This window comes from Meles meles, chromosome 1 (genome assembly GCF_922984935.1).
Source record: "Meles meles chromosome 1, mMelMel3.1 paternal haplotype, whole genome shotgun sequence".
NCBI classification, from domain to species: Eukaryota; Metazoa; Chordata; class Mammalia; order Carnivora; family Mustelidae; genus Meles; species Meles meles.
The window spans coordinates 121,208,572-121,280,015 of record NC_060066.1 but is presented as its reverse complement, the minus strand read 5'-3'; the positions used below and the strand labels follow the sequence as shown (position 1 = coordinate 121,280,015).

At 41.9% G+C, this 71,444-nt stretch overlaps 2 protein-coding genes across 4 annotated transcripts; one reads left to right on the top strand and one right to left on the bottom strand.

The window, feature by feature from the left end:
* Positions 1-19,626: 19,626 nt before the first annotated feature.
* On the top strand, positions 19,627-26,996 carry RBM15 (RNA binding motif protein 15). The gene is made up of 2 exons (XM_046017240.1): positions 19,627-22,585; positions 26,627-26,996. The coding sequence occupies exons 1-2, from the start codon at positions 19,723-19,725 to the stop codon at positions 26,671-26,673; spliced, it is 2,910 nt and encodes a 969-aa protein (XP_045873196.1). The 5' UTR covers positions 19,627-19,722; the 3' UTR covers positions 26,674-26,996.
* An 11,870-nt stretch (positions 26,997-38,866) lies between these two features.
* SLC16A4 (solute carrier family 16 member 4) lies at positions 38,867-67,458 on the bottom strand. 3 transcript variants are annotated; one of them, XM_046010450.1, is made up of 9 exons: positions 66,666-67,458; positions 65,376-65,474; positions 58,244-58,376; positions 57,254-57,397; positions 56,925-57,086; positions 55,152-55,637; positions 52,945-53,156; positions 51,841-51,934; positions 38,867-39,936 (listed from the first exon to the last, which is right to left on the bottom strand). In XM_046010450.1, exons 2-9 carry the CDS (start codon positions 65,460-65,462, stop codon positions 39,812-39,814), a joined length of 1,443 nt encoding a protein of 480 aa, XP_045866406.1. In that variant the 5' UTR covers positions 65,463-65,474; positions 66,666-67,458; the 3' UTR covers positions 38,867-39,811. The 3 variants fall into 3 exon arrangements, with proteins under 3 accessions (XP_045866406.1, XP_045866407.1, XP_045866408.1); XM_046010451.1 differs by having other exon boundaries at positions 65,376-67,458; XM_046010452.1 differs by lacking the exons at positions 65,376-65,474; positions 66,666-67,458 and adding an exon at positions 63,887-63,909.
* Positions 67,459-71,444: the final 3,986 nt, after the last annotated feature.

Here is a 71,444-nt window from a genome sequence, read left to right as displayed (position 1 = left end):
TCTCTCTACAAAAACCTTCATTGCCACTTCTGTCTCCTGAGAATGTAAAAAGAACGCCCCAAAAAAGGCAGGAAAAAAAGTACTGAGGCCTTACTATATGCCAGACACTGTTCTAAATGCTTAATGTGTAAGTTAACGCTCAGTACAACCATATAAGATATAGTATTATTATTATTATTATTCCCATTTCTTCCTAGGGTTGTAAGTCAAAAATCCAGCATGGTAACCCATGCGGTCCAGCTCCAGAGCTGGTACTCCTACCCACTCCACCGTACCTCTCCCTGCCTGCCTGAGTTTGGGCGCACATCTTTGTTTTTCTTCCAGGACCACCGACTGGGTGGAGAACGTTCAAGGAGAGCTCCCCCAGGGGCAGGGTGGCGAATAGGGAGAGTCCCGGAGCAGGGAAGGGAGACTGGGTGGGGACGGGGAGGATGGTGGTCCCATGCAAATAACTTTCAGTGGGACCTGCTCTTTGCAGGGAGTCACAGGTTCTCTGAATGAAGGCGTCTAATCCAACCAGGGTGGTAGAGCATAAAGTAATCCCTAAGCTCAAACAGAGGCCTTGGAAAACCAGGAAAAGCAGGAAAACCTGCTTCCTGCAACCACGGGACAAAGGCAATAAAATAAATGGCAGCTGGGGCTGGGAGAGGGGCTGTCTTTGGCCTCATAATGCAACTTGACAACAGGGACATGGTGGGGGGGGTCTAGATACCCTTACACCTGACCTCAATTTGCTTTCATAGCCTGTGAACTTTCAGGAATGAGACAAATCTGCAGTGTACAAATCTGTGAGTTCTGAGGTAATAACATCACTGACAATAACAACAAACACTTATGGATTCCACACAGCTGGTGCAGTGGCAAACACTCATTTGTGTGTCAACTCGTTGAACTTCTACATCATTGCTTTGACCTTGGCATTAGCCCCACTGTCCCCAGGAGGAAATGGGCACACTGAGGAGTTAAAAACTTGACCATCACCATGCTGAGAGTAGTGATCCAGGTCAGAGGATGAGAACCAGACTCTCTGCTTCCAGAACTGATATTCTTCAGTGCGGTGGCAAGCCGGCCATTACTCTCATTTCAAAAATGATTGTAATCGTGTATTGAAAAATTCTTTTATTTTGTCTGAAAATTTAACTGGGTCTTTAAAGGTTTCAGAGCAGCGGGTTTGTCTCAGAGCACCTTCTCAGAGACAAACTGACACAGGTCAGCATTCTTTACTCCCCTCGAAGTCTCTGGGTACCTATTCTGTGCCAGGCTTTGTACTAGGCCCTGGGGGTGCTGCATGGACTTGGTCGCTGCCACGTGGAATTTACAACCTGGTAAGGCAGAGTGATAGCGGACAAAGAGTTATGTCAGTACCTGGTTCTCGAGCATGGTAAGTCCAGCGGGCTTGCGTACTCTCAGAATACATCACAGGGGCAGAGACTGCCCTAGGCTGGTGGCAGAGAGGGCACACAACCTCTAGAACTTTCATGTGAAAGTTCCTCATATGAAAGAACATCTTTAATAAAATCTTTTAAAAAGGGGGGTCGCCTGGGTGGCTCAGTGGGTTAAAGCCTCTGCCTTCAGCTCAGGTCATGATTCCAGGGTCCTGGGATCCAGCCCCACATTGGGCTCGCTGCTTAGCGGGGAGCTTGCTTCCCCATCTCTCTCTCTTTTCCTGCCTCTCTGCCTACTTGTGATCTCTCTCTGTCAAATAAATAAATAAAATCTTTAAAAATAATAACATCTTTTTTTAAGATTATTTCTGAGCAAGTATAAATAATGGACATGGACTCACATTTCATGCAGAGAGAAGAGGTTCAATATGTACTTCCTACCTCTGAGAAGAAGCTCAAAGTTCTAGACATTACCAAGGAAGCTTCTGAGATGCTGCTTCTTAGGTGTCCGGAGGGGCCGGCATGAGAGTATTTCCATCCCAGGACTGTACTGTGGTCTGGGTCTGCTTGATAAAAATGACATTTCATACACATAGATGGTGTTCCCCTGAGTGATGTTGTTAGGATCCGGGGCTGTGGTGTCAGACCGACACTTGGGGTATTTAATGCCTATAGGCCTCAGTTTCTATTCTGTAAAATGCGTGAATAATAGTCTACGTCCAGGGTTAATGTGAGAAGTAAATGAGATAATCCCCCGTAAAGCACCTTCCAACACACTGGGCGCATGGCAGGTGCGCAACCGGTGTTAACTAGCATTAGCCCAGAACTTCAACCATGCATGGTGAGCATATGGGGACAGCTCTGGATTTCTCTCAAGGCCCCAGGTGTAATTGGGTTTCTTTCTAACTACATTACTTAAGTTGTCACCTTCTTTTGTTCCTTCCTTTTCTTCCTTTCCTGTTTATTTTTCTACTTGTGTTATCTAACTTGACAAACCTTCAGGGAGAAAGGTCACAGACATGAAATTACTTGGTGTTTCTTTTGTGAAAAGAAAAAGGGAATCAATATGGAAATTGAATTTTGTTCAGCATTCCCAATGGTTATTTATAAAATCTACCCGGAGGGAAAAACAGAACTCTAAATAGAAAAACCACGTGGCAACTTCCATCTAGGGGACCCCGAAGTACTTTACTTTTAATTTATTATTATCATTGCGGAGGCTACTGTTCAATTTCAGACACGGGGATACGGCCAGGGGAAATCCCAAGTGGGTTTTGCCCGTAACCTCCTTGGGGTCTGGGGGAGGGGTGTGGCTGTGTGTGGTCTTCAGAGCCTGAGCACACATCAAAGCCAGCTCCGGGGTGGTTTCTGGCAGTGTACTTCCCTCTCCCCAAGCAGTAATGAAGCTACAAAGAGAATGATCTGATGGGGGTCCTGGCTCAGTGTGCCCAGGGTGTAAGAGAGCCATATCCAGCATCCTATCCATTGCCGGAGGGCAGGAAAACAGCCCTTGTTTTTCCTCGCAGAAAACACACTATTGGGGCGCCTGGTGGCTCAGTGGGTTAAAGCCTCTGCCTTTGGCTCAGGTCATGATCCCAGGGATCTGGGATCGAGCCCCGCATTGGGCTCTCTGCTCTGCGGACAGCCTGCTTCCTCCTCTCTTTCTCTCTTTGCCTACTTGTGATCTCTGTCTGTCAAATAAATAAACAAAATCTTTAAAAAAGAAAACACACTATCTTTTATCTCCTTCCCTCCACAATGGCTGGAATGCTGCCTCTCCAGGCAAAAATAATTGGTCACCATAATAACACTTGGCATTTGGGCCACACTTTATAGCCATTAATTAGTTAAATGTAGGCAGTGCCCTGTGAGACCAAGAAAGATCTGGGCTCTGCTTTGTGCGCAGGAACAAAGGGATGGGAAGGAGGACCTAGGGCTATTGCTCGAGGCAGAGTGAGGTTGGTATCCAGGCCCTGGTCCCCCCCCCCCCCCAACCACCTGGCATAGCAAGTTCTGGACGGCCAGTGTAGGTTTTACCTATCCTCCTCTCCCCCAGGAAGACAATGAGGCTGTGGTTTCCTTCTGTTATGGTAATGAAAATGAGAATCAGTACACTCTGAGCAATCTCTGCAGTCATCAGCAGCTCTGGTTAACCAGTCTCCAAGCACTTCTTGAGCTTTGACTGTAAACGACTGCGTACTTCTCTCTGTGCTGAACATCCTGGAAGAGAAGCATGCCTCCACTCCTTCCCTCCCTGAGGGCATAACCTAGCTGGACAGGTACACGAAGGAATCAGAGAGTGAGCCAAAATGGAGGGGTGGTATGGAATGGAATTGGCTGAAGTTCCAAAGAAAGAAGGACTTGAGGTTGAGCCTGGGAGCACCAGGAGGGTGTGCACCGGGGCTGTGATGGAAAAGGCAAGGGTCCTGGTGGCGGAAGGGGGAGACTGGGGCTGGAAGGACTCGTTCCAGTTCCCAGGAGTGCTGGGGGAGGACACCTACTGCTGTCAGTCATTGCAGAGGGTCCCTCAGTTGCAGAAAGCTGCCTTGCCCAAGGTCATGCTCCCGCCCACTGGGGCCTAATGATAGAACAGTGCAGAATTGCCAAGACCCAGCCTCTCAGCCCATCTTGGGAAACTCTGAAGGCCACTATCGTGCCATTTTAACTCCAGAGCTCCCCATGGGGTTGGCCCCGGCAACTGCTGGGTCTGATTGCGGCTCCATCTCTTCTTCCCAGTCCTCGTTCCTTCCCATCCCTTCGGCAGGTGTCCATCTCAAAGTCCCTCCTGGAGAAACCCCCGTGCACTAAATTATTCTATCTCAGAGTTCAGTTTCCAGGGGACCCGTTGGCAGAAAGTGAGATGTAGGGATTTCCATCAGAGGCCGCTGCAGAACGTGGAGGAGGAAAGTGGGGTGTGGGATCTGGGCAAGACTAACCAGATTGGGGGGCTCCTGGGTGGCTCAGTGGGTTAAAGCCTCTGCCTTCGGCTCAGGTCATGATCCCAGTGTCCTGAGATCGAGCCCCGCATCGGGCTTTCTCCTCGGCAGGGAGCCTGCTTCCTCCTCTCTGCCTGCCTCTCTGTCTACTTGTGATCCCTGTCTCTCAAGTAAATAAATAAAATCTTAAAAAAAAAAAAAAAGACTAACCAGGTTGGGATAGGTAAATGGGTAGAGGAGCAAGAGCAGTGATGGGGATGAGGAGAGCAGCAGGGGTCAAGAGGTGAGGAGGAGCTGGATGGGTTGATGGCAGGCGAGGGAGAGAATCAGGGAGCCTACGTGAAGAAGGAAGGAAAGATAGGAGTGGATAGCCAGTTGTTTTTAGAGAAAGAAGAGGCAAAGATAAAAGATTTAGTCTATGTGTTTTTTTAGGTTATCACATTGACAAAATAATAAGATTATTGAGATGGAGGGTTTTGTGATAAATTGTTTTAGATTTGAGTTTGACTTGACACAAGACTTTGTGGAGATATCTTGTGGGCCATTCAGTTTCTAAAACAGGAGTCAGGGGCGCCTGGGTGGCTCAGTCAGCTAAAGCGTCTGCCTTCGGCTCAGGTCATGACCTCGGGTTCCTGGGATGGAGCCCCACATTGGGCTCCCTGCTCAATGGACAGTCTGCTTCTCCCTCTGCCTGCCGCTCCCCCTGCTTGTGCTCGCTCTCTCTCTCTCTGTCTGACTGTCTCTCAAATAAATAAATAAAACCTTTAAAAATTAAATTAAAATAAAACAAAATAGGAGTAAGCAGGTCAGGACAGAAAAGGTGAGCTTGGGAGCTATGTCAGACTGTAGCTTCCAGACCTGGCCACAGGATCTCCCATCCCACATGCTCTTCTATGCTAGGACCTGACCACTACCCCATCAAGAGGTGAAGACTAATTCCCCTCCCCTTGAATCTGGACAGGCTTGCATCTGCTCTAAGAGAAAGAAGGTAGAAGTGAGGCTGTGTATCTTCTGGACGTGAGTCAGAAAAGGCCATGCGGCTTCTTCTTCTCTTGCAGTGAAGCCTCATGCCATGAAGGATGTCAGGCTGCCCTCAGACTGCTCTGCTGGGGAGGTAGTGTGTAGCAGATGGCGGCCCATGTCAAATGCCAGCCACGTCAATGACCCACTGTGGGCACGCGGTCCCAAGGAGGTGACTAAAGCCTCAGCCAACAGCCCATGGAAACGACGTAGGAAATTTCAAGCTTCAGTTGCCCAGGGTTGCCCTTCTCAAATTCCTGATCTGCTATTGTTCTAAGCTGTTAAGCACCGGGGTCATTTGTGATGTAGCAACAGGGAGGGGAACAGGAGTCATCAGTGCTGGGGAGAAGAGGCTCTCATCACAGTGTTCTGCAGCGTAAATTCCCGTCCTCCAATCCAGGTCTACTCCCGCATCCCATCTCACATTCCCCAACCCCACCACCAGTCACCTTCCACCAGACAGCCAGGGAGCCTTTGCAAACAGTTCCCAGGAAAGCTGAGCAAATTGCTTCCCATCTGGAAAACCTTCCAGGGTTCCAAATAGCCTACAAAGGTCTCACATTTCAGGATGTACTAGTTGGTGGTGTGGTGGTTAATTGTAACGACCAGAGCACTCCCAGGACCTGTGGTCAAACATTATTCTGGGTGTGTCTATGAGGGTGTTTCTGGAGGAGATTAACATTTAAATCAGTAGACTGAGTAAAGCGGATTGCTTCCCGCCCACCAAGTGAGTGGCCCTCATTCCTTCAGTTCAAGATCTGAATAGAATGAAAAGGCTGAATGAAAAGCAGGTGTCCTGCCTGGCTCTTGGAACTGGGAGGGTAGTTTTTTCCGGCCTTCTGACTTGAACTGAAAAGTTGGCTCTTAGGCTCATTCAGATCTCCCAAGATCTGCATTCAGATCTTGGGAGTTGTCTGTATTTATGTCTCTATCTATCTATATCCTAGTGGTTCTGTTTCTTCGGAGAACGCTGACTAATATGGGGAGGGCACAGGAATGTGCCTTTTAAAATGAGACCCACCCACCCCCCAAGGATGCTGGGTGGCTCAGTGGGTGGGGCTACCGACTCCTGATTTTGGCTCAAGTCCTGATCTCCTGGTCAGGTCCTGATCTCAGGGTTCTGGAATCAAGCCCCACGGTGGGCTCTCTACCCAGCAGGTAGTCGGCTTGTCCCTCTTCTTCTGCTCCTCCCCCTGCTCTCACTCTCTCTAAAGAAACAAACAAACAAACAAATAATAAATATCTTAAAAAAAAAAAAAGACACCCCCCCCCCAGCCTCCAGGCAATTTTGATTCTGACTCTGGTTGACAACCCTTGCCTACCGGATACAGTCCTTGGCAACCCAATATTCTGCTTCCCCTTTTGTTAAACAGAAAAATCTCACCCGTACCCTCAAGAAGACAGTGGCTTTGTTGAGAACCTCTGTATCTTCTATATTTCTCTACCAGCTTTGCTAGTTTGAGCTTCAATTTTTGTAATTTGTATTATGAAAACAATAATTTTATTCCTGTTGTTGAGCTATAAATGTATAAAATTGAACATGTAAATTAATAATTTACATAATGTGGTTTTAAATATGCATGTGCCTAAAATTTATCAGATAAATTATAACAGTAGGAAAAAAGATCTCTTTCAGGTAAGCATTATCCCCATCACCACCCCTTCCGTACCCCCAGAGAATCTGATATTGTGCCCCACTGAGCTGAAAATTACTGCTGTAGCCAGTAGGGCTCCCTGAAGACCCTCCTATTCATACTAAGCTCTCCGTCTGGAAGGTTTTGTGTTTTCGTGACAATATCTATTAAAGATTTAGCGTGTGTCAGACACTGTGTAATGTACCATATTCCCCTTCCACAGTTGATTGGTTCTCTGGGGCCACAGACCCTGAGTTTGTACGTCTGTTATAGCCTTGTCATTCCCTCATCCTCTAGGCTCTCCTTCAGTGCTCTCTGCCCCTCCTCAGATCAAGACTGTATTATGTTCATCTTTGTATCTCAGTCACTGGCATGGTGCCCAGTATCCAGTAGGAACTCAATTAATGTTGATGAATGAGTTAATAAATGAATGATGATAGCCCGGTGTCTGGCACATCGCAGATGATCAATAAATATTGGTTAAAATGCAATTGAATTGAAAGTGCAGGCCACAGAAACAAGGGCAGAGAGGCTCTCTAGAAGGAGGCTTGGGGAGCATTGTCAGAGAGATTCTGAAAGATCGAGGAGGGTGAACACTGGTGAGAAAAATGAAAACACTGGATTTGACAAAAAGGAGGTTAATGTTAAATCCTAGAATAAATAGCAGTTGACAAAATGTTTATGACAAGACCAACAAGGGAAAATCAGTATTTATTTACCCTTGGTGTGTTAGTGGTATCTCTTTAAATCTAGTTACTGGGTAATATCTTTTGACCCCTGTCGTTTATGATGCCATCGTCTTCGCTAATTAGCTAGTTAAAATACCCATACATTTTGAAGCACTATGCCCCTACACCCAAAACTAATGTAACGTTGTGTATCAAATAGACTTCAATAAGCAAATGTAGCCTTCCAGTAGCTATCAAAGCTCACAAAGCTTCTGTTCACACCCCAGTTTTAAGTTTCATCTTATGATTATCCTTTCTATTAAAAGATGGGACCACTAGCTGACCTGTGATCACTCCAGAGACTTCCTCTCTCCATTCTTTCTTCGAACAAGCACTTATTGTGGTACAAATTCTGCTGAGTAGAGTCCGTTCTTCCACTAATGATACAGCTTCTATTCATAGAGATTGTTTGTGCTTGTGGCTTTATTTTTAAAATCTTAAATCCTAGACTTGCCAGAGCAGCTTCACTCCTGGGAAATTCCTCTTAGGAACCATTTAGAACTCTTCCTGCCGTTTGCTGGCTGCAGAAATGGCAGTCACATTGCTATCCAGGAGCTCTCCCTCGAGTAGAAATGCTGCCCAGAGTGTGTCCTAGAGGACCCTGGTTTACATTCTGTGGTCCGAGTTGAACGTTCAAGTTGAGGGCTTCTTGTCTACAGGACCTGCCAGAGTCCTTTACATGCAAAGACACACGGAGGAGAGGTAGAGTCTTGGATACTATGGTTTAAAGTGTTTACTAAACTCATTTCACTTTTTTTCCTTAGGACCACTTCATGGGATATTAGGCAATACTTCCGAAGATCATGTTCACTCATTCACTCCACAAAAAAACTGTGTGTGTGTGTACCAGTTATGTGCCTTGCGACGTGCTGAGAACTGGACATAAAACGGTAAATAACCAGACACACAGGCCTGTCCTTATGAAGACTTGGGGGAGACAGACATGAATCAAAGACACTAAATTGCAAATCAAATAATCACAACAGATGTAAAATTGTAACTGTGACAGGTGTGATGAAGGAAATGCACATCACATGGCCAGATTGGGAGAGGAAACCGAAGGGACCCTATGAAAGAAAAAGCTGGGTTTTTTTTTTCCTTTGCTTCTTTCCCTGCTTCTGTTGTTGCTAGAAACTGCACCCCTATCTTACACATGTTTTAATGAATGTCCACCTTGTAAACATCAAGGAGCTAATGATGTCTTTGGAAACTTCCAGCGGGATAGATAGATAGCATCTAAGGAGTGACCAGGTGAGGTCTTCATGAATGTTCTCTAAGATCACTGACTCCAAACACCTTGATGCTAAGACCCTTGACTCTAAGGCATAAATGACTTAGGGAGGACACCTGAGCACTTGTTCTTGTTTGATCAGTTCTTAGATGCCTGAGAGACACATCCACCAGACTATCATCCTCAATAAAAACGTCAGACCCCTGAGCAAAGACAAGACTCAGGCTTTTCCTTTCCAACTCTCCCAAACACTGTCTGTATCTGCTTTCTCTATGTCTTCAATCAACTCTTCTCTCATTTCCTCTTGGCTCTTGTTTGATTTCCAGGCCGTATTAAGCCAAAGACCCTCTTGGTCCTCAGACCCAGCCTGCCTGCATCACCATGAGATCCTAGAATAGGGAACCTCAGCCTGGTCAAGGAAGGCTTCCCTGAGGAGGTGACCAGGAGCTGGTACTGAAGTATGAGTAGGAGTTCACACAGTGATGAGAATGGAGAGGAGCACATACCCTGGGATGGTAAGCATTCAGTAAGTGTGTGGGACAGAAGAAGGCCAGTAGGGGATGAGTCTAAAATGGTAGAAAAGGCCAAACCAAACAGGGTCTTCTAGGCCATATTAGGAATTTTTGTCTTTATCTGAGAAGCAATGGAAGCTATCAGATTTGTGTTTCAAGGGATGCCTGGGTGGCTCAGCAGGTTAAGTTTCGGCTCAGGTCATGATCCCAAGGTCCTGGGATGAGTCCCACTTCGGGCTCCTTACTCAGTGGAGAGCCTGCTTCTCCCTCTGCCTGCTACTCCCCCCACTTGTGTGCACACACTCTCTCTCTCTGACAAATAAATAAAATCTTCAGGGGAAAAAAAAAGGATTTGTGTTTCAAGCTGCTGAGTGGAGAGATGATTAGCCATGGGCCAGAGTGGATCTAGGTGGACAGTTTAGAAGGCCACCGAAGTGGTCTCAGGTGATGGTGGTGGAAGAGATGCTGAAAAGAATTCACTCTCAGGCCTGGATCAAGTCCCCCTTCTCCTACGAAAGCAGCTGAACCCACAGAGCTGGCTTTCCAAAAACACACAGAGAGCCATCCGCTTCACCAGAAATCTCCTCTCTGAACGTGAGGGATTGGGCTGTGGAAGGGGTGTTCTGCCCTCACCTCCATTCATTCCCGCAAAGCACTGTATGGAAACATTTGTCTTAGGAATAGAGATGTGCTCTGCCGCCTCTTCCCTGGGATCCAGAGAGAGTCCGGGCCCTTTTTCCAGTCTAGAATCCATGTTGTTTGGGGACAGATTTGAGTCTAGATATCTGGTAATTTCAACGCTGGAAGGGATCTTGCAGATCATTTCACCCTGACCTGTTTCAAGAATTCCTCCTACATATCTGAAGATGATTCAAACAAAAGTCAATTCATTCTACCCCCAATTACACTAATGATTAAGATCCCAGATATAGCTTTCTCACCCTGCGGCACCCCCCCAAACTCTGGGGTCTTTAGAAGTTTAAATACCATCTCATGACCACCCAGAATAATTCCTCACATACTCATAATACACATACCACCTCATTTGCTCGCAATAGTTTCAACTGACAGAGAGGTTAAGTAAGTGTCCAAGGTTACACAGTAGGGAAATTGAGGGTTGGCACCCTTTACAAAACAGCGTTTGGAACTTAATCAGAATTTTACACTGTGCATTCTGTATTGCCTGGAATTTTACAATGGACACATATAACTCTCCTGAGTCCGCACTGAGCACTCCCATCATGAAACTTTTATACTTAACTCTTTAAATTTTACATTTTACCAATTCACAGATTAAGTGTACCTGATTTTTGTTCCCACCCAATTCTCCCCATATTTTCACTGTGCTAGGCACAAGGAACATGCTTTTAAAACAAAAAGGACTGAGTGATAGTTAAAAGACCTCATAATTTTCAAAAAGTCATGTAAAGACTGTTATGCTCACGCTATGTACACACAAACATTCGCAGAAGCCCATTATTTCCACTAGATGATTTATGGCTGTGTTGAGGGGCTGGGTTTCTCCACCAAAGTCGATCTCTTCTTGCTAACAGTGGGCTCACAGAGATGGCCTGTGAGGTCTCAAGAGTTAACTGCATTTGTGTGGGAAACATGTACTAAACACACCAGGACACATATGAATCTTTTTGTCCAACTGAAACACCATTGGTGACAAAAGCATTCATGTTCCATTGGCTTTGTAACCACACTTGTCTTTATAGGTGGGTTGAATAGGACATGCAAGAGATAGAAAACCGTAGGGAACAGACTATCAAGAGTGGAATCTTCACCCAACACCGTCAGGACCAGGAGGATTTTGCCCAACATCCAATAAAGTACAACAAATCAAGCTTTAACTGCCTCTGACTTCAGAAGCTTTGTACAGTCATTGAGAGTAATTGAGAGTCCCCGAATCCCCATATCCCTTGCAAGACATCTAATGTTGTCTCTACACTGCCTACAATCAAATGAAATGCTCTCTTCCCATTGCTGTGAACTACAGAGTTTAAAGCACCATTCTTAACGCTGGCAGATAATAACAATTACCATATATTTTCCCATTACAGTACTGACCTATGGAATTGTTTATACCACTTGTTACAGAATTTTCCCCGTCAAAGTGTTTTTCCTGTTCCTAGCAAAGGAGGGGAGAATGGTTATCAGTCAGGCAACCAGGTGTGTTACCCATAATATGAAGCATGACTTCAGATCAAATGTTTTTCAGAGACTGGGAAAAACACACACTCTTCCAGTGTACACATATTCTTCTTCTTAAATATTTAAAATAATATTGGGCCCTTAAAACTCAGTTTCCTTACCTGTGAAAGAGGAGCATGAGTCTGTCCATCTCCTGGGGTTATCTTGAGGGTGACGGGAGCTAACTTGAGGGAGGTTTTAGCAGAGTGCCTGGAAATGTAGTATGCGCTCAACAAACACTGGCTTTGGTTTTTATTATCTATTTGTGAATGGGTTATGTAATAAGACTTACTTGTTTGGATTTCTACTTTTGGGAAGGAGAGGCGGCTGCCAGAGGTCCACGGCATTTCCAGCAACCTAGTGCCTAAGGGATGCAGTGGAAAGCGCCCCACAGTGGCCATCAGTGGGCTTGCTTCTGTCCCAATCCCTGCCGTTTATGGGCCAGACTACTGAGGTCATAGAGCAAAGAACTGCAGGATTTTGTGGGAGGTAGGTTCTGTCTAGAGGAGCTAGAACTCCAGAATGGTGCCCCTGTTCCTTTTGCTTTGATTCTACTGCCTCCTTCTTTAAAACAAATCAGACCCAAACTACCACCAGCAGCAACAACTATAATTAGCCTGAGTCTTAAGTTTCCTAATCTGCAATTACAATCATATTTGTCCTAACTCATATGATTACTATGAGGACCAAATTGGATAATGCAAATGAAATCGTGAAATGACATGTTTTAACTGAATCCTACTCAGCACCACAAGCTGGGCATGCATCATGTCATGTAACTCACCCACGAGGTAGTAGAAGAGACTGCTGGTTGACCCTAATGTCTACTCTCCCCCTTTTCCTAAGCAATAAGAGCCCTGATTTTTAGCCTGGCTAAACTAAATAGAGAATACACTTCCCAGCCTTCTATGCTGCTAAGTGTGGCTATATGTCTACGTTCTGGCCACTGAGAGAGAAGTGGAATTTTAGTGAATTATTTCCAAGTAGCGTCTTACAAGGAGAAGGACATGCTGTTGTTCCTCCCTCCTTCTTCCATGCTGCTTGACTGGAATGCTTATGTGGTGGCTGGAACGTAAAAGCCGTATCAGATCATGAGGCAGCATAAGGGCAATAAAATGGAAGGAAATGATACATTTCTTGAAAGTTTTCTGAAGTACTTATTATGAGCTAGAGTTATTAGCATGCCCCTTTCCAACCTTAACTATTTCAGCATGTGCTGCTGAGATCAAAGGGAATATCTTGATAACCATAGTGTAATGATCAAACTCAGGAAATATAACATCGGAACATTATTAGTATCTAATTCACAATACATATTCAGATTTCATTACTTGTCCTTGTATTCTCCATTATGACTTCTACCATTTAAGATATAATGTGGCATCATGAATTGACTTTATTTTCACCGTTCTTGAACTTCCTTTACTTTGGAAGAAATTTAACATCTACTCATAATTAAAAACTTTTTTAGCAAACTAAGATAACAAAAACCAAACAGACAAAACATGTAATAAACACCATCCTAAATGGACAAACATTGGAAGCATTCCCTTTAAAATGCGGAATAAAATAGGAGTGCTCACTATCATTCTACTTAACATTGTGTCCAAGATTCTAGTTAGCAAAAGAAGACCAGAAAAACTTTAAATTATAAGGATTAGAAAGGAAGAAATACTCTTATCATCTGCAGACAACATGACTGTGTGCCTAGAAAACTCAAAGTGATCTATATGCTAAATTAATAAAAACAGGACAGCTTAGCAAGTGGCTGCAATTCAAGTCATTGATGACAAATTGAAAGTGTAACTTTAAAAAAGACACTATCAACAACAACAAATCACAATAAAAAACATGCAAAGGTACTGATAAAACTACAAAAACTTTGTCAATGGAAATTAAATAAGATCTAATTAAATGAGAAGATATCCCTGTTCACCAAAAGGAAGACTTAATTACATAACAATGTTACCTTTCCCTAAATTAATCCATAGATTTAATGAAACCCCAGTCATAGAGAGATGTTCATGGAGCTTGATGAATTGGCTCTAAAATGTATAAGACAAACAAAATTTTAATATAGGTGAAAATATTGGCAGCAGGATTAGAGGAAGTGAAGAGGATTTCTTAGGCAAGATACAAAAAGTGCTAACAACAAATTAATGAAAAGATAAGCTGTGAACTAGAAAAAGATGTTTGCCATATATCTATTCTACAGAATATTAGAATCGAGAATATATAAAAAACCCCTACACATAATAAGAAAGATCTAATTCAGTAGAGGAACAGAAGACATGAACAGATATTTCATAGATGAAGAAACATATGGCCAGGAAACTTAGAAAGCCATTCACAACATCATTGTAATTGGAGAAATAAAACGTCAAAACCACAGAGGGATACTATTTGACACCCATTTATTTGGAAAAAGAAAAGTTATAAAATGCCAATGACATGGATTAACAAGACCTCTTATACATTGCTGGTGAGGATATAAATTGATAAAAAAGAAAACAATTTGGCATTTTCTTATAAAATTGGCCATTAAATATTCCCTTTATTCTGGTAGTTCTCTTCCTACGTATCCTCTACCCACCACCTCCCTATCCTATCCCAAAGAAATTTTTGCATGTGTGCCTCAAGACACATGAATAAGAACCTTCATAGTAGCACTGTTCAAAATAGCACAAAAACAGAAAATGGCCCATAGGTCCATCAGAGGAGGAATGGACATATAAGTGGTGGTATATTCAATACAATGGACTATTTTACAGTAATGGAAATAAACATAGCTACATATGATAACATGAAAGAATCATAGTAACATTAGGAATGAAAAATGCAAGTCTCAGAAGATTACAAATATTGTTCAAATATAAATTTGTATGAAGTTAAAAAACAAGCAAAAATACTATGAACGTGCATGCCCATGCATGCATGCACACCCACACTTTTAAAAATTCCTTCAAAAAATTCTTCAAAGTTCTTGGGGCACCTAGGTGGCGCAGTTGGTTAAGTGTCCGACTCTTGGTTTTGGAACAGGTCTGATCTCAGGGTTGTGAGATTGAGCCCCACACTGGGCTCCATGCTCAGCGGGAAGTCTGCTTGAGATTCTTTCTCTCTCTCTGCTCCTCCTGCCTGTGTTCTTTTTCTCTCTTTCTAGAATAAATACATAAATCTTAAAAGAATAAAACATCTTTTAAAGTTCTTAAAACCTATCAAAAACAAGAAATTATTGGGGCGCCTGGGTGGCGCAGTGGCTTAAGCCTCTGCCTTTGGCTCAGGTCATGATCTCAGGGTTCTGGGATCGAGCCCCACATCGGGCTCTCTGCTCAGCAGAGAGCCTGCTTCCTCCTCTCTCTCTGCCTGCCTCTCTGCCCCCTTGTGATCTCTGTCTGTCAAATGAATAAATAAAATCTTAAAAAAAAACCCAGAAATTATTAAACACCAGATTCAGGATAGTAGTTACCTATGAGAGTAGGCAGTGGATAAGGAATAAGGATAAGGTATTTAGGTAGATGTAAATTACCAGTAACATTCTATTTATTGGATTGAGTGGTAGTTTCATGGGTATTCACAGGTTGTTGATAAAGAGATGAAAAGCTCTTTCATCTCTTTGGTTGGGCCATTGATGATTATGTATCATGAACTGAGAATTATGATAACTCCAATTTTATGTACCCAAATTCAAAAAGAAAATATATTAGTAACAGCAAACATATTTATAGTGCTTACCATGTACCAGGCACTGTTCTAAGATCTTTATGTTTTAACCCATTTAGTCCTCCCAGTGAAGATCCTAGGATTATTCCCATTTTATGGATGAGAAAATGAAGGCCTAGAGAGATTAACAGTAACTCTTCTGCCCACGGCAGAGCTGGGATTTAGTCCACACTGGCTGGTTCCAGAGTCCATGCTCTTAGCCACTGCCCTATAAGATGTCTAAATATATGAAAGAGATAATCATATAAGGGCATAGTCATGCAGGAGAAGGCATAGTAGAGTGCTTTCTGTAACAATGTTAAAAGGGTGAACCACATACAGAGCTCTGTGAGTATACGAAAAACCATGGAGTTCTATACTTTAAATGGGTGAGATTTATGGTATGTAAATTATATCTTAATAAAGCCGTTAAAAATAAAGGCTACAGACCAAAGTAAGTGACTTTAATAATGCAAGTTAGAGGGGCGCCTGGGTGGCGCAGTGGCTTAAAGCCTCTACTTTTGGCACAGGTCATGATCTCAGGGTCCTGGGATGGAGCCCCACATGGGGCTCTCTGCTCAGCGGGGAACCTGCTTCCTCCTCTCTCTCTGCCTGCCTCCCTAACTACTTGTGATCTCTATCAAATAAATAAATAAAATATTTTAAAAAAATAATGCAAGCTAGGTCCTAAATGTTTATTTGCTATTTTAGGATTTAATATATGCCTATTAGTAAAATGCATGCTTTTTCTACAGACAAACAAAATGAACATGTCAAGAGACCACTCACTTTTATGAAAGAAGATGAAATCGAAAATTTTAATCCACTATTGTGGGTGGGAAAATAATTCCAATTCCCAGCTTCAGGCCCTTTTGCATCTGCCAGGAAATCAACCAGCTTTCAGCTCCCAAGATAAATTTCATATTGCAATCATAATTGTCTGTGTACTGAGGATACAGAAACAATAAAATGTAGAAGGGCTGAAAGAAGACATTTGATCGAAAACATACTGATAACTTTTAATTATGCAGTTTCTTCCATAACTTTCATTTTGCTTTTTCCTTTTAAAACTAATTTTAAAGGATATGGGATAAAGTACTTCATATAGAAAGCTAGTTGTGGTTGCTTTCCTGCTGGGCTGTGACCTCTGGGGCCTTTGAATTATAGTTTCAGGGAACCAAGTTTGACGCCAGAATGGGCTATGTCAGTTTTTCCTCAACTCTATGTCTTGGTTTTTGACAAGGCATTTCCAAGCCCAGATGAAACCTTGAACTGGACCTCAACAATTCCATCACCAACGCCAGAAAAAAGGTTTAAAGTCCTGGTCTTCTAAATCCTGGATCACTTTTATCCTCTTTCAGCTCTCTCTAAAGCACGTATGTGAACATAAGCTGATACGACCTCACTAAGCACCTTCATGCTTTACAGAACACTAAGGAAATAAAAACACTCACTGTGACTACACCATGGGCATATTTTGTCATTATCCAATTCTGTTGTGGACATACACACATACACATACATCAAGGTTCTATTTTGGCTGTTACCAAATACAGAATCCGGGGCTCTTCTGTCTACCCATTCTACTTACCAATTCTTTCAACAGCAGACAGGCCATCAGTCCCCTTAGGCAAGCTCTCCTGCCACCTACAGCTCTGTGCAGTAGCTTCCATCAGGCTCCCTGGTATTTCAAATGCTAAGCCACACTGCTAAGCCTAGCAGAGCCTTAGGCACTGCCCAGTACCTGCTCCTTGAATTCTTTCCCACCATTTTCAATCCGTCAGGTTTGAGAAACTTCGCTGATTTGGTCATTACCTTTTTTCTGGTCATTCGCTCACCTACTCAGGTCAGTTTAGGCCAAAAATAGTCACTCTGGTTTGTTTGGATTGGTTATTACATTAAGTAAGCAGATAATGGCTTAACTTCAATTTTGTGTTGTATTTAATATAACCTTGAAACAGATTAAAATCCCATAACAACGTAAAATCTTTTGTTTTGTGCTTTTACAAATACTGTGTTGGTTGTTGTCTTATCTCCTAACATCCATATTTTTATCTTTAAATATCATTTCTCCCTAAAAGGAACCAGATCTCCTTGGAGAAATGGCTGCTTTCATGTCTGGGGCGGGAAATGTACCAGATAAGCCTGGAACAAAATAACAAAGAGGGGGAAGAGTGGGAAGAGAGTGTATAGGAAACAAGATTGACAGGAGTTGGTAATTGTTGAAACTGGGTGTTGGGTACATGGGAGTTCTTTATAGTATTCTAGTTCTGTAATTTTTTTTTCTATAAATTTAAGGGAAGCCAAAAGTAATTGCTATTTAAAAAAAATGGAACAGTAATAGTATGCACATGGTAAAACAAGTTTCCTTTTAATAATGCAGAAAGATATACAGTGGAAAGTTGAGTCTCTCTCCCACCCAGATCCTCTACCCAACTGTCAGGGTGATCTTAGTAACCGTTACTGAAGTACTCTCAATGAAGTTTCTATGAATATATTAACAAAAACACTTGCACCTACGCATATATATTATTTTTTAAAACCACAAATGGTAGCAAGTTTTAAAATAGTCTTAATACAGCAAGTCAGTCAGTCTACATACTACAATCACGCAGATTTTTATGCTTTTTACCTATTAGCCTTCTTTCAAGCTTCTTTGATCAAATGAAGAGAGAAAATTCATATTCACTTTCATTAAGATTTCTAGAAAAAGGATGGCTATGGCAGGACTAAACATGTTGCTGTCCCAATCGTAACACAGCTTTGAAGTTTAGGTTTGTTTTGGCGACATTCATTTACCTTGAGAAATGTTAGTGTTTAAAAATCTCATTCTCTCCTATGTATTGCACTTGAAAGACATGGCAGAGGAGAGGATCAACACAAGAACCCTCATAACCTCCGTCAGGAGGAGACGTGGGAGGACCGCAACAAGCCTAACTAACCGCTGTGATGAACTCAGCACTTCCTCCCTTCAGCTGACGAAGGGCACCTGGCATACGTGCTTTCTGTACCTCAACTCAAGTTGGGTTTTGAAGCGGATGATGCCTGAAGGAGGCAAAGAGGTTCCTACGCAGAGTCGGCAAGGTGGCTGTGCTACTGGCTTCTTACACCAACCGGATGCCGGGAGGTACGAGAAGCTGCAGAAAAAACGCGCGACACGTCTGCCCCTGGAGCGTCCATGTGACTATCATTTAACCGGGAGGGGCATTACATGTACGAAACGAAGGGACCTAGATCACCGGATCTTGTACAAAATCCCAAACGCACGCGACTTCGCAACAGAAAACTGGGAGCGCAGAGACACGCGCGCCGGTGGCGGGGCCCGGGCGCCGGACATTCCCCCGCCGCCCCCTCCGGTTACGCTGGGTGCTTGGGCTGGAGCGGGGAACGCCAGAGAGCCGGGCGCCGGGCGAAGGCTGCAGCTCGGCCGCGCTGCCTCCCAGCTGCTGGTCCCCAAGAGCCCCAAGCGTTAGTGGGACCGGCACTTGGCGAACTGGGAACCTGCGGCCAGCCCGCCCCCCAGGGACCCCAGCTTTTTTCACGGTATTCTGAGGCCAGAGGGACTAAGATGGTGTCCGCTGAGGTTCCTTCCTGAGGAATTCGCCCCGACAGCCCCTTTGTCCCAGACAAGAACTAAGCAGGCGGGGCCAGAAGTTTCCAGTTCTAGGAGTCGAGGTACACCCAACACCGCGCGGGATCAGCTTAATGCTTGAGGAGACAACGCAGAAAGCGCGAGGAGGCGGAGCTGGCGCTGGGTCACCATCTCGCGACGTCTTAGTGACGTCGCACAGCAAGCGCGTGTTCTACTCTTTCACCTTCAATCAGCCTGCCCTGTATGCGAGCCTACCCCTTTAAACGAATGACGGACAGTTATTTCAGCCTATCAACTTCCTGGTCAATATCCAATCAGATTTAAACTTCTTTCAGCCGCCCGAGGAGTTGGAAGAAGGGGTTAAGAAAGGGAGCGCTTTCTCTCTCGCGAGAACGCTGTAAGCGGGCCTCTCAGAAAAAACGCCAGAACAGATGGCCCGACTTCCCAAATAGTGAGTTAAAGGACGGAGTCCCAAACCAATGAAAGGAATGAGGAGGTGGGATCACTGCTTTTACCGCGCTAGAAGTACCGTTACAGGGCAGACTTTTTGTCCAATCAACGCCTCCAGAGTTTGGGTCAGGTGACCCTAGAGTGCGAGGGGCGGAGCCACGGCCTGGCGCGAGGAACCGTTAAGATGGACAACAAATATAACCAATGAGGTACTCAGACTAAGGCGTTGGGAACCCAATAACAGTGGTCGGGCGGGCGCCTTTCCGGAGCGCGGGGAGATGTAAAGACAGACAAATCGTTTTCCCAATGAGACTGTAGAAGAGAGGAGCTAATTGACCAATGAGGACTGCGGGGTGGGATCCTTTGCCGCGGCGGAGTCCAAGATGGCGGCGTGCGGTTCCGCTGTGTGAAACGAGCGCGGGCCGGCGGGTTAATCATCTCCGCGGAGACGACCTCCGACGACCCGCAACAATGAAGGGAAAAGAGCGCTCTCCAGTCAAGGCCAAACGCTCCCGTGGAGGTGAGGACTCGACTTCCCGCGGGGAGCGGAGCAAGAAGTTAGGGGGCTCTGGTGGCAGCAATGGGAGTAGCAGCGGAAAGACCGACAGCGGCGGGTCGCGGCGCAGCCTTCATTTGGACAAGTCCAGCAGCCGAGGTGGCAGCCGCGAGTATGACACTGGCGGGGGCAGCTCCAGTAGCCGCTTGCATAGTTACAGCTCCCCAAGCACCAAAAATTCCTCAGGCGGGGGCGAGTCGCGCAGCAGCTCCCGGGGTGGAGGCGGGGAGTCACGTTCCTCTGGGGCCGCCTCCTCAGCTCCTGGCGGCGGGGACGGCGGGGAATACAAGACACTGAAGATCAGCGAGTTGGGGTCCCAGCTGAGTGACGAAGCGGTGGAGGACGGACTGTTTCACGAGTTCAAACGCTTCGGTGATGTAAGTGTCAAAATCAGTCATCTCTCGGGTTCTGGCAGCGGGGATGAGCGAGTAGCCTTTGTGAACTTCCGGCGGCCAGAGGACGCGCGGGCGGCCAAGCATGCCCGAGGCCGCCTAGTGCTCTATGACCGGCCCCTGAAGATAGAAGCTGTGTATGTGAGCCGGCGCCGCAGCCGCTCGCCTTTAGACAAAGATACTTATTCTCCGTCAGCCAGCGTGGTCGGGGCCTCGGTAGGTGGACACCGGCACCCCCCTGGGGGAGGTGGAGGCCAGAGATCACTTTCCCCTGGTGGCGCAGCCTTGGGATACAGAGACTATCGGTTGCAGCAGTTGGCTCTTGGCCGCCTGCCCCCACCACCTCCGCCACCATTGCCCCGTGAGCTGGAGAGAGAGCGAGACTACCCGTTCTATGAGAGAGTGCGCCCAGCATACAGTCTTGAGCCAAGGGTGGGAGCTGGAGCAGGTGCTGCTCCTTTCCGAGAAGTAGATGAGATCTCTCCCGAGGATGATCAGCGAGCTAACCGGACGCTTTTCTTGGGCAACCTAGACATCACTGTGACAGAGAGTGATCTAAGAAGGGCTTTTGACCGCTTTGGAGTCATCACTGAGGTAGACATCAAGAGGCCTTCTCGGGGCCAGACCAGTACCTATGGCTTTCTCAAATTTGAGAACCTAGACATGTCTCACCGGGCCAAACTGGCAATGTCTGGCAAAATTATTATTCGGAATCCTATCAAAATTGGTTATGGTAAAGCTACACCCACCACTCGCCTCTGGGTAGGTGGTCTGGGACCTTGGGTGCCTCTCGCTGCCCTGGCACGAGAGTTTGACCGATTTGGCACCATTCGCACTATAGACTACCGCAAAGGTGATAGTTGGGCATATATCCAATATGAAAGCCTCGATGCAGCTCATGCTGCCTGGACCCATATGCGTGGCTTCCCACTTGGTGGCCCAGATCGTCGCCTTAGAGTAGACTTTGCAGATACAGAACATCGTTACCAGCAGCAATATCTGCAGCCTTTGCCCTTAACTCATTATGAATTGGTGACAGATGCTTTTGGACATCGAGCACCTGACCCTCTGAGGGGTGCTCGGGATAGGACACCACCCTTACTATACAGAGATCGTGACAGAGACCTTTATTCTGACTCTGACTGGGTGCCACCCCCACCCCCAGTCCGTGAACGCAGCACTCGGACTGCAGCTACTGCTGTGCCTGCTTATGAGCCACTGGATAGCCTGGATCGCAGGCGAGATGGCTGGTCTTTGGACCGGGACAGAGGTGAGCGAGATCTTCCCAGTAGCAGAGACCAGCCTAGGAAGCGAAGGCCACCTGAGGAGAGTGGGGGCCGGCACCTGGATAGGTCTCCTGAGAGTGACCGTCCCCGAAAACGTCACTGTGCTCTTTCTCCCGACCGCAGCCCAGAATTGAGCAGTAGCCGGGATCGCTACAACAGTGACAATGATCGATCTTCCCGTCTTCTTATCTTGGAAAGGCCCTCTCCAGTCAGAGACAGACGAGGTAGTTTGGAGAAGAGCCAGGGTGACAAGCGAGACCGTAAAAACTCTGCATCAGCTGAACGGGATAGGAAGCACCGGACAACGGCTCCCACTGAGGGAAAAAGCCCTCTGAAAAAAGAAGACCGCTCTGATGGGAGTGCACCCAGCACCAGCACTGTTTCCTCAAAGCTAAAGTCCCCCTCCCAGAAACAGGATGGTGGGACAGCCCCAACAGCTGCAGCCTCTCCCAAACTCTGTTTGGCTTGGCAGGGCATGCTTCTGTTGAAGAACAGCAACTTTCCTTCCAACATGCATCTGTTGCAGGGTGACCTCCAAGTGGCTAGTAGTCTTCTTGTGGAGGGCGCAACGGGAGGCAAAGTAGCCCAGCTCAAGATCACTCAGCGTCTTCGTTTGGACCAGCCCAAGTTGGATGAAGTAACTCGACGCATCAAAGTGGCAGGGCCCAATGGTTATGCCATTCTTCTGGCTGTGCCTGGAAGTTCTGACAGCAGGTCCTCCTCTTCCTCAGCCACATCAGACACTGCCACCTCTACTCAGAGGCCACTTAGGAACCTTGTGTCCTATTTAAAGCAAAAGCAGGCCGCTGGGGTGATAAGCCTCCCTGTGGGGGGCAACAAAGACAAGGAAAACACCGGGGTCCTACATGCTTTCCCACCTTGTGAGTTCTCCCAGCAGTTCCTGGATTCCCCTGCCAAGGCACTGGCCAAATCTGAAGAAGATTACCTGGTCATGATCATTGTCCGTGGTGCGTCCTAAAGTCCATGTGTAACTTGTATTTACTACTTTGACATGGTTCCTGTTTTGTGATGTGTAATGGGATACAGCATCAGATGAAATTTCCTTTTGAATTAGCTTTAGTTGTAGCTTTTTTCTTTTTTATATTTTTATAAACCTTTAAAATAGAAGTCAGGACAGTTTAGCTATTATTTTAAGTGAAAGGGATGCCCTGAAGGTAGCAGGCAGATGGGTTTATTTTAATTAGGAGTTCCTGCTCTTTTATGAGTAACTTTTTTCCTCTTTTTTTCTTCAGGTTTTTTTTCTTCCCTTTTGTAACCTTGAGCTTAAAAAAAAAAATCCTCGGAGTTACAAACCCAAAATTTTCTTGAAAAGTCAGGATTTGGAGAAGAGCCCACTGACTTTTAAAGATAATATTATACCTAAAAGTGGGTTGATTGGTATGTAGGTAAATAATTCCTGTACCAGAAATGTTATTTGTGTGGCTGAAATTTGATCAGGAATCTTAAAAGTACAAGCTGGTAAATTGTATAGCAATGTAATTATTTTAATCAGGTATTTGAGTATTTCTCTTAAAGTACATGGTTTATTCCCAGAGTTTGCTTTAACATTTTTATCATTACTTCTTAAGTTCTGTATCCCGTATATGCACTTTTGGTTTGTAGCTGTAACTGTTCAGAAAAAATTGAGTAGGTTACAAACCATCTATGTCTTATGCTAGTATGCAAGAAGTGAGTAGGTGTTTTTAAAATCAGAATTCTTTGGTTAGTTATTGGTGTGTGGTGGTGTTTTTACTGACTTTCAGAGAGGTATAGCAGGTACAGGTCTAATTTAATTGTGCATATTTCAAAACTTAAGTGTTTTTCATCAAAGATGAGTTTTTTGTATCCATGCAAATTTCTGATTTCAATAATAGAAAGAAGAGTTGTCTGCAGGCTCATAAGTCAGCTTTTGTTTAAGTGGGCATTAATCAGCCATATCTGGATTGCAGAAATTTTTAAAGTCATCGTGAAATGCCTTTGACATGCTCTTTTTAAATTTTGCCTGTATTTTTATTTTCATATATAAACAGTAGCGATGACATTACGTTATTGAAAATGTTGACTATCTTTGAAATTTTGTGTTTAATATTTTCACGGGTGTCCAGCCACAGAGAACTGAAATGTCAGTGTAGGAAAACCACTTTTTATTGTTTTATTTTCCAAACACCTGAAATTAATACAGAATAATTTAACCCACCCTCACAGTTTTTTTCAAAGCTGAAGGTTATATCAAATTCTGGTTCTTAACAAGGGCTTTTGCTGCGTAACAGTAATGGATGATTTTCTTTTTTGTCTTGTTTCTTTGATCTGTCCCTTTGTCCTCACCCCTAGTTTCTCAGGTCATTAGTAAGTATTTTTCCCCCCGCCTTGATATATATGCTGAGGACTTTAGCGAAGGCCCTTGATATTTAATTATGATTAGAAACTCTAGGACCTTTTGGATCATGGTCATGTTTCTATTCTGTGAAAATGACTTACAGAAAGCCTGGCAGAACTCAACTGTTTTCTTTCTGTTATCAAAGCTGGTAGTTTTGAAATAGCACCAATAATAACCCAGGGAAATGTCATGTAATTTTTTTATTTTCCGTTATGACAGGTGTCTAATGCATGTCAGCATGAAATCCTCATCACTGCTGTGTCATCCTTTTGGTTTTCACTATGCATTTATAAATTTCTTTTTAAGTTGGGAGGTCTTTGTGGGGTTTTTTGTTTGTTTGTTTTGTTTTTAAACTGGAAAAACTAGCTATTTTGACAGAAGGAAGGTACTAGGCAATGAGCACAAAGGTCCTTGATGTCCCTCTAGGAAAAATATCTGCAATCCTACAAGTAAGGCTTGCTGCTTTTTGTTTTTAAAAAGCTGTGCTTAGCACACTGATATATGGAGGAGACACTTCAGAAACTAATGCAAGTTTGCAGTCTCTGCATACATGGGGTCAAAGTACAGTTTGGCTAGATACATTTTTCCAGTTTAAATAATCTCACTAACCATTAACTTTTGAATATCTCTTGATAAGAAGGCTGGACAGATGATTTTGCTCTTTTAGAGAGTGAAGTTCATAACATTTAATTTTACTCTAATCCAAAATGTGGTTTTTCCCATTTTCCTTTTTAATCTCTTTTTTTTTTTTCTTTTTTTAAGTTGATGTGACAACTTACCGAAGAGTACTGTGGTTTTTGCTCCATGTTTGTTTATTTAATCTTTATCTGACATGGCGGCTTTTGTTAGATCTGGGCAATTTGTGCTTCTGTGTTTTTGAAACAATGGCTTGATACCATTTCTAAGTGTATGTATTAGAAATAACTAATTATGTTTAGTTTGGTGCTTACCTACAGAGTGCCATCATTCAGATGATTGTGTTGCCCATTCTGTTGTGCCGGTTTATAATACTGTTAAACTATTTAAGCCTTCAGGATGGAATGAAAGCGAGAGTCTAAAGCTATCTGGTTCTAATTCTCATTAGTCAGAATTTCATAATCTCAATATTGGATGTTCTTTGCAACAACCACTTGTTTCTTTTACTTAAAAAAAACAAAAGACAAAACTCGTTTAGCTAAATTGATTTTTCTGGAATTCTGTTGAAATGAATGCAAAGAAAATTGCAGTATACCATTTAATGACTTATTAAGTATTACTGGTGAAGAACATCAAACTAATTAAGACTTAGATCACAACTTCAAAGTTTATGGAAAATTAAACAATCATTCAACTCCTAGCCAATTTTTTAAAGATTATTTTGTTGGTTGTAACCGGGATTCCTATAAAGTGTTTTCTACACAAAAATTTAAATTCCTGGTTTAACATGTATACTTGGACTCTGTAGATTGAGTTTTCCCTTTAAGGATTACATCTTAAAATATCCAGCCTCTGGCTGGCATAAGCTTTTGTCACATTTTGAAGGTAACATACTCTGGCCCTTAATTCAGTTAGATCATTTGAGATACAGTAGGAAAAGTGAGGTGTGTAAGTGTTGCTTTCAGAGTCAAACACTTTCGATTTATTTAAAAATTTTATGAGCAGGTTTTCACTGACAGTATTTGTTTTGTTTTTTTACAATTTGAAATCCACGTTCTTTAGACCATAAAATTGCTCGTTATGCAGGTATAGCTTGAACTGCAGTTTGGGTCCATACAGGAACCATTCACCAAAAACTCTGGTAACAGAATCAGGAAATCCTCTTGAGAAGAGGGCCTTAATGACCTTTTATATGAAAAGTTTTGGAGAGAATTTCGGGACTTCTTTTTTTCTGTGTCTGCTATGGTGTTTGGTTTTGAGATGGCAGTTAGGTATGAGAACAAGAGAAGTGGAGCTGACCCTGTTAACGTGCTGGTTATAATGATGTCCCTAAAGGGAGAAAATGATTTCAGGTAACCACAGTGAACTGTCTAGCTAAATAAAAAAGGTTTCTGTGTTTGATTTAAATAGTTGAAAAGTAAAAGTCCTAAAATGTTCTTTGGCTGTTTAGCAATTGTTTGTATGAGTTTTCTTAAAAGAACAGCTGTTGTGTTTGGTAACACAGATGAAGGTGGATTTTTAAGTGTCTTCGTATCTTGACCCCTTTTTACAATGGAGTAGTTCTGGATTGTTCCATGTAAATTATGGAATGAAAACAGAGGGGTAAAAGTTTGACTAAACTCCACCTTTTTTTAGTTTAATTTTTTAAGTTATATTTAGGATATATTGATCATAAATTGATTATAAACGTCCTTTCTTCTGAAATTTTTTGACATGTTTTACTCAGTTACATGAGTGTAAAGGGTATTTTCAATCCTATGATCTTTGCTTAATTGCAGTCCTTAAAAAAATCCACCCTGTTGTTCTACTTGTTATTTGTCTATTCATACAGTAAATTCATTCAAGGTATGTGCCAGTGGGTATTATTGGTGCTTTTTGAAGTCAAGGAAAGTCTTGTTAATGTTATGTTCATCTATAATGGCATAGGGGAAATATATATATTTTTAATATTGTAAACATTTGTACTGAATAACCTTTTTTTCCCCTCCCCCGCAAGCAAAACTGGTGAACTGCGGATTGAAGATATGGAATTCAAAGCTCTAATGGACCTTTTTGAAGAGAAGTTGTGGCTTATGTGGAGTTTACGTGGGCCTCTTGATGGAAGAAAGCTAATCTGTTTAGTATTTGTGCATTTTACTAAAATGGCAGCTTAAAGTTGTGTATCTGCTATTGTGATGCCAATGCCGGTGTTTTAAGTGGAAAAAAAATGACCTCTTGCTTTGTGCTGTGTACACAAGATTTCTGGAAAAGTAAAGAAAAACCCTTTTTATGGCTCACACAGCTTAAAAGTAGCTGTCACTCAAACGTGCGCTCACAGTTGAGCTGCTTTTGTTTTATTCTAAATAAATTGTTTCTTTTGAGGAAAATGTTTTTCTGCCTGGAAGTGAATTGACGGCAAACCTTTGACCCCTTTGTTTGCAGCCGAGGGGGTACTTGCTGCTGCTCAGATCTTGTATGTCTTGAGCAAGAAGCAGGGAGACCATCATGTTGACTATCACGGTGTGTCAATTCTGAAGGATCACTAGTGTTACTGTGACCCCCTTTGTTTGCAGCGAAGGGGATCTTTGGCCTCTCAGTCCTCAACTTGATGAGGAAATGGTGCTGTTTGCTGGCACACAAGAAGCCCGGGCAAGCACCGTAAGCCTCACCACAGTGCACGAGTCGGGGGCTTTGCTGGTTTGAAGAGCCGGAGTTGCTGAAATTTAAGTTTTGATTTATTTTGTTCACCCGTCACGTTTGGCCTTAGTTTCATTTTTAATTTGAAGAGAAGTTTGAAATTGCTTTATCTTGCACTTAACATTTGCACCAAATTGCCAAAAGAAGGAGAAATGCTCCGTTTGCTTTTTAAATGTTAATGATGATGTTAATAAAGCCTTTCCTGACACATTTGAGGAGCTCCTCCGTCTCCAGGGGCTTCTTACCAGAGTTATGCAGTGATGGGTTTAGTTCTGAATGGATGAAGAGTTCCTGAGAGCTAGCGTGTGTAATTAGAACCGTTACTGTGGTATCTGTGCCTTATTTGACCTGTGGTTCCACATGCCTCGGATGTGCATGCACCGTGACGGTTTCGTAGGTACGAACGCACACTCAGGCCCGGTCACTTCGGTTGGTAGTACAGAGTGTGAGGAAAAAATGGAGGCGTCCCTAAGGAGGAGAAAGTGTTTGCCTTTAGTTCCTGCGTTATCCTGTACAGGGGCTCCTGAGCTTTGGAAGCTGTTCCCAGTACAGGAGAACAACTCCCCTGTTTGCAGCAGGAGACTTCGGTGCACAGTGACAACGCTGGAGTTCAAGAGGAAGCCAGCAGTGCTGCACCATTGGCTTCAGACACCACTGTTGTTTGCCAGTTTTAAAGTTACCTAGTTGCAGACGAAGACCACCTTGAAATGCAGGCTTGTTGGGCTTGTTTTGAATTTTAACCTCGGATGGAAGAGCCCTAGTGCTGTCTGTCTCCATGCGGGATGATGCTTACTTAGGCAACAGGTGATTATCAACAAAGGATGGCACGGTTATACTCTGCAAGGTGGTGTTCCAGTGGCAAACAGCTGTATAAACTCTTGTAAACAGGTAAGAGGGTTTTTAGAGGTCAAAAATGCATTTGGTTAACAGGGTGAGGGCTTTTACTGGTGGGGATATTGTTTCTCTGATTGGAAGTCTTGAGGCACTCTGCCGCTATCACTAGCTTCCTCTCCTTACCAAAGTGTTGTGTTTGTAAAATTCTGGGCCAAAACTTCTGTTGTACTTGGCGTTTATATGTATGTATTTTTTTTTAATTTAACGTGTAAAAAAGATTTTGTATCGTGGGAGCCAAAAGTGTTAAAATCCTGGTTATGGGTTTGGTACTTAACAGCTTGATGTCCTTTGAAGTTTGGACATTTTCCATTAACCCTAGCCTTCACCCTCTGTGGTGATCCAGTGGTACTGGAAGAACTTACTACTGTAAAATGTTGCCATTACAAACACTGATTCTAAACCTCTGGGTTAGTATATAGCACCAAAAAAAAAAAAAAAGTACCATTATGCTGGGAATGACAGTTTAGCCAAAATGGTTAGTTTTCTTTTTGGCTTGCAAAGAGATTGAATTATGGAAATAGGCAACTACAGTTTTGGGAAGTGAATCGGCAATGTTAACGAGAAATCTAGCTTTTGTCTGCTCTTACCATTTTTGTTGTGCCTCTAGTCCTACCAGCCTTCTGAGCCCTTCCAACCCACTCCCGCCAATTAATCTGGTATGAGGCTTTGGCAACTTGAAATAAGCACGGCTTTTTTAGTGTATGATAAAACTAGGTTTCCTTTATTTTAAATAGGGTTGAAATGTTGAATGTTTCTTTTTCACAAAGTTCTGGTTTTTCATCTCGAAAGGGGAAAGGTGAAGTGCAGTTGTGTGTTTTTGCCTTTCAGTTTGTCATTGTGTGATTTACAAGTTTTTAAAACCTGCTTATGAGTTGGCTGTCATCTAAAATTGCTAGATGATCTCACCTACATTTCTTCAGATGTTTTATACCTGTTGAAAATGTCAATTTCCAACGTATTTTCTTTCTCTGGCTAGTCCACACTGAAAGCCCATTAAGTAGTTTTTCCAAATAGTAAGCAAGTATTTTAAATCACTGTAATGATTTAAGGAAGATTATGTGACACTCTGCGTGTTTATACATGTTTGGTTTCTTTCTAAGATCTCGGGTTTCATCTCAAGAACAAGAAGAAAAGTTTGTGAATAGAACCATTTATTTGTATATGAAAGCATATCATGCAAAATGGTAGGGTACACAGCATGAGAATCTTTTGAAACTATTCATGAAATCATTTTATTTCTAGCTATACCATGAGGGAAAAATTATTAATTGGGCTGAGTGTTAGATCTAGAGTTCTGGTTTTATAAATTGGGACCTGCCTTTTTGAATTCTTTTTGTGGTTTCTCAGTATCTTTCATATGGTCTAAATATAGGATTCTGCTATAAAGGAAATTATTCCAAGAAAACCTCTGAATTGACTTGGGCTTATTTTGAAAAGCCTGGCTGTGGTATTAAAATGAGAATAGGGAGTACCTGGATTTTAGTAATACAACTTAGAGTCTTTAAATTGCCACTTCTGTAGCTTAAGTCACGTTCTGGTTTACAAGCTATTTATCTGAGGCAGTAAATTTAGTGCTTATGGCTGGTTGCAGCATCTGTTTTTCTTTTTACAATGAGTTATCTGATTATGGCTTATCTGACCACCACTTACATCTCCCTCTGGTTCCCTAAGCAATTTATTGAATGACAGAATTCCTTCAAACCTCAGACAAGATTGTCCTTAGCAGCCAAGAAGAGATTTTGACCTTCAGGTCAAATTACTTAACATGCTTCTACTCAAATGCTGTAACATTAAGCTTTCAGGTAGAGTTGTTGTATAATCATTTGAATGCTGACTATCTTAAGAAGTAAGGTGCTGAGGATATAGATGGAAAGTATCAAATAGGCTCTACCCGTGTCAGCAACTTATACTGTCATTGGGGACACTAGATATAAACAAGTAAATGGTTAAATATCAGGGGGGAAATTCACAGTTTAAGACCGTTGTAAGGGATGTCACAGGCCGGTTTTTGATGAATTGCTAACGAATTTTTACAGGTGATATGGATCTATGAGTACATGAACTTAAAGTTTCCTTTAAGCTGGGATAGTCAAGAAAGACTTTACAAATAATTTCTTTGGAGGAGGATGTGGAATGATGAGGGAGATTGGGATTGAGATGTTGGGCAGATAAGCATGAATAACAAAACAGCTTGTTGATCAATGGAAAAGCTGAGCAGGCTGAAGCCTGGAAAACTTGTGAAATGGTCAGTTCAACAGAACTAGGGAGGGAATCCTGAAAGGCAAGGCAGTTCGAGGAAGGTGGGAAGTGAGGATGCATAATGAGTTTGAGGCAGGTTGATGGAAAGGGACAGTACTAATAGTAGCAATCATTGATTAAATATCCACTTAGGCCAAGCATTCTGCCAAGGCCTATGCACACATTGTTTCAGTTAAGTTTCACTACAGACCATAATCTGACAGCTAGAACTGATAGAGCCAGGGTTGTAACCAGGCCTTTGTTTCACCTAGAGTTCTTGGTTGCTGTGCTGTCAGACCTCACTGCTTTTTTCCGGAGGCTGGGATAGGATAAAGCTGCAAACTTGAGAAAATGTCTGGGCAGTGGGTTTCCAGCTACAGAGTGTATCAGCACTTGTGGTTTTTGGGAAACATTCAGGCCTTTGACTCCTACCCCAAGCATTCTGGGATTTGCTAGGGCTGGCATGGCCCAGGAGTCTTTGTTGGTCTATGAGTGTCCCCGGTAATTCTGATGTAGTTTGTGGTGGTTGGCGACATGTTGAGCATCACTGGCCCCAGAGAGAGTAGAGTGCTAAAATATAAACTTTGGGGTAATGTCATATATAAGGCATGGGAAGGGGGGTTGGTGTGGAAAAGATTCCCAAGGAGAAGAGCCAGAGTAGTGTTCTGTCTTGGAGATGGAAAGGAGGTATTTCCAGAAGATAAATTCAGAGCTATTACAGAAATAAACAGAATGAAACTGCAAATGCCAGGGAACTTATCACTTAATATTGTAACTTAAGTAACCCTTATAGTTGTGTAATTATTTTTCCAAGGAATTCAATCTAGCTTAGTATGTGATTTTTTTGCCTTATAACAGTCTGTAAGAAGGGCCATTCTTTAAAAAGTTTACAAAATGCTAAAGGAGTACCAGGAAAGTTTTGTGAGTTTGGGTAGGGGATACACAACCAGAAACTGATTGGGGTATCCTTGAGGTTTCAGATGTTAATCTAAAAGTACTGTGAATTCAGCCTATTTTAAATTAAAATGAAAGTGATTCTAGGATTATGAGTATGTGTATGTACACGAGCAAGTTGTTTTCCATGAATGAACCAGCACCTATATATACTACCTCTGAAGCAGGTTACTGATAGGATTGAAACAGAATGGAATTAGGAAGTTGAGTGTATCTTTGACTTCTAGATGGTTGAAGGATTTCCTATTTTGGGTTATGTAACCTGGGTTTATCTTCAATTAGTGTTGAATTAATTCATTCTTTAAATATTTAGATATCTGTTATATACCAGGAATTATTCTAGATTTTGGGAGTATATTAGTGAAGAAAACAAACAAGTTTCTCTTTTCTTATGGAGCTGACATTCTGATGGAAGAAGGGAGATAGTGAACTGTAATGGACAAGTTGCCAAGGACAAATGCTGAATTCAATAGAAAGACATTGAAAGTTTCCAGGAGGCGGAGTGATGTGATTTGATCAAGATTTGACTACCTGGGCGCCTGGGTGGCTCAGTGGGTTAAGCCGCTGCCTTCGGCTCAGGTCATGATCTCAGGGTCCTGGGATCGAGTCCCACATCGGGCTCTCTGCTCAGCAGCGAGCCTGCTTCCCTCTCTCTCTGCCTGCCTCTCTGTCTACTTGTGATCTCTCTCTGTCAAATAAATAAATAAAATCTTTAAAAAAAAAAAAAAAAAAAAAAAAAAGATTTGACTACCTGTCTCAGGAAAGTCACACAAATTTCCTTCAACTTTTCCCAGGATCTAGAATAATGCCTGGCAGATAATAGCTACCCAAATATTTGAAGAATTAATTAGCTACATTAATTGAAGACAGATGCAATATAAGTAATTCAAAATAGGAAATCTTTCAGCTGCTGACAAGTCAAAGATACTATTTCCTCCAAAGATATATTAGCATTTCCTATTCACTGTAAGACTGAAAATGTTCTTGTTCAGAGATCAGCAGTGTTCTTTTATTTAAATAAGCATAGTAGAGATTGTATTTCTTCTTCAGGCTCAGAGTTGCCAGCGGCCCTGAGATTTCATATCAAAGCAGTCTTCCTCCTAGTACATCTTATTTCTTCAACATGTCGTGTCTTATTCTTTCTGCTTTCAGCCCATTGTCAGAAGAGCTTCCACTGTAGTCATACATGGTTCCTGCTACATTAGCTTCTACGTCAGCATCACCTGAGGAACTTTTTAGTGCCAGTGCCTGCAAATCACTCAGATTCATTTAAATTGATCTAGGTGGAGTGGGACTTTGCCAAGGCCCCGGTATTATTTTTTGTTTGAGGTGCCCCAGATGGTTCTAATGTGTAGCCGGGGTTGACAACCATTGCTTTAGAAACAGGTCTTAAACAGCCTCACAAACACACACAATGAGCCTCTTAAGCACTGTTTGAAAATCAAAACCAAAAACTTTCAGAGTACAGTATATATATGTTGCTTAGTCTTTCAGTAGCCTTAACCCTTTAACGTGTGGGCCTCAGACTGGTAGCATAACCATCACTTGGAAACATGTTAGAAGTATAGAATTACAGGGTCTCCCCCGGACCCATTGCGTGAAATGTGATCTCCAGGTAATTTGTATGTACTTTAAAGTTTAAGAAGCAGTGCTTAAGCTATAGATAAATAAATATTTTCTATGCTAAAATTGGATGATTAGAATCTTACTCCTCATGGGTAAGATTTTCTGCTTTGTTCATTAGGCTGACATTTGTTGGGGTCACCTAATGATTTGTTCATTAGGTGACATTTACTTGAAAACATTCAGGAAATATCTTCATCAAGAAAAGTAGGAACAAAGAGTTCTTAGGTAGTGAGCTTCTGGTGACCAGGAAATTACTAGAGGTCTCTGTCCCCAAGACAGGGGAGGGGTTGTTGTTGCCTGTCTTGGTTAGTTCTTGCTTATTGGTTCTTGCTTATTTTGTTATGCTTCTTTTTTCTCTCCTTCCTATTCTGTTCTAGTCTACTCTTTTCATTGTGAGATAGAACATGTTATTTTTTTACAGACATGGGTGAGGATAGTTGAGACACTGCTGATAGCTGCCTCGTACTTTAGAAAATTTGGTAGAGGTAGGTTTAGATCTCTCTATGGGGATGGATATAGACAGGATGGAGGAGTGGGTTTGAATTGCTTTGGTTTTTAATTGTAATCTGATAGTAACTCCATAAATGAACTGATTTTCCTCACATAGCAATAAGAATTAAGAATCTAATTCATATTAATCAGTGATAAAAAACATAATAAATATTAAGATCCATATATTAAGGAGAGTGGTCTGGTATGAATGATCAGGGACTACTCTTAAATTGCAATGTATCAATTTAGATACAGGAATGTTTTTTACTGTGTAAATTTTCATAATAAATGACTCTTAAAAAACCAAGCAATCCTGTTGATATCAACTGAAGAAGTGCAGCAAGATTATTCACATTCCACAATGTTTTAGTTTTTAAATTGGCATATTTGCTTTGGAGGCAGTCAGCTTCTCCAGAAAACTTTTCTAGGTTCATTTCTGATTTATAGATTTCTCCTGAGACCTGAGATGTTTGTTTTTAGTGGAGACTTAACCTATGTCATCATTTATCGCTCCTGACAAACTTCATTTGTCTGCAGTATTATAATCTTACTGAAAATATATTTCACAGAAAAGAATGAATTCATCCAACTTTTAAGGTTTGGTGGTTGACAGTACTTTATTTTTGTGACACATGAGTGGTTTTTTCCTTCAGTGTATGAGTGTAAAGGTATTTTGAACCTTCAAAGACACCTTTTCTTAAATTTGCTGCTCCTTAAGTTTAGAGATATCTGAAGCTTTGCCAAGCTTAAAATGTTTTTAACATATATGGTATTGGATCAACCTCCTCCACCTTTTTTAATAGCCAAGTTTAAAGGAGGGAGAATATTTAAGTACAATAATTGGTTAAACATCTTTTTTTTTCCTCCTGGGTTTCTTTTTAGGAACTACTGACAATCAAAAACCTATAGCCGACTTTGGGATATGACTTTATTATTCAGCAACTAAAAGATGAGTTCTAATTGGCAGACTTCTGGCACTGGCACTTGTCCTCCTGTTTCTATAGAAACTGGGTTGGAAGTCAGAGCTGCACAAAGGGAAAGGGTAAGTTTCTTTTAAACTCCATATTTATAAACCCATATCTTATTAACTGGCATGGTGTCAGTTTTCAATAAGGAAATACGTCAGTGAACTAGAACTCAAACATCAACTACTAATTTTCACTTGAGTGGAAACTGACATCAAGTCCTTAACTATAATAGGAGGGTTTAAATATGGATTTATTTTTCTCGTGACTCTGACTTCACATTTCTTGAAACAATTAAACTCAGTATGACAATTCTCACTTTTAGTTATTTCTAATTTGGGGGTTATAAAATTGATTTTTATCCTCTTAGATCTTATTCTATTGAACCTTTCTGGTAAATGAAAATTGGAATATAAAATATGTACAGAGGACATTTTAAAAGTCTGCATGAATTACAAGTCTCTTCTTTTGAGCTAAGTCCTATTCTTTCCATTATAGAACAAGTACTGTACTACTGACCAGTTTTTTAGTTTCTCTCCTTTCTTTGCCAAGCAGGATGAGGTCGTCTGTTGGGCACATATATTTGTTTTCATCCAGGTAGACATCCATTATTCGTAGACCTTAAGACACCTGCCAGTTGGTGAGTCATCTTACTGCTGTGGCTTCAGAGGGCTATGCTACACAGCTGGGGCATTTAGTCTTGAAATTGTTTAGTCAAGTGTGATAAACTCCAGTCTATAGGTTGATGTATGCAAATTATGCTAAACTCTGACTAGCTTTGAGATATTGGAAGGAAAACAATTTGGCCCTTACTCTTTTAACACTTAATTTTCTCATTTCCTTGGTCCTGACAGACTTCTCTTCCCAGCTAAAACATTCCTGTTGCTTGACATGAACCAGAGTTGGGACATCTTGGCTTTACTTCAGCTCAAATTGTCACTTCTGTAAAAATAGTAGAAGTGAAAGCTGGAAGTCTTCCATTACTTCCAAGTCCCTGGGCAGTTAATGTCTGAAAGTGGATTCTTATTAAAAATGTATGCGTCCCTTCCTTAACTACTAATGTGTAGCCTGTTTCTGTTTGCTCACTGGGGCTTGAATGAGGTAAAAATAGAATTGAATTTGTGATTTTCTTCTTTTTTGTTGGGGGGGGCAGTTGCTAGAAGAAAACTTCAGGTTTTAGCTTTGCGCTATCAAATATCTAGACATTCAGAGTATAAGGGTGGCCAACTCATTTTGGTTTTGAAACTGGAAGTCCTGTGTCCCAGGAACTCTTGTTTCCCGCCAAACCAGATAATGGTTACCCTATCTAAGTTTATTCTCTGTATCCCTAAAGAAAAGCTTCACTAGCTTACCATTGATCATTATTTTGTGTAGAAGGAGATTTCACAATATCCCAGCTTCTGTTGGAAATGTTACCAGGGATTAGGTTCTTTTCTTTTTCCCTTTTCTTTCTTTTGTTTTTTTAATTAAAAAAAAATTTTTTTTAAAGATTTGATTTATTTGAGAGAGAGAGGGAGAGGGAGCATGAGCAGAGGCAGGGCAAAGAGAGAAGCAGACTCCCCAATGAGCAAGGAGCCCATTGCTTCTAGGCCCCGCTGTGAGGCTCCAATCCCAGACCCCTGGGATCCTGACCTGAGCTAAAGGCAGACACTTAACTAAGCCACCCAGGTGCTCCTCTTTCTTTTTTTTTTTTAAGAAATGATTGTCATTTGTCTCAGTGACTGTAGGTAATACCAGCTTACCTCTCAGAAATAAAACATGAATTTTAACTGATTTATTTACAAAGTTGATTCCAGTCACTTCTATTATTTTTTGTTTGTGTATATGTTAAGACCTTAGGTATAAATCTGAGACAGTTGGTCTGAGACAGTTGGGTGATATTTGTGGAAATGAGTAGGCAAAAGAGGTAAATATGTGTACATAAAGCCTCCTACAAGTTGGTTTAGGATTAAGAGAAACACCTAAGGTTTTTAAAAAGTATTGGACTTTTTTTGTATTCAAGTCTTCAGAGAAACCACTGTCCATGTTTTGTATTGTCTTGCATAAAAATAACTAAAATCAAATACTAATACATGGTGTGTTTTTTCTCATGGAAAAAGCTGATTTTACAATAGGACAAGTTTATTAACTAAGCTAACTTTTTGCAGACAAACGTAGCATCCCATATATTAATATGCTTAGATTATTTGGAAAATATCACAAAATTACCAACTCGGTGCATTTAAGTGTAGTTGTTGCTTTTATTAAATTTTAACCTTCTAGACAATCATTAAAGAAGGGAAAGCCAGGGGCCGTGATCTAATCAACACTGGTAATTGGGTTTCAGAATTGGCTCTGTTAAAGACTAGCTTTGTAACTTTCCGCAAATAACTTGGTTTTCATTTGCTTTTGTTCCTTAAGTATAAAATAGGAATAATAATACCTGTTCAGCTTCCCTACAGGCTTGACATGATGATAATGAGATAATGGGTAGGAAAGAACTTTCAAAAGTTAAAGGTACCATAAAGGTAGAGTTTTAGTATCAGAAATAGTACTTCATGATCAACATATGTAGAAAATTCCTTCTGTTTTGGTGATAGTATGGCACGTCTTAGAGTAATAGCTGCAAGAAATGGTATCTTTGACAGTTTTATTTTTTAAATTTTTTAAAAAGATTTTATTTATTTGACAGAGCACAAGCAGGGGGAGTGGCAAGCAGAGGGAAGGGAGAAGCCGGGGAGCCTGATGTGGGACTTGATCCCTGGACTCCGGGATCATGACCTTAGCCGAAGGTTGTTGCTCAACGAACTGAGCCAGCCAGGCACCCAAGAGTTTCAAATATAAGACAGTAAGTAGCTGAGAAGAAAGTATGCTGAACTTTTTTTTTTTTTAAAGATTGTATCCATTGATTTGACAGAGAGAGAGAGAGATCATGAGTAGGCAGAGAGAGAGGGGGAAGCAGGCTCCCTGCTGAGCAGAGAGCCCGATGTGGGGCTCGATCCCAGGACCCTGAGATCATGACCTGAGCCGAAGGCAGAGGCCCAACCCACCGAGCCACCCAGGCGCCCCAGTATGCTGAACTTTTATGTTCAAATTATCATAGCTCTACTAAATACAAAAATACATTTATGTATATTTTAAGGCTTAAAATTTACAAACATTCCAACTAATATTTTAGTACTGAGGAGCTAATTACAAGTGGCCTATACTCAAGCATTACCATCTTTGGTAAGATTAGATGAATATTGGAAGACCTAAAAAAGTTAATTATCGTTACAGCTACATTGTTACTGTACTGTAGCAGATGTGTTTTGTTGCTTTCATTTGTTCTGGTTCTTCGCTACTTTGCATTCTCCTTTTTATTTCAATCTAGATATTATAAAATTTTATGCCAATTTGAGTTAGAACAAATTTATAACTGCTTCCAGTTATATCAGCTTTGTAATCTTGTGCTGGAGAGAAGTCAGGGTGATCTGGGGGGACACTGTAGGGTTTCGTGTTAGTCTGTATGAATTGTGACTTCACAATTCATAGTTACTGGATGTTTAATTTCTTTGACTTTATTTGTTGTAAGATGGGCATCATGCTATCTGTTTCTAAAGTTGTGAAGATTAAATAATATATAAAATGTGCCTCCCTCAGTGATGAGTATATATTGGGTGTTGAAATAAAGTTGTTGGGGCGCCTGGGTGGCTCAGTGGGTTAAGCCTCTGCCTTCAGCTCAGGTCATGATCTCGGGGTCCAATTTTTTAACTTAATTTTAAATGATTTATTTTAATTATTTAATTTTAACAGCAGTAGTTTGAAAGAGTCTTGTGAAAGAGATTATAGGGAAGCTTGGTGTTACAGAGAACTCTAGGTATTTTCTTCCTCTTAAAGTCACCCAAATAATGAAATGAAGGGCTCTCTAATCACATGTAATTGCTTAGTCTGAGTGACATTATTAACTAGTTAACATAATTATTTTATATTTTTAAAACATAGTTTAGGGGTACCTGGGTGGCTTATTCTGTGAGTGTCTACCTTCTGCTCAGGTCATGAGCCTGGGGTCCTGGGATTGAGCCCCATGTTGGGCTCCCTGCTCAGTGGGGAGCCTTCTTCTCCCTCTCCCTCTGCCTGCTTTTCTGCCTGCTTGTGCTCTCTCTGTGCCAAATAAATAAGTAAAATCTTTAAAAAACAAAACAAAACATAGTTTATCTTTCATTAAAAGCTACTTATTCAACCTTCATATAAAACTTGTAGTTCCTTTTTTCTTTTTTTTTTTTAAATTTTATTATCCATTTGAGAGAGAGCATGAGTGCATAGCTGAGGGGCAGAGGGAAAGGAAGAGAACCCCAAGCAGATTCCCTGCCAAGCATGGAGCCCAACATGGGGCTTGATCCCACAACCCTAAGATCATGACCTGAGCCAAAGCCATGAGTCAGATACCCAACCACCTGAGCCACCTAGGTGCCCCTGAAACTTAGAAGTCTAAAGACATATCTAGATCATTAAGCTTGAATATTTTAGATAATTAGGTATAATGAAAAGTAATATTGTTTGGATGGGCAGGAATACTATTCATATGATCTTGAAATAAAGGATTTTTTTTTTAAGGTCTTATTTATTTGTCAGAGAGAGAGAATGAGAGTGCACAAGCAGGGGGAGCTGCTGGCAGAGGGAGAAGCAGGCTCACAACCCTGAGATCATGACCTGAGCTGAAACCAAGAGTCAGGCACTCTAACCAACCGTACCACCCAGTTGCTACCCCTCCTTTTTTGGCAATTCTTACTTTTTATTACGTAACAATATATATTTCTCATAGAAAATTTAGGAAACAAAATAATGAAAACAGAGGTTACTTCTAATTACTTCTAATAAGGAAAGATAACTTTCTGGAGGATGTATACCATACTAGTCACTCAAAAAGGCTTTGATACTCATTCAGATTTTAGAGTCCTAGTCAGCCAGTGGCTACGTTTAATACGTCTTTAAGCTAATGAGAATGGTTTTTCATCTCCACATATTTTAGGGGCTGAATTATCAAGGCACTATTGAGAGTTTGGTCAATTTTTTATTAAGTACATTTGGATTTTTACTTAATACCTAAGGTAGTTGTTTTGGCTGATAAATATTTTAGTCTTTTTGATTAAATACTAACAAAGGCTTAGTTTAAGTGGCTATTATTCTTTTCTCACTATTAATTAGACATTCCTCAGAATGCAAAAGCAAAAAGGAACCTTAAAAATGATCTTGTTTGCCTTCTCATTTTACAAATGAGGAAACTGGCTTCTTCCAAGCTTTTGTTTGCAGTGACTTCTTAGTTTAGATTGTGTTTTGTTAAGCACTTGCTTGATTGCAGTCCTTTTCCTTTCTGGTCAGGCTCTGTTTTTCCATCTCTCGGCCAGCGGTATAAAGAACAGGGAAACTGAAGAGAGGAGAAAGCATGTGCCGGAGAAGTAGAAGGAGCCGGTGTATGTCTGGGTGTGATCATATAACCAGCCTGGAAGGAAGGAGTGGTCTCTGTTAGTGAAGCAGACCTTTGAGGTAGTAATTTTCAGCCATCTACTGTGTCGAGGGAAGGAGCCTTTTGTCTTTGATAGTATGTATTGTGACCCATTAGGAAGTTAGTCTAGCCGCTTGCCTTATTTTCTATTGATGAAGGTAAATCTGTTCCACCTTGTTAAGGACTTAACCCTGTGGGGGAGAAAGTCATCGTGGACTCAGAACTCATCTGCTGTCTTACAGTGGAAACTAGGGAAAGTTAGGGATGTATACCATCTGATTTTATGATATATATATTTTTAAAATCTTATTTATTTATTTGACAGAAAGAGACACAACGAGAGAGGGAACACAGGTAGGGGGAGTAGGAGAGGGAGAAGCAGGCTTCCCACCAAGCAGGGAACCTGATGCAGAGCTCGATCCCAGGACCCTGGGATCATGACCTGAGCCAAAGGCAGATGCTTGACGACTGAGCCACGCAGGCACCCCATGTTTTTTTGTTTTGTTTTAAGATTTTGTTTATTTGAGAGAGCACAGAGAGAGGAGGAGAAGCAGACTCCCTGCTGAGCAGAGAACCTGATGTGGGTGTCGAACCCAGGACCCCAAGATCATGACCTGGGTCGAAGTTAGACGCTTACCCAACTGAGCCACCCAGGTGCCCCTGATTTTACGATGAATCTTATTAGAAGGCCACTGTTCTTACAAAGAAAATAATAGCGAATTACTACTACTTTCCAAAGAAAAAAGTGATAGTAGTATCTTTTTTCCCTCACCGAAACTACATTCCCAACAGTGTGCTAGTTGTTGGAGGAGAGAATGGTAATGAGCCAAAACAGACGTGCTCCCTGCCCTCACAGACTGTACAGTTTCATGTGAGTTGAGTCTTAACTACAAGACTTACATATGTCATAAGGGCATGAAGGGAAGGTTCAGGAGGCTGTGAGAGCATGTGAAAAGGAGGTGACTACTTGAGGTGGCTCAGTTGGTTAAGTGTCTGCCTTTGGCTCAGGTCATGATCCTGGGGTCCCAGGATTGATCCCCGTGTTGGGCTCTCTGCTCAGCGGGAAACCTGCTTCTCCCTCTGCCTGCCACTCCCCCTGCTTGCATTTTCTCCCTCTCTCTCTCTGACAAATGAATAAATGAAATCTTTAAAAAAAAAAAAAGGAAGTGACTACTTAGGTGGGTTAAATGATGACTATAAGTCCCGCGAAATCAAATGTTCTTTTAAAGGAAGAATGAGTGGGTGCCATTGGGTAATGGCACATACCAGAACTTTTTAAATGAAACACTTTTCTTAAAAAACTGAGTGTATGGTGGCAAAGAATATTTGTGCAAGGAACTGGCTTTTAAACATTGTTGTACAAGTCAGCCCTGTGAAATGGCAAATAACGTTCTAGTATCATTATTATGATAGTTTTGACGTCCAAGGCTTTGTAAAAAGGTCTTAGAACTTCCAGGTGTCCACTGACCACACTCAGAAATTCTTTTCTAAAGTAGTATATGCATATTATGTTTGTAGATACAAATTGGCTTTTAATCCCAAGATACCTTAAAAAGTTAAAGCTGTTATTTTGATTATTTATTCAAAGAAGTTTTGGTGCTATGTGCCAAACAGTTCTAGGTACTGGGGGTGTATCTGTGAATGAAACAGATGGAAATATCTGGCCTCATGGAGTTTATGTTGTATCTTTTCATTTATATTTTGGAACTTAATTTCTCACTGAATGTGTAGCAAGTGGGTGTGTATACCCTCTTCTCTTTTTGGTCTGATTGTGTATGTCTTTATCTCCTGTGCTTTGTTTTTTTGTATTTTTTTTTTTAATTTGGTTCTGATATAAACATTTAATTTTTTGTTTGCTTCATTAGCTTTATGTTTCCTGTTCTTTTTTTTTTTTTTAAGGTTTTATCTATTTGTCAGAGAGAGAGAGGGAGGGAGCCCTAGCTGGGGGAGTGGGAAAGGGAGAAGCAGACTTCCCGCAGAGCAGGGAGCCCAAATTGGGGTTTGATCCCAGGACCTTGGAATCATGACCTGAACCGAAGGCAGACGCTTAACGACTGAACCACCCAGGTGCCCCTAAGTTTCCTGTTCTTGACGTTATGAGTAAATGGAATGCTTTATAGCCTCTTAAATTCAGTTACCTTTAACTTGCTTTTTACCTGTTAACTCCTTGTTGGATCAGTGACCTCTAACTAGTTAAATGTTTCTCAGTGTTAAGCAAAAATGTGGAGAGAAATTGACTAGGACAAGTCTTTGTATTAATGTTGATTGTGATTGGCCTTGAGATATCGAAGAGATGGGTAAGTTACAGTCCCAAATTTCTAGAAAGGAGGAAGTACAGAAAGCACCAGCATCCCTTCCTATATCCCTCGTCATTCTTGCTTTACTTCCACCGGTACAGCAGATGTATCGAATTGTAAGGTAAGCATTAGAAGTAATGCTCTGGAAAAGACTAGTAATTCTTAGTTAAGGAAGCAGATTGTGCTGCTAAAAAGTCAGGAGGTTGTAGGTAAAAATAGTGGAAAATGGGGGGTGGTAATAGTGGTTGTCTTTATAAATCCTAGAAAACTGGTAATACGCCATTCATTTCATATACACATTTAAAGTCAAAATGTTTCTGAAAGATTGAAATATATTTAATATATTTTCTTACCAGGGCAGGGAATTATTTAGCATAATTTAGAACTTTCCCTGTTTTTCCATGCAAAATTTAATGAAATAATTAGTTTTAAATCTGTTTCTCTTGGGGCACCTAGGTGGCTCAGTTGCTTGGGCATCTGCCTTCAGCTCATGATCTCCACGTCCTGGGATCGAGCCCTGTGTTAGGCTCCCTGCTCATGATCTCTCTCTCTCTCTTTTTTTTTTTATGATTTGATTTATTTGTTTGACAGAGATTACAAGTAGACAGAGAGGCAGGCAGAGAGAGAGGTAGGGAAGCAGGCTCCCTGGTGAGCAGAGAGATGGATGCGGGGCTCAAACCCAGGACCCTGGAATTACGACCTGAGCCGAAGGCAGAGGCTTTAACCCACTGAGTCACCCAGGCGCCCCATGATCTCTCTCTCTTAAGTAAATAAAAATTAAAATAATAATAATTTAAAAAATTAAATCTGTTCCCTCTTACTCTTACGTGATAACTGAGATAGTAGTAAACTTTAAAAATTCTATTTCTAAGATCCAGTTGCCATTCAGTTGGTTAATCCTGTGCTGCTAAGTATTTAGTTTTATATTTATATTTATAAAATTTGCAAAATACGAATGAAATGTAGAATGTAGGGTTATTTCGTATTATTGACTATTTTGTGAATATATTAGCTGTTATAAGCTTAGATTTACATGGCTACTAAGTAAGTTAAATTCAGAGCTTCGTTGGTATTGAAATACCTATTTGGTTAGAAAAATCAGCCTTTTCCCACCACCAAAAGTAAAAGAAGACTGTATAGTTGGTCTGATTTTATTAGATCTCTGTGCTTTTGTGGTAACAGTATGGAAAAGCTGTGTACAAATGCACTTTCAACCCTAAACAGTTCAAGGCTCCTGGGGGTATGTATTTTTTTTTTTTTTATTAAAGATTTTTATTTATTTATTTGTCAGAGAGAGAGAGCAAGAGCGAGCACAGGCAGACAGAGTGGCAGACAGAGACAGAGAAGCAGGCTCCCTGCCGAGCACGGAGCCCGATGTGGGACTCGATCCCAGGACGCTGGGATCATGACCTGAGCCGAAGGCAGCCGCTTAACCAACTGAGCCACCCAGGCGTCCCTGTATTTTTTTAATTAACATATAATATATTATTAACCCCAGGGGTACAGGTCTGTGAATTGTCAGGCTTACACACTTCACATCATTCACCATAGCACATACCCTCCCCAATGTCCATAACCCCACCACCCTCTCCCCATCCCCCTCCCCCCAACAACCCTCAGTTTGTTTTGGGAGATTAAGAGTCTCTTATGGTTTGTCTCCCTCCCGATCCCATCTTGTTTCATTTTTCCTTCCCTACCCCCCAAGTCCCCCACTCTGCCTCTCAGATTCCTCATATCAGGGAGATCATAGGATAATTGTCTTTCTCTGATTGACTTATTTCGCTGAGCATAATACCCTCTAGTTCCATCCACGTTGTTGCAAATGGCAAGCTTTCATTTCTTTTGATGGCTGCATAGTATTCCATTGTATATATATACCACATCTTCTTTATCCATTCATCTGTTGATGGGCATTTAGGTTCTTTCCATAGTTTGGCTATTGTGGGCATTGCTGCTATAAACATGTGGGTATGTTTTTAAAAGAAAGGATTGTTGGTAGTTAAGAACCTATCATAGTCTAACTACTTTAAATGTAAACACCTAAGTTGACATTTAAAAGACAGGATTCCTTTGTGGTCATAGCAAAAGCATTGTGAATGACAAAGACAAGATAATATACCAGCCATGATCCAAAGGTGTGTTGCATCCACCTAAGTGTCTACTGCATGGAGCCATCAGTCTGAGGAGTAGTGCACCAGCAGCTGGTACAGACTGCCTAAGCTACAGTCCTGTGTAAGCACTTCCTCAGTGTTTACAGACTACCTGCCTCAGACTCATCTGAGATGCATGTTCATCATGCAGAGTCTTTGGCTTTCCTTAAGCATAATTCATCATGGGGTGACCCAGTCGATTCTTACGCACAATAAAATTGTAGTCCAAATTATTTTCCTATGCCTGTGGCTCCAACCCTTATTTTAAGCAGGAATGTCTAATAATGTTTCCTTTTGATAATTGAAAACAATTAAGGACGTAGGGCTCAGCTTCCATAAACAGTTTTGCAAATGAGTTTTTTAATAGTCTATCAAACTTGATATTAATATAGTGTTCTAAAGTTTTTTAGACATCAACACTTTTAAACTGTTCTGCATCATTTTATGGTCAAAGCCATACATATTTAAATATAAGGGTAACATCCTGTCTAAAAAGTACCTCTGGGGCAACTGGGTGGTGTAGTTGGTTAAGTATTTGCTATCAGCTCAGGTCATGACCCCAGGGTCCTGGGATCGAGCCCCACATCAAGCTCTCTTCTTAGCGGGGAGCCTGCTTCTCCCTCTCCATGCACCTGCTGCTCCCCCTGCTTGTGCTCTCTGTCTCTCTTTCTCTGTGTCAAAATAAATAAAAATCCTTAATAAAAAAAATAGTACCTCTGATATCTCAGAACTAGATTGTTGAGCTGAGTTATGAATCCTTTTTTTTCAATGAATTAATTAATTTTAAGAGAGAGAGGGCACTGGAGGAGGGGGAGGGCCAGAGTAAGAGAAACTCAAGCAGACACAGTGCTGAGCATGAAGCCTGACACAGGGTTTGATCCCATGATCCTGAGATAATGACCTGAGCCAAAATCAAGTGTCAGATGCTTAAAAGACTGAGCCACCCAGGTGCCCCATGAATCCTTTTTATTAGGATTGCTACTGTAGGTATATTATTGGTTATCTTGTTAAAACTGGAAATATACCCATGAGGCCCTTAATTCCCAAGTTCCTGGATGCTAGTTCAAATTAGTGGTTGAGAATTCTGTAAGTGACTAGCGGGTGTTGAACCAGAACTTCCAGTCGTTGGGCAGACTTCCAAGGTGTAGAGAGACAATGATCTTGTCATCACTGGAGCCACCGGCTGGCTATTACTATGACCTGAGCCCAAACCAGGAGTTAGCTGCTCAACCAACTGAGCCACCCAGACCCCTCAAACCTCACTGCCTTTTAAGACAGGAGCTCTCTAAAGTCCCTATGTAAGGAGGATTTATCGGGAGTGCTTTATGTATTTGCTTTATGCTAGGAATTTCATTAAAAGGATTGTGCCTCTGTGTTAGCTTGATTTTTGAATCAAGCTTGATTGATTGAATCTTGATTTGAAGCTTGATTTTTTTTGGCTTTGTGAAGAAAAGACTACTCCACCCTGGCCCTCTTTTTAATCATAGTAGAGAACTATTTGAAAATTTATTTTTGAGATTTTTTGTAGGGATTCATGAATCTTAGGAATACTGAATCAAATTACAATTCTTTGGGGCCTTATTGTTTATGGGGAAAATAATCATAGAGAATTAATGATCTACATTATTTTCTTTTGATTCTTCAGGATATAATATATTCCTCAGGATTTAGAGGATAGAGAACTCTGCTCTGCCTTCTTACTTATCTCCACCTACCCCAGCCTCTGAAGTGGATTTATAGCAGATCAAAAGGTTGAGTTGTTTGTTTTCCAAATAAAATTTCAGGTCATAGAGAAGTTTTCAACTGATTGGCCAAGGTGATAAAACTGTAGAGGGCAGGGTTGATAAAAGGTGGAGTGAGGAGCCTGAGGGAGTTATTTGTTTCACATTACATCTGAAATGAGGCTGGAGTAGAGAGAGGGAGTGACCATTTCATGAGGAGATGACCTTATCTGGATTAATGGGACAGAGACAAGCTTAGATGGATGAATTTCCATTTTAGCCTTTGTCTGCTCTTACAAAACACAGATGAAAAGTTAGTGTAAAATTACCAGTTTCCCTCCATGGTATTTCTGATGAGGTGTGAGTTGACAAATAATAGCAAGATCCTCTTTTTCTTTTTAGGAACTGTGTAACTTACTCTGGAGTAGAACTAGCTTATAGTTGTTCAGCTTTAGAAATGACTCTCCTTGAATTTGTCAAAAAAATTAAGGTCATTTTTATTATACCACAGCTCAGGATGCCTTTATTTAAAGGTAAAACTGTGTGTGTGTGTGTGTGTGTGTGTGTGTGTGTGTGTGTGTGTGTGTGTAAAACATGGAATGTTACTCAGCCTTCAAAAAATGACCCATTTGCCAAGATGTAGATGGAACTAGTGGGTATTATGCTAAGCGAAATAAGTCAGTCAGAGAAAGATAATCATCATAGGATTTCACTCATATGTGGGATTTAAGAAACAAAACAGAGGAGCCTAGGGGAAGGGAGGGAAAAATAAAATAAGATGAAATCAGAGAAAGAGACAAACCATAAGAGACTCTTAACCATAGGGAAAAAACTGAGGGTTGCTAGAGGTGAAGTGGGGTTTAGGAAGGGGTAAATGGGTGATGGGCATTAAGGAGGCCACGTGATATAATGAGCGTTGGGTGTTACATACAACTGATGAATCACTAAACTCTACCTCTGAAACTAATAATATACTGTATGTTAATTAATTGAATTCAAATTAAGTTAAAATAAAGGTAAAACAAAGGCAACCAGTTTTCACAATAACCAGGTTACAGTGACTTAACCAAATTTTCAATTAATGAAGTAGAGAAAAAATGTACATTCTAATAATTCTAAATTTAAAGGTTTTAGACTATCGTCCTCCATATTAATTTCTGGTAGTGTATATGACAGTGCTATGCCATGACCCAAGGTGCTGTGGAAGAGCTACAAGAATAACTTTTGTCTTCTCTGTGTTCCCCATAGCAGCTGGGAGAGTGCTGTGCTAGTAAGTTGTTTGGTAACTATTGAATGAATTCCAAGTTATAATCAAATCATTATTGATGATGGTTTAAGGGAGTTTTCAGATTATATTTGTGACTGGTTTAAATATATATAAAAATATATATTAGCATAATAAAAGGATTCATCTTTTGGCAGTGGGTGGGTGTGTGGAAGAGAGGGGAACTGCATTTAGTTTTATTTTATAGGCAGCTAATATGGGCCGTTGGTGGTTTTATTTTTTATTTATTTATTTATTTATTTTTTTGGTGGTTTTATTTTTAAGTGAAACTGAGCCTTTAGCATTTTTGAGTTTACATATCAAATGCCTTGGATACACGATTAGAAATTTAATATTCCTATATATATGTTGGGGAATATGATTATATGCTTTGTTTACTTAAGGCATGACTTTTGTATTTATATTGGTTTTTGCAGGTTCATTTTTGTTAACAGGGATTAACTAGAAATATAATAAGGTTTTAAAATATCATTAATTTTCTACAACCTTCCAAGGCCTCCACCTGGGCCAATTTGTAGTTCTGGATGCCATCCACCTGCAAAAAATAGTACTTGGGTTTGAATGAGCAATGACATTTGGCTCACACTTAGGTCTGTTGACCACCTTTGGTCAGGAAACCTAGAACAATCCTAAAAAACTGTCCTAATCTAAATCAGATCCTGGTATTAACTAACACTGAATTTATCATGGAGTGTTAGGAATGGCAGGGACTGTGAGATGGAAGAAGCAGTGTGTGTATGAGGAGTCATTTTTCACTTTTTTCCATCAGTCCCTGTCTGTTATTTTTATTCAAGATCTGATGCATGTGTTGCTACTGTGTTTCTTATCATATTCTGAGTTAATGAAGGTCTATAAATAATTTTCTTGCCCATATACTCTATTTACATTTTTTAAAAGATAAGTGTTTTTTATTTTATTTATTTTTTATATTTTACTTATTTATTTGACAGAGAAAGAGAGATCACAAGTAGGCAGAGAGGCAGGCAGAGAGAGAGGGGGAAGCAGGCTCTTCACTGAGCAGAGAGCCCGATGTGGGACTCGATCCCAGGACCCTGAGATCATGACCTAAGCCGAAGGCAGAGGCTCAACCCACTGAGCCACCCAGGTCCCCAATAAGTGTTTTTAAAAAACTCAGTCATATGATTCCTATGGGTTTCTTACAGTTTTTTCTTCTTTCTTCAAATTATTAAAATATGCTGTGTAGGACTAACTTGCTTTTCTTTTTCAAGTTCATACAAGGAGGAGAAAAGTACTGTTAATGTAATTGCTAATACAATTTTAAACTAGTGTTTTAACTAAAAAAAAAAAAAAAGGGTTATTGTGAAAAATTTTACTGTTTGCTAGATTCCTAATTTTAAAATGCCTGTAATCTTTTATAGGAATTTCAGCTTTTGCAATTTGATAATAACAGAACTAGGTAAGTGCAAAATGAGCATCTCCTACATTGGGAAAATCTCAGTTTGGTGAGAATGTAATGTTTTATAGCCAGTAAGCCTTTTGATTTAGTTAAAGCTGAAGATGATAAAGTGACTGCCCATAACTGTCCAGAGCCGAGTGAATCGGGAAATCAACTTCTTTGATGCTTCTTTGGTCCTTGTTGCTAGAGTCAAAAGTTAAGAGCAAGTCTAATGGCCTTTGTAAAATTCTTTTTGTTGTTTTTGTTTCACAGAGGAATGGTTTCCTTGAGTAAGGACTTTACTGAAGTTTCTCCCTTTAACAAGATGCTTAGCATAATGTTGCAGTCTGTGAGAGATCCTGGTATAGAGAAGGAAATGTAACTGAATTTTATATTATTATAATCCTGTTTAAGATACTGTGAGGAACTCCCAGACTAAAAATCTATATATAAGCTATCAGAAATAGCCTATCACTTCCTTTGACTATTTTGTAGAATTTATGAAGTTTATGATTGCCTAGATAATATCCTCAGAATTAGTGGGTAAAATTCTTCCATTAGCTCTCCTTATCCTCACATATAGTGCTAGGGTATTGTGGACGTTGGGTAATAAAAGGCTTATAGATTTTTTTTTTGACTCACTGACCATAAGAAATGTTTTACGTCACATATATTTTATATGACATAGGTGTGGGTGTGATTTTTTTTTTAATATGAACTAAGTGCTTAAAATAAAGTGATACACAGTGTTTTTTAATCTGTTCTGTTGTAGTCTGTTTTTCTTTTCCTAATAAGATTTATTTATTTATTTTTGAGAGAGAGAGAAAGTGAGAGTGCGTGCCCATGCGCACTGGTGGGAGGGGGACAGAGGTAAAGAGAAACTCAAGCAGACTGCATGCTGAGCATTGAGCCTGACACGTGGCTCAGTCCCAGGCTTAGATCATGACCTGAACTGAAACCAAGAGCGACTGAGCCACCTAGGTACCCCTTATCTATTCTCTTTCATTAAAAAAATTAAAAGGATCATGACCCAACAAATTGATTCAAGACCCACACACACATCTGTAGTTCTTTCCTTTAGAGTAATAGTCCTCACAAAACTTGCTTTGTCTTCTCATGTATTGAACTCTTTCAACATTTTAAGATGTAGGGGGCGCCTGAGTGGCTCCATCGGTTTAAACGTCTGCCTTCTGCTCAGGTCATGATCCCAGAGTCCTGGGATCGAGCCCTGCTTGGTGCTCCGCACTCAAGGGGGGAGCCTGTTTCTCTCTCACGCTCTGCCTTTCCTGCCCGCACTTGCACATGCTTTCTCTCTCTCTGAAATAAATAAAAATCTAAAAAAAAAAATAAGCATTTTAAGATGTATATAAAACATACAAAACTTGAAATCTCTAAACATGTTACATTTTTTTTTTTTAAAGATTTATTTATTTGACAGATAGAGATCACAAGTAGGCAGAGAGGCAGGCAGAGAGAGAGAGAGGAAGAAGCAGGCTCCCAGCCAAGCAGAGAGCCCGATGTGGGGCTCGATCCCAGGACCCTGGGATCATGACCTGAGCTGAAGGCAGAGGCTTTAACCTGCTGAGCCACCCAGGCGCCCCATGTTACATGTTTTTATCATTTGGATAAGATACTCTGTTGCCCTGGTATTTGTTACCTCCCTATATTTGGGGCCTAATAGGCTTGGAACATTTCAGGACATCCCTGGGATGGCTGTAGAAGAAGGATCAAGATTGAGAAGATGCATCGACAAGCTGTATTTCAGTTCTGTTTTTTCTAGCTCGCTGACCTGGACCCCAGCCATAGAGCGCTCTGCTAAGCGTGTCTAGTGTTTAGTCTCCTGTTACCAGCCCCTACATCACAGTTGTGGGCCTGACTTTAAAATTCAAGGCTGCTTTCCAGGTGTGAGGTGTAGGCTGAACTAGACCAAATGGGCAGAGGTAGGCTCATAAACACAAGTAGGAGTTGGCTGTATATTTGTATAAACTTTTCCTTTAGAAAAGGTACACCTAAATTGAACCTCAGGTAACGGTATGTATTTTACCATCCAATAATAATTTTTGTTACTAATTTTATACTTTACCTTTTGCTGGTTGCGTTTTCTAGGTCTTAAATTTAGGTGCAAACCTAAATATTATTTAGTTTTTAAACAATGATAGTGGGGCAAGATTGTATCTTTTTTCTTTCTCACTTCAGGACTGAAGGAAGTAAAAGAAGGTTTTAGGCTGAATGCCTTTTTGTGGATGATTGCAAATGCTATAGTAATTTGGACATTTAAACACTGAGAACCTGTAGTGTGTGAAATACTAAAGTTTAAGTCTGTTTCCTAGAAATATTTCTGTGTGAGTAGTATTTTCAGAGTCTTAGATTAAATGTTTAGCAAGCACAAAATGTCCATTTGAGTTAAAAGTGCATACAAAATAATGCTTTAGTCTAAAGCTAGCTTAAATATCAGAACTCCCTCAAATTTTCCTGTACTCATATTTACTAGTCACCAGTCGTTGGCTTCACACATCCTCTCCGCAGAGATCCTGGCCTGTAGGTCAGGTATCCTCCCACCTTCGATCCAGATAGGGTATGGAGGGCCTCCATCATCCCTCTTGGGAAATCAGAGATGCTAGGAAGCCCTGGACAAGCTGTGCGAGTAGCACATCTGAACAGCAGAGGGGTCAGACAGCCTTCATGATCTGTAATGACTCCTGCTAAGATGAAAGATGCTAGTGGTTGGTTCTTCGGTTGGTTTAAGGCATCATCAGTTTTCGAGAATCTTCTAAAACTCTCAATTGTCTCCCAGGCAAGGAGATATACATACAATCCCTGCTCTAAGACTCTCAAGATCTTGTAAGAAGCTGCTTAATTAACCACCTATTCATGTTTAGTGAATCCTCAGATTCTCCTGGATTGGTGAATGAATGTGAGAGTGAGTGTAGGGACAGTAGAGATGTCTTCAGGTTTCTAACCTGATACTGTTATTGTGTGTTACCATACATAATGGATCAGCATTTTCTTTCATAGCTGTTGAAGTTTGCTCAGAATATGGCTAAGCTGTTACCTGCTATAGGTGGTCCAGAAAGGATAGCCGTCCCAGCAAAGAAACTGGCAAGTCCCAAGAACCCGTGTATTCTAGAATTCCCAGACAGATCAACCTGTAGGGATTAGAACCCAGTGTTAGCCATATTGAAGGCGAAACTCTTGTTGAGTCCTATGCCTGGAAAGGGATAAATACCATGAACAATCGACTTCTGAGGTGATTTTGGATGACCTTTTGCCTTGGTATCTTACAAGAGCTGAGGCAAACAGGGAAGAGTTACTGTGCCAGGCAGGCAGTGTTTTCATTGTATTAGTAAGGAACATGGGGTTTCTTATTTTAAATCTTTAAGGTAACACAGGGGTACCTTTCTTCCCTGATCCTCACGGCTCTTCTTTATTGGGAAATGGTATTTACGTTCTGATCTGACAGTGGTATTCTCAAATGCACCTATGGCTAAATACCAGCCATTGGCTTGTAAGAAGTCAGTTTTCCCAGGTTGATTTCAGCTTTAGAAAGTTTGATTTTTACATAAGCTTTGTATAATATCCTACAGCCCTTATATGAATGTTGACGTCAGGCCAGAAGAATCCATGAAATATTTGTATTAAGTATTTCCGTTCCTTTTGTGCCCAGGACTTGAAGTCAGTTTGGGGTAAAAGTAGAGGAATTGATCAACGTCCCTATTATTAAAGTACATAGGACTAGTCTCAACAAGAGAGAAGCCACACTGGTCAGGAAGTCCTTTTTTTTCTCATGGAATTCCTCAAGATGGTATCTTAGAAGGAGCCAAAGAAATTTCTGGAGCTGAAGGAAACAAGTAAACAAATACAACCTTAACCTTTGGGGAGACAGAAGCAGAGTGGAATCCTGCTAATTCCTTTTTTGCTTTCATTTCTTTTTTGTCTCTCTCACCATTGTCTGTCTCACCATAGTTCTCTCACCATTCCTCCCCCAAAGGTAAGATGAAAAGTGGGCAGGATACAGCACCAGGCTTTCTGAGGCCTTGCATGTGATTTTTTTTTTAATTATAAAATTAATACAGAATACATAATCTCTTTGGGGAGGTTATTATTAATACTTGCTTTTACTAATGGTTTAACAGTGTTAATGAGTATGTCTACTCACCAGTACAGGAAGTAGCACTGCCAGGTAACCACCAGTGAAAATGGCAAAGAAGACGGTATAGGTCATCAGTAATGGAAATGTGGTGGCCAGAGGAGCAAGCAGGTTAGTGATGCCGCAGAGGATGAGGTAAGACTTGTGGTAATGATACCTCTTGATCCAGTTTTGATCAGCAACCCATCCAGAGATTATCTGACTGACTGTCTCAGTGATACCTGGAACAAGATTGAGAAGACCTTATGTTATCCGAATTCCGTTTCCCTAGCCCCTTTGGAAAGTGTAACTGCCCAAGACCTCTTTTTCTGAGTAATACAACTTCTTCCTGAGGTGAGGACATCTGAGCAAAAAATGGTCTCATTTATGTCTGTCAGTAGATTCAGTCATTTATTTACCTACTCCAAATACATCTAATACAGTGCCAGAAAGACTCCTCCAGAGCTGAGTAGGAGACCCCTCAGGTGTTTTGTTTGTTTGTTTGTTTGTTTGTTTTTACCCTCATCAGGTTTGGAAAGCTTGTACCACCTAACTGGGAATCCCTGGTAACAGAGGTCCGGGCGCTCGGGCGGCCTTCCTCAGGTTGTGCAGGTGAGGGAGTGAGAGTTCTAAAAGACTGGTAGGCCCTCGGGGCAGTGTGCTGGTGGAAGACTGGACATTATAAAAAATAAAGTCTAATGTTGAAAAAAAAATAATGTTGGGACTTTTTCTTATGGTTGTACATGAGGTTTTGGTAATTAAAGTGCCCCTTTCAAGGTTATTATGTTTGGAAGTAGGAAATCTGTTTTGTTTGTTGTTTTGTTTTGCTTTTTTGGGAAATGAGTAGGAAATCTGGAAATGTGTGATCATTTTGAACATTGGAGCTATGGTATAAACTTGAATAAAATTTAAGAACCATGTTTTTCATTCAGTTTCACGGTAACAGAATATTCTCATTTTTTATTGATTATAAACTAGTGTAGGAGTTAAATAATAGAACATTTTCACCAAGAGTGGCATGAGCTGCAGTTGCTTTGTAGTGTAAATTCTTCCTAAATTACTTCACAAAAAAGGGAGGGGGCAGAAAATGCATACTACTATTTCTGTTTTTACAGTTACTTCCTAGGATACATATGGAAACTTTTTGTTAGTTCTTTGGTTCCATTGCATAGCCTAATCTGATCTAAATTGATGACTACCAGACATTCTAATAAAAAAAGTTAGCTGTGTATCTTCCTTGTGTACACAGGCTTTAGTTGACTGAAGTGGGGTATCTTTGCAGTTGGAATGGCATATAGTCAGTTTTGTAAGGATTGTGTAAGCAGTCTTTTCAAGAAATTAGGGAGAGAAAAGTTAACATCAAGCTACATAGAATTTCCAGTTATTCAGAACAGTCCATGTCATCCCTTCAATTTTTTTAGGCTCCCTATTTTGTCTGTTGAAAGAATCCCGATCTTTTGAAGTAAGCATTTTTATCTCCTTACATTTTTATAAATACCCAACTAAAATGATTGTTTTCATTTTTAACTTAACCTTGTAATTTTTTTTTTAAGTATCAGCCTGGTCCATTAGTGAATGGCCTTAATAGGCATATTTATCTGTTTTAGTGCAAATGCAAGGGCAAAAATTCTTAGCTACCCATACTAATAGAGCATTATTGAATGCTTATGATGGGCCAGGCACTATTCTAAACTCTACATGCATTGCTCATTCAGTCCTGATAACCTTATTATCCCTATATTACAGATGAAGAAATTGAGGCACAGAAAACATGTGTAACTTGTCCAAGGTCCTACAGCTAGGAAATAAAGAGCAAAACCTGAACCCAGGAAGTCTTAAGTTCTAGAACCAATCCTTTGAACCTCCGCCCTGTGCTGTCTGCCTATGATTTTCCTGCCTCCTGGAGGTGGCTGTTGCCAGCTTTTTAAAATCACATATTTATGCCACAAATACTTAATGTGTACTGTGTCAGACAGACAGTGACATGAAAATGAACGAGGCTTGCATAGGGGCCACTCTCTGATAAAGAGTGCCTGTGTGCAAGGTGCGGTGACAGATCTGTGGAGGGACAGGCCTGGTTCTCCCACCACCCTCAAAAGACTTCCTTTTTTGTGGCCCTCCCATAACTCCTTTTAAAAAAAAATGTTTTTCTTTAGGTTTTAATAAAATTGAATAAATTTTTGTAAAATTAAGTTCAGTTTTCCTTTTGAGTTTGAGGTCAAAGTATGCTTTCTTACCAGCTACAGAAACAAGGAAGGAGGCATCCATGATGTCAATCCCCAGTGTTCTGGCTCTGGCCACCAGGTGGAAAGTAGGGACGAAATATGCCAGCTGACTGAAGAGAAAAGACCAGGTAAATATGTAGAAGAAGGGATTTTTTAAAAGGGAGATGTCACAGAATTTTTGTTTACAGCTGCATGAAGTAGCCTCTTTCTCATAATTGTCCCCATTAGGCTCGTTGTTGAACTCTTTGTTCTGTGAGACTGTTAAATTTGTCCCATGTTGTCCGGTCTTTTGCATTGCACTCTCCGTGATGGTGGCCTCTTGTGTCTCATCACAGGATAATGTTTCTGTCGCCCCCACTGCCCCTGGATTACTTGCAGACAAGCTGTTGCCTTTATTTTTAATATCAGAATTGTTCTCGCTTTTGATATGGATGGATCTTAAGAGCATACTTGAAGGCACCAAATTTAATGTGATTCCTCCAAGTAGTATAAGGGCACCTAAATGGGGGAGAGACGGTGAGAAGTTAGGTTAAAAATTACCCATCTCATTTCACAATACTCTGTTCTTAGGCTTAGAAGGAGGCCCACCATGAATATATTCAGTCATATTGCAATAATTCCTGAAAACACTACTTTGTCCCCTAAATTTAACTAAGTATCTAAATCTGTTGACTTTATTTTTAGCCCTACACACCACTGTATCCTTGTGAAAACAGGGCGTCCTTTGAAAATAGAAAACCAGAAAGCTGCACCAGGAGATGATGACCTGGAAGGAGAGAGTGTTATTTGTGTGAGGAAAAAAGAATAGTTTTGAGGGGGAGTACGGGGGGTGGGTATTTGAAATGTTAAAAAATTACGGTGTGTTTTAAACAGGGCTTTAAAATACCCTGAAGTGGGGATATAGATTTCAGGACAGAAAATACAGAATTCTAGAGTTAGATGATGAGAGTCATTCAGAAACTGCCATAGAAGAGGGGCCAGCCTTTCATCTCATTCCATTTTTAATTTCCTTGAAAGAAGACGGATGTCAGTCTTGGTTTCAGCATGGTCTGACCAAAGCTGTGGGTTGTGTGCGATGTTTCCAGAGATGAAATTGGCTGTAGGTTCTGCTATCCTGTCTTATGGATTTGCCCCCCTGGTTCAGTTTATCATGAGACCACTGGTAGTTTTTCACTTGGGAAAGGAAAGAGGCAGCAAAAAGGCTCTGTAGGTAGAAATAGGCTTGTATATATCCCTATATATGTACATGTACATATACATATATTTTTCCAGTGATTTAAGATTATTTAAATTTGAATGTTTTAGGTCAGGTACAAAGAAAATTGTGGACTGAATGGTTTTCATTTGTTTGTGAAAAATTTATAGATGATGGTATAGAAGAGATTAAGGTCTATTTTAGTGAGTCAGGTGGAGGAAGCATTTTTTAAAGAGAATATTTGAAAAGAGAGTACTTCAGTAGTATAAGAGGAGAAGAGAATCCGTGTGTCCCCAGGAGTATCACTTTCCCTGCAAGGTGTTTCTCCAGCTGCACAGAGTGGCCTCCATCCCTGCAGACGTGAACCCTGTGAACTCTGAGTTGCTTGTGTGGTCTGTGGCGAAGCCTGCAAATAGTTCAGCATGTCTTCTGCTGTGTGTTCTCCAAGGAAGAGGAGGCACGTGTTTACTTCACTGTAGAAATCCTGCTTATTTCTTCCCTGGCTCAAAAAGGCTGCACTTCCCACTCATTCGAGGGAGAGAGCTGAACGTACCTTGTGGAGTAGATAGTTCAGACACAGAGTGACTTACCTGTCCAGTCATATAGATCTATCAGGATTTTTGTGAAAGGTGCCATCAGAAACGTCAGGCCCATCCCAGAACGGGCAATAGCTGTGGAAAGAGCTAATCGTTTCTTGAAGTATTTGATAGTTACCACGGCAGCTGTTTGGTACAGAAGAGCAGAACCCAAACCTAAAAAGAACGGTAGCTTGGAATCACATGAAGTGGCTTGGTACCAGATGAGCTATTCTCCTGGACTTGAGATAATATAAGTAGGCCTGTTGGGTCCATGGACAAGACAGTAAAAAGGAAGGTTCCTAGTTTCATCTTCTACAGTCTTATTTTTACAGTGGACTTACCAGGTAAAAGTCCCATAGTCACGCAAAGAAAGGGAACGTTAGTAGCCAAGCTGCTGATCAGATATCCACCAGAAACAAGGAAAACCCCGAGAATGGAGGCAGTCTTCTCTCCAGTTATTTCACTAATAATGGCAACCAGGGGACCTCGGAAAAAGGAAGAAAGGCAAGTACTAGGTAAATATGCTCTAGCATTTCTTATCTTCTGATGTGCAATTTAAATGAGCAACTGAAGGAAAACAAGAGGACTTGACTTTGGAATATTGTGTATCCTTCAGAAAGGTGTCTGTATTGGGCTTCATAATATTCCCAGTCCCACACACTATTGTATTTTTTGGAAAAAGAGTTGTTTGTTTTAAAGAGGATTGTAAATAGGTTTGAAAAATGCATTATAAAACCACAAAACGAAGGGCGCCTGGCCAGCTCAGTCAGAAGAACGTGTGACTCGATCTCAGTGTCATGAGTTCAAGCCCCACATTGGGTGTACAGATTACTTAAATAAGGAAAACCTTAAAAAAAAAACAAACCCACAAAATGAGAGTGCACCTAGTTACCTATGACTAGAACAAGATTCGATCATTAATCAACTCTGTCATGTTTGAGCCCTAAATAGAAGCAAGGGAAGAGGAATTGGTTCACTGTGTTTTGAATATGCTTAGATGTTGGGCTTAAGAACTTCGTGGTCTGATTTCCCAGAGAGACTGGCTCACTGAACCCGTGTTCAGGCACTGTGAAAAGAAACAAGGCATGAAAAATTGAATCATGGACTTTAATAGTTGGATTCTTAAGCTTTTTTTGAACCCCATTTCTTCTGATTTTGTCAAGCCAAGAAGAGGCCAAACACTTTGAGTCCATAACTTTTCTCAGCTTTACCTATTAATGAATCTGGGTTTTAGCAATGCTTCAGTCTTAAATGACTGACAGACAAATCTTCTCAGGATTGCCCTTTGTGGTGCTTTTCCTTGGACAGCAAGCTTATTGCCAGCTTTATACCTGCAAAAAAACGAAGTGATGACATGATGGATCCAATCCAGCCAGTTTGCTCTGAGGAGCTTCCAAATTCTTCTTGGAAGACCACAAAGAAAATGGCGAACGTCTTGATCATCCCCATCAGAAACACGTTTACCTAAAGCAAAGCAGACCAAAGAGTCCAAGTCAGGTGGTGAGTGAGCCGACACAGAGAAGGTTACAGCTGCTTGTGCTTCCGACCCCATCCCCCCGGCCCCACGTCACCAGTATTTACCAGTGTGTTGGTTGGTTCCACATTATACATTTTGTATTTTGTGGGGCGGTCCTACTCTTGGAGTATCTAAGTGCTTGACACAAGAGCATCTCCTTTAATCCTCATTACAAGGCTCTGGCAATCTTTCTTTGGAAAGTGAGGTTTAGAGAGATTAAAAGTCACTTGAACTTGATATAGGGGTGCTGGAGGTGAGATTTGAACCCAGATAGACTGACTCCAGACCAGACACTGTACTGTTCTGTCAGAATCGTATCTGTTAAAGACAGCTAGTTGCATTTAACTCTTGTGAGAGAAGCACATTGGTCCAAAAGATGAATTGTTCCCATCGGTTCTTAGATGAGCTTTGCTAACTTTGCTCTTAAACTGGGTACCCTTCCTCACTTGGTATATAAATAGGGTGGCCCTATACCGTCCCGGCAGAAACACTGGAGGGCAGAAGGGAGCACTACTAACTGATGCTAGAACAGCAAGTGTAAACAGGTTGGAGAGTCAGCTTCTGGTTGGTCACGTGCCCCATCCTTCCTTTTGTCCCAACTAACCCTCCTTGCTAGCACTACCCTTCTCCCTCCCACTAGGGGGAATATCCCCTTTGAGGTCAAGTTTTCCTTCTGTGGCATGCTAACATTTGTTGCTTAGAATTCCCATTACCCTGGGGGCAGTACCCTGGGGTCAGCAGGAGGAACTGGAAGGGAAGCCACCAGGCCAGAGTCTTCAGGCACTCAGCACAGGTCGGATGGGCACTCAGTGTCCCCAGGGGCTTCCAGGCTTCCCGTTTCTTTTTTCAGCGACTTTAGCTTTCCAAGGCCACTTTCTCTGCTTTCAGCCTGGCCACGCATCACTTATGAACCATAGACCCTGGTCTTCCTTTCACTAATTCCACTTTCTCTGTCTGCCTGGTGAGTATTACCCACTGTCATTGACTCATCTCATTCTGTACCTGGGCCATAGACAGTTGTTCACTTGAACCTTAAGATGCCCACATATTCATAATGTCATGGTGACGAGTACTATTCTGAGGTCAGCGTGCCTTGGCCTGAATCCTGGCAGTACTTCCTCTGAGGGGTGTGACCTTGGGCAAACTACTTCGCAGCAGTTAAGCTTTCTCCTTTGTAAAGTGAAGAGAAAGGAGATACTATGCTCACAGAACTGAAGATTGAGAAAATTCAGATAAAGAATAGCACTTAATACTGAAACTGTTAACTGTGGTTTTGTTACCTCCTATAACTATTTTTGCTTTCTCATGAGCTTCAGACTCATTTGTATAACTACCGTATCTAACTGAGGTCAACCCATCCAAAATTAGACTTTTTTTCCCCTTATCCCACACCTGGTTTTCCTTTTCATTTCTCCTTTCATTGGGATCAACCCATTCTTGCTCACTTGAGTCAGAGACCTGCATCCTCTTGGGCCTCTGTTTCCCTCAGCCCCCATGTGCTACCTAACCAGACAGCCTCTTCACTTTTGTTTCAAACTAGTATTTTTTTCTTGTCTGGAGTAAGGGACTAAGAACCAGTGGTGTCCCGAGGTTGCAAAAGTCAGGCGTGGTGAGAAGGGGGTCCCTTCATGTATTCTTCCTGTTTTGATTTGATAGTAGCACAAAATTGTCCTTATTCAGAGTGAACAATGCCACGGAAACCCGGGCTATGAATTCACAAGTGAAGACATTTTATCAGGTCCTTATTCAGGCAATTTATAATTCTCCTATGCCTCAGAGTTGCTTCTGAGGAACTGAGGCTAGAGAGCAGAGCAGACCTCAGGCGGCCCCCACTTGTCTTGCCCAGTTCGGAATGCAGAGTGGCGACTGCAGCTTCTAATGAGCAGGAGACACCACAATGAGGCATCATTCTGTAAAGTACCCTTCCTCCTTCTGTGGACTTGGGTTCTGTGCTGGTGTCTAGATGGTGTTGACCTCTCCTTTCTTAGCCACCTGAAATGGGCTAGCTCCTTGTCCCCACTCCCCCATTCCCAGTTCAGGACCTTTTCTCTCTGGTCTGTCCTTGATGTCTGGGCAGAGCAGCAGTGAGTGGCTGGGGCTTGTCTCTGATAAGTGGGTCTGTGCTTTTTACTGTGTGTCAAGAAAGCCAAGGACACAGCCTTTGCATCAGCTCTCCTTCCCTCCCTCAACTTGTAACCTTCCAACTTTGTTTCTGTTTTGACTCAGATATCAAAACTCTTTCCCAAGATCTGGATTTTCCTTTGGTTATCCAGGCAGGCTAGGTATGTCTCTATTCTGCTACTTCATTACTTAACCCTAACTTTTATCTAAGGTGGGTGGGTTTCAGCCCTGTTCCAGAGTCTATCTCAGACATTGTAAATGAGCTTACCCCAAAATACAAGCCCCTAGAAGTTCTCCCGTGGCTGAGCCAGCCCCCTCATTTTCTTTGTACCTTTAAGAGCACCCCCCCAAAACACACACACTCATACACAGAGCTCCCTCACCAGATCACTCTCATTAGAAAATTGTCTTGGGAAAGAGGGCTGGATCAGCCACGGGGCCCCTTTTGAATAGAGAGCATCAGGTTTTGTCAGAAATGATTGGGTGATTGTTTAACAACAACTTCCTTCTACTCTGGCTCTCTCTCTCTTATCCCCCCAGCTCTCCCTTCCTGGACTACACAAACTAGAGAACAGTCTGTTAGGTTATCCCTGCTTCCTCACATCCCGCCATTGACTGTAAGGATGCTCAGCGAGGCTACCAGAGGCTTCCTTTTTGATGAACTGACAAACCTCATCATCCGTTCTGTGACATCCCGCCTTGGTCAGCATCTGTTCATCATTCTTTGCTCCTGGACATTTCTGCCTTTGCTTCTGGGATGTTGCCTCCCCGCTTCTCCCACTGGTTTCCTCCATGGGACACTCTCCGCCCAACCCCTAACATCAGTTTTCCCCAGGATTCTGCTGAGTGGCTCTCCTCCCCCTCCCTGGTGATTTTACCCATCCTGCCTGTTGGTTCAAGCCAACCCATGAATGCTGATGACTCACAGATTTCAGTACACAGATCCCGTGCTCCACCTGCCCATGGGCTGCTGACATTACTGGTAACGTCGCAGGTCCCACTGTCCCTGCCCAGGATTAAGCCATCCAAGTACCTTCAGATGTTCTTCCTGTGTCCTCCAACTCAGTGAATGACGCACTATCCTCCAAGTTGCCTAAGCCAACAACCCAGGACTCCTGAGTTCCTTTTGCCCTAATACTCTGTTCCTGTCCAAATCTTAGAAGTCCGTTTCCTCCATATTGCACCGACCTGTATTTGCTCCATCCTCACTGCTACTGCTTTCATTTGGGGCCTTTTTTGCTCATGTGGATTATCAAAATACCCTTCCAGTGGTCTCCGAGCTTCCAGGCCTACCCCCTGCCATTCGTCATCCACCCTGCAGGCGGAGCTGTTTTCCTGAAATGTACACCTGATCCCACCATTCCCCTGTTTGCTTTTTCTCATTAGCTCCTTAGCCTCGAGATAAAAACCAGTGGTTTAAAAATGTCCCTACAAGGGCCCTGCCCATTTCCAATTTCCTCATTATCACTTGCTTTATTCATACGTGTGTCCAACGGTCAGTTCATCCATCCCTCCCTCCAGCCTACCCACCCACCAGCAGGTGTTTACTGAGTGCCTGGCATGTCCCAGGCTGTTTACTATGAGGGGCCAGGCTTACAGTGGTAACAGGGTACCTGCTGCCATGGGACAGTCAGTCCAGTGAGACAGCAGAAAAACAAAACAAAAAACTCATGTAAATATATAGTTACAGAGTGTGGGAAGTTAGAATGAGTCCTTTTTAAAAAGCTTTTACTCTTTTGGGGCACCTGGGTGGCTCAGTTAAGTGTCTGCCTTTGGCTCAGGTCATGATTCCAGGGTCCTGGGATCGAGTCCCGCATCAGGCTCCCTGCTCACTGGGGAGCCTGCTTCTCCCTTTCCTCTGCCTGCCACTCCCCCAGCTTGTGTTCTCTCTTTCTGTCAAATAAAATCTTTTTTTTTTTTAATTTTTACTCTTTGTAAAGATTTTATTTTTAACTCATCTCTGCACCCAACATGGAACGTAAACCATAACCACAAATTCAAGAATCACATGCTCCACCAACTGAGCCAGCCAGGATCCCAAGAATGAGCCCTCTTAAAGTACAGCACTCCCAAAGAACATTTTGTTACTGGATTTTTCTCTTTTTCTTTCTTTTTAATTCTTTTTAAAATTTAAATATTTAAAATAAATAGATTTTATTTATTTGACAGAGATCACAAGTAGGCAGAGAAGCAGGCAGAGAGAGAGAGGGGGGAAGCAGGTTCCCTGCCGAGCAGAGAGCCCGATGTGGGACTCGATCCCAGGACCCTGAGATCATGACCCGAGCTGAAGGCAGAGGCCTAACCCACTGAGTCACCCAGGCACCCCCCCCCTTTTTTTAAATTCTTAATAATTGTTGAATGAGGGGCCGTACATTTTTATTTTGCACCGGACCCTGCAAATGATGTAGTCACCCCTGCCTGGAGGTCAGGGCTGTTACCACCCCTCTTCTCAGATGGTGAAGCTGCCCTTGAGAGGTTAAATCACTTGCCAGGGGCCCACAGCTACATGTCAGAACCAAGATGAGCCCAAACTCCATCCCTGTTTCCTCAAGTTCTGGCTTGCTCACTCATTTTCCTCTCCCATGCACTTGACTTTTTAATACTAAAGGGCCTCGGGGCACCTGGGTGGCTCGGTGGGTTAGAGCCTCTGCCTTTGGCTCAGGTCATGATCCCAGGGTCCTGGGATTGAGCCCTGCATCCGGCTCTCTGCTCAGTGGGGACCCTGCTTCCCTTCCTCTCTCTCTGCCTGCCTCTCTGCCTACTTGTGATCTCTCTCTGTCAAATAAATAAATAAAATCTTAAAAAAAAAACCTAAACTCTACTGAAGGGCCTTTCCATACCCCTCATTTATTAACTGGTTAAAACATAATTATTAGGCTGGTAATCTGAAAAGAACATTTTATAATAGGCCACAGGATAGATTATAGAACTGTTCTGTCCAGTACAGTAACCTGTACATGTGGCTGTTTGAATTTTAATATTAATTAAATGAATTTCAGTATCGTTTTAATTAAGTTGGAGGCAAATTATCATTTTGTGTAATTAAGTTGGGTGCTGCATCAAAATATACTGGGGTTCCCTTTTTCAAATAAAGTGTGCATGGTTGTATATGGAGGGATGCTGGGGGTCCCAGAGTGTGAGGTCAGGACTAGGGAAAGGGGTGTGGAGCTCACACTTGACTTGAACGTGCCCCTGAGGGTGTCTATATGAATATATTGCACACTCCAGCCCCTTGTTTTGTTTAGTCATTTCACCAAATTACAGTGTTTCAGCCCCCTGCCCCTATAATGTAGGTTCTCAGTTGCACTAGCCACATGCTCCAGGATTTTTCACTCACCTCCTATCTATTGTAGAAAAATATACTTGTAACTCATGCAGACAGAAAGCCATAGTCCTGTAAGTATCCACGTACCACTGCAGTCACTTAGCCAGAGCCCATTGTTAACGCTTAAGGACTCAGTATATTCCTTGTGCTTCTGTCACCAGCATCGCTTCCAGAAAAGTGGAACACTGAACACTGTTTAATAATCTGGTTATTAGGCAGTATTTCTTACCAGCAGCTATATTCATCAAATAACCTCTCCCCAGGGGACCATGTTGGGAAAGTAAGGCTCATTACTGGGGAGAAAGGTGGGAGATCTGGAGACCCTCACCAGCAATGCTTGTTCTGCAAAGTCCGTGATCTGGGGACTTGGCCCAGCCCCTGGGAGGGCTCTTGGGCTTAGGCCATCCTTAGCTTCCTTATTAATAACATGTCTGGGAGAGATTAAGAAAAAGTGAGTACACATTCTTTGGTAATGAAGCTAATGTTTAACTAATAGTCCTCTGGTAAGAGATCTGTATTACATAAATCCTACCTGAGGACCCGTGCCGCTACTTTCCCCTGTGTCATTAGGGAGGAGGAGGTGTGATGTTTTCCCATCGTCCTGTTCATGGAGCTCTTGTATCACATTGCGGGCTGCAGGATTATTAACTAATAGTTACCAAGACCCCCAGTCCCGTGTTTGTGAGCCTCTTACTGTAGGGCGGAGCAGGGGAGGAGGATAGGAGGGAAAGTGTACCTTCGTGACCCCATCTCAAAGTGAACTGATTTGGGGACACTGATGCGGAATATGGAGCTGGTGCCACTGTTAGAGACTTGCTTGGGGCACAGCTGGGATGGGACTCACCAATATTCTAGAATGGCCATGCTGACATTTCAGATCACCATGTCTCACAACAACCTTAAGAGCCTCTGGGAGGATGAGAGAAGTTAATTAGGAAATGGGAGTGCCCAGTCCAGTTGCTTACAGAATGAAGGAGAATAATTAGGTCCTGGTTTCAGAATCCACACACTTCTCTCCCTTTCCAGACATGTCAGAAAGACACGCTGGGCCGAATTATAGCATAAGTTACAGTTGCAAGGATGGGTTGGGAAGTGGACAGCAGGCAGAACAGAGAGACAATGGCCCCATCCCCTGGGAGAGAGGGAGGTTGCTGCCCTGTGTATGCTGGGCTGAGCTGGGAATCCACCCAACAGCGCTTTCCAGCACCTTCCACTGCTACTTCTGGGGTGCTTCTATGTATGATTATCTACACATCCTAATTGCCATGCAGCCAGGGTAGAGCTGCAGGTGGTGACTGGAACATTCTGTAGGTTTGGTGTTGGTAGCGAAGAGGGGACTGGAGGGGAACAAATTGTCTTTCACTCAGGGAGGACGTTTTTCTCCTGAGTTCAGTGTGGGCCACTGACTTGGGCAGCTATTGGCAGTTCCTGGCTTTGCTCTGAGCCTTTCTCCAGAGGAGCCTTCTTGGGGGCAGTAGAAGAGGGGAAAGTAAATTCTTACCAGGAAGAAATGAAATACAATCATCCATCCCCAACCTCCATCCAGGGCTTCAGTGTATGGTTGGGCCTTCCCTGCCCTCTGCGTCATGATGTTCGGTCTCTGTGACAATACCAAGACAGTTGACTCAGTTGACAAGAAACTGATCTAAACTTCTAAACTTTATTTTTCTCTGTGGTGTAAAACCACTTGCAATTTTTTTGTAGCCCACCCCTTTAAAAATAGATGATTTCCTCATTTCTAAATTGTTTACAGGCTCTGATCTCAACCTCAAAAATGCAAGCAGGGCTTTGTACTATCTTTGGGGATTTTTCTGGAGGCCTGCTGCCTAACTTCACCTGGCAAGTCCAGAGGCCTTTGACAGTCATCTTGGGGTATGGCCTTAGTTACATATAAGTCTGCCTGACTATTTCTCCCTATCCCTGTTTTTTCCATAATCGAAATCCAGGCAGAACCATGGGAGAGGTAAGAAAAAGCTAACGAAATGCCATAATTTGAGAGACATCAAAGCCATCACAGAGATATAAATGGCATCTGAAAGATGACCACTCGGTTTAAGACGTCAGGCAGGAATTACAAAGGAGTTAACTACAAGCCCTTGCTGTAGGGTGCCCTGTCTTAGCACTGGCCTCCGTCTGCAAGCCACATCCTAGGGGAAGTCATGCATCACCCTCTGGTCTTCTGGGTGAGCTCTTGACCTTAGAGAAATAAGGAAAGGAGGAGGAGCCTCGAGTTTAGGAATTCCCTTTACAAAGCAATTGCCAAAATGAAAATATTCTAAGGGGCTAACTAAATAGATGTGACAACAAAAATGCCATGATCGTTCCTTGAATGAAACTGGACCAGAAAACAAGTTGTAAAGGACTTCGGGAGGTCACTTGGGGGAAATTCTGGAAGTCCACGTCTGGACTTTCTAGTAGACCATGTGAAATCTCTTAAGGGTGGTGGTGGTCTTGTGGTTCTGCTAGGAGCATGTTCTTGGTCTCAGGAGTGAAGTATCCTAGAACCTGCTATTTTCTCCCAACTGGTTCAGTAAAAAAATATATATAAAGAGAAGTAGCAGAAAGAAATGTAAATGTTCCAAGGATGGCATGCGGTATTCTTTATTTCCCACCATCAGACTGGCAGGCAGGCTGCTGCTTCCAGGATGGGACAGGCTACGGCCAGCGCGTGTGGAATGGCCGGCTATCGGGTGAGCAAGCGGGGGGAGGAGGGCTTGGGGGGTGGGCAATGCCGCTCATTCAAAACATTACAGAAAACTAACCCCAGCACACAGGCCCATTTTTTTCTTACCTTTGATGTGGTCTTCAGCAAAGGAATCCTTCAGCGATGAGGCAATGAGGCAATCTGGGAAGAAAAGTATAGGATTTTTGACAAAGTGACTCCTTTTTCTAAGGCATTTCATTCGGCTGCACTGTGAACACAAGCAAGCATTCTAAGTCTGTGAGGCTGAGCCAATGTGGTCACTCCTGCCAGTGGACTTTACTTCCTGAGAGGAGGAGGAAACACTGTGATCTGACATTATCCCAGGCCCTCCCTCCACCCATCCAGACTCAGAAAGTAGAATTTGTCACCATAGGCTCAGAAGCAAACATCAGAGTAAACCAAGTGGAAAATCGTTTTGGTAACTATGGTTAAGTTAATTAAACAAGGAGGCCCTTACACAGAGGTGAGTCTAACGCCAGGGTGGTTTCTGGAAACAACCCAAAATCTGAGCCGGTCAATGCTGCAGAGGTACCAAATTAAAATGGTAAAGACAACTCATCACGGTGAACTAGGCTTTCAACCATAGACTATCAACAGGTTCCTTGCTGGAGTGCCTGGCTGGTTCCTGTCGGTGGAGTGTGTGACTGTTGATCTCAGAGTCCTGAGTTCTAGCCCCATGGCAAGCTTAGGGCCTGTCTAAAATCAATAAACTATCTTAAAAAACAAAACAAAAATAAACCACCCAAAACTTCCTTGCTTTGCTTCCACCTTTTCTCTGTAAAAGCCTCCCCCTGAATTGATTTTTCCTCAAATAAACTCTTAACATATTTATTTAATATGCCTCAGTTTATCTTTTAACAGTTCTGGTATCCGAAGAGAGAACCAAGGCAGGAGACCCCTGACTACCCACCGTGCCGCCACGCACCACCACCCCCCCCAACCCCCGACTCCACGAGCAAGGGGCACAGGCACCTGCCTAGCGCATGGAGCTTAAGGCTTTCTCACTGCTTCTGCAGGTTGTAGACAAGTCCATTTGGGTCCTAGCTCCACAGGTTTGGTATTCCAAACTGTCAGACTTCATCAAAGCATTTCTTTTTTTTTTTTTAAGATTTTATTTACTTATCAGAGAGAGATAGAGAGAGAAAGATCACAAGTAGGCAGAGAGGTAGATCGAAGCATTTCTTTTAAGGGACTGGGTCCAGAAACCGACTGCGTTCAACTTAAACACTAGTCTAGGTCTGGGGACGGACTAGGTCCAGTTTAAACTGGGCTGGGTCCAGTGTGAGGCCTCAGCTGAATAAGAAAAAATATGTTCAAGCTGAACAAGCAGATTAGCCTTACCAAAGGTAATTGTGAATGCCAGTGGCCACAGTGGAGAATTTGTAATTTAGGCCAACGTAAATTACATAAATTACATTTATGCAGTTCCCTCGAGAAAAAAGGGTCTTAGCCAAACACTCACTATAAAAGGTGGGGGAAAAATCATTTTTCCTCCTCTAAAATTTCTGGTAACCAGAAGGAGACCTCCTAGGACACTCCATTCACTCCAGAGCCTACAGACGGGATCCTGGGAAAACTGGCAGAAGCCAGCAAAGGGTGAGAATTCCTACCAGAGTTAGCTCTCCTGGATCTCTGTCTGTGGTGCCTGTTTGAGAGAGGATGGTGAACTTCATGCTGTCCCTACCTTTCCGAATTCAGGTTGATAGGAGGAAAACATTTGTGAGAATTAGATCTTTGAATTGTGGCTCATGAATTTCTGTTTGGGTACCCACTGGGTATTGAGACAGATAATGCTTTTCCCTTTGTCTCATTCTGTGTCCTGAGAACTCGGCTTGGCTTTTCTGCCTGTTGTTGGGACACACAGGTTATTAGTTCTTGCAAGTGCAGACTGGAGAGCCTAAAACTATGGCTTCCAGAAATATAGGTTGCACCCATATGCGGCTCGTCTCCTGCCAGCCATGCCCAGCCGTCGGGGTTTGTCCGAAGTCTTCCTTTGGGTTCTCTTTGGGAGTAATTCAGGGTGTCAGGAGATAGCATCTCTTGTCCCCTCCTTGGGAACACCTCTTCTGTCCATGGTTAAGTCATAAAGGGTTTGTTAGTTTGGGTTTTGAGTCATCTGACAGGGATACCTCTGGCTTAAAAGAAAAAGAAAAATATTTACTGTTCGCCCAGCTAAAAAGTATTAATAAGATACTTGAAAGGATTTTTAGTGAGCTCTGCGGTCAGAAGTTGGCCAGATTGAAAGCTGATATTCAGAGCCTAATAGGAATTTTAAAAAAGAAGAAGAGCTCTTTCCCTAAAGTGAAACTGTGTAACCAAAAGGGAAAGAAAAACATTCCCAAGCCACTGTGAAAGGATTTACTAAATCATAAAGGCACACAGCTCTAAATCTAAAGTGTAAGAATCTTTTAATTAACATTTTAGTTGAAATCCCCCTGATGGGAGCGCTTGGGTGGCTCAGTCAATTAACAGTCTCCCTTTGGCTTGGTCATGATCCCGGGGTCCTGGGACTGAGCCCCCGCATCGCATCGGGCTCCCCACTGAGCATCTCCTGCGTCCCCTGCATCTCCCTCTCCCTCTGCTGCTCCTCCTGCTTGTGCGCACTCTCTCTCTCTGTCAAATAAATAAATAATATCTTTTTTAAAAATCCCCCTAATAAGGGGTGCCTGGGTGGCTCAGTGGGTTAAAGCCTCTGCCTTCGGCTCAGGTCATGATCCCAGGGTCCTGGTATCAAGCCCCGCATCGGGCTCTCTGCTCTACGGGGAGCCTGCTTCCTCCTCTCTCTCTGCCTGCCTCTCTGCCTAGTTGTGATTTCTCTCTGTCAAATCAATAAAATATTTTTAAAAATCCCCCTAATAATAAATAAAGCAGCAAATTGAAGATCATGTAGGTGGATGGGAGGGTCAGTCAGCCTCTTGCTCATTCAGGTTGCAACCCAGTTCTTTGAGAAATTAAAAACAACCGTACTGTCCTGACAAATCTTGTTTTTCAAGACCAGAAATGTGGCTCTACAAACAGTTCAAAGCCTACTGTCCATTATACCATCCCCAGACCTCTCCTGCTCATCTCAAAAAGCTTGCTATAAAACATCTGGATTTAGGGAATAAAAGTTCTTTTTGATGGAATTTATATCTTCTCCCTGTGCCTTTGAGATGTAAATGTTCTACTATGTTCTCTAGGTATCCAGAGCCATTTCTTTGAAATGGGCACTTCAGGGAGGTAATTCTTATCTGAAGGGACAGAAAAACTGGGGCTAGGGGTGGGGATGCTGCTTGGAAACTAGGAGAAAGTTATTCTAAGTTAGGTTAAATGATGGATATTCATGGAATATCTACATCGTTTCCAAATAAGATAAAATACTAGAATATCAGTTATTGAACACAAGTTTAATTACTTTTGGCTTTTTATACAGAGGAACTAAGGATGTTTGAGTCTATTGGTAAGTATGTTTTGTGCCACACTGAAAAATTTGCTGTGAGGAGAGATACACTGCTAGAAATGATGAAATGTATTTATAAATCTGCCAGTCCACAGAATACTAGTGTAACAGTCTACAATTGCTTACTTCCCTGTTTTCGTAAGAAAGTAAGGATTCTATGCAAGCTGGTGCAGCCACTCTGGAAAAAGTAAGGCGTTTCCTCAAAAAGTTGAAAATAGAGCTCCCCTACGACCCAGCAATTGCACTGCTGGGTATTTTCCATACAAATGTAGTGATCTGAAGGGCACGTGCACCCAAATGTTTATAGCAGCAATGTCCACAATAGCCAAACTGTGGAAAGAACCTAGATGTCCGTCAACAGATGAATGGGTAAAGAAGATGTGGTGTATATATACAATGGAATACTATGCAGCCATCAAAAGAAATGAAATCTTGCCCTTTGCAACGACGTGGATGGAACTAGAGGGTATTATGCTCAGCGAAACAAGTCAATCAGAGAAAGACAATTACCATATGATCTCCCTGATACGAGGACTCTGTGCGAAACAAGGCAGAAGATCATAGGGGAAGGGAGAGAAAAATGAAATTATGAAACCAGAGAGGGAGACAAACCATAAGAGACTCTCAGTCTCAGGAAACAAACTGAAGGGTGCTGGAGGGGAGGGATAGGGTAGGTGAGTGATGGACATTGAGGAGGGTATGTGCTGTGGTGAGTGCTATGAATTGTGAATGACTTATGATCCACAGACCTGTATCCACGAAACAATTCCTTATATGTTAAGAAAAAGAAAAAAAAAACAAGGATTCTAAGGGTTAAGAATTCTAATTAATATATGTAATTAAAACTATTTAGAAATAGTAAGGGTGAAAGAAAACAATTGTGTATGAAAAGTAAGGAAGGAAAGTAGAATGTGTTTTTCATTTTTATTTATGTTTAAATTTTTTGTAATTATTTGAATAATCTCTACACCCAACATGGGGGCTCGAACTCACACTCCCAAATTCAAGGGTTGCATGCTCCACTGAGCCAGCCAGCTTCCCCTTATAAATTTTAATATGCTTTAGTTTATTGTTTAACACTATGCTGGAGGCAGGGGGTAGGGACCCAGAACTTTGATCCTGGTGCTGTTACTCTGAGGGCTTTTCAGGATATGCTTATTTTACAACTCTCCCAGAGCTGGGAGATGTGTTTCCTTGCTACAAATGGCATTCTGTAGTAAGTTCTGCCTCTCTGTGTGACCTTTTGTGTATTGACTAATTTTACTTAGTAATCTGGAGCTGAAGCCCCACTTCAATTCCTTTTTTTAAATTCTCAATTACCTTAATTTCAAACCCCTCCCGTGGAACATATGTACTTGCAGTTTTAATGAAGCCTTTCTTCTTGCATTTTTGGAAACGGTTACGTTTCCTCAAAAATGACGGGGATA

What these genes read in the sequence shown, in the direction of transcription:
- RBM15 (XM_046017240.1), top strand. Translation starts at nt 19,723, where the DNA reads ATGAGGACTGCGGGGTGGGATCCTTTGCCGCGGCGGAGTCCAAGATGG. An exon ending in GGTCATGATCATTGTCCGTG is followed by an intron (nt 22,586 to 26,626) that starts GTGCGTCCTAAA and finishes CTCCCCCGCAAG; the next exon opens with CAAAACTGGTGAACTGCGGA.
- SLC16A4 (XM_046010451.1), bottom strand. Translation starts at nt 65,462, where the DNA reads ATGACGCAGAGGGCAGGGAAGGCCCAACCATACACTGAAGCCCTGGAT. An exon ending in AGATCTATATGACTGGACAG is followed by an intron (nt 55,638 to 56,924) that starts GTAAGTCACTCT and finishes TCCCCCATTTAG; the next exon opens with GTGCCCTTATACTACTTGGA. An exon ending in CAGTGCTACTTCCTGTACTG is followed by an intron (nt 51,935 to 52,944) that starts GTGAGTAGACAT and finishes TAATCCCTACAG; the next exon opens with GTTGATCTGTCTGGGAATTC.